Here is a 72,089-nt window from a genome sequence, read left to right on the forward strand (position 1 = left end):
GTCACTGGAAGTTCAACATGGCACCTCATGGCAAAGAACTCTCTGAGGATCTGAAAAAAAGAATTTTTGCTCTACATAAAGATGGCCTAGTCTATAAGATTGGAAAGACCCTGAAACTGAGCTGCAGCACGGTGACCAAGACCATACAGCAGTTTAACGGGACAGGTTCCACTCAGAACAGACCTCGCCATGGTCGACCAAAGAAGTTGAGTGCACATGCTCAGCGTCATATCCAGAGGTTGTCTTTGGGAAATACATGTATGAGTGCTGCCAGCATTGCTGCAGATGTTGAAGGGGTGGGGGGTCAGCCTGTGAGTACTTACACCATAAGCCACACACTGCATCAAATTGGTCTGCATGGCTGTCATCCCAGAAAGGAAGCCTCTTCTAAAGATGATACACAAGAAAGCCCCGTTTTCTGAAGACAAGCAGACTAAGGACATGGATTACTGGAACCATGTCCTGTGGTCTGATGAGACCAAGATAAACTTATTTGGTTCAGATTGTGTCAAGCGTGTGTGGGGGCAACCAGGTGAGGAGTACAAAGACAAGTGTGTCTTGCCTACAGTCAAGCATGGTGGTGGAAGTGTGATGGTCTGGGGCAGCACGAGTGCTGCCGGCACTGGGGAGCTACAGTTCATTGAGGGAACCATGAATGCCAACATGTACTGTGACATAATGAAGCAGAGCATGATCCCCTTGCTTCTGAGACTCGGCCACAGGGCAGTATTCCAACATGATAACGACCGCAAACACACCTCCAAGTCGACTGCTGCCTTGCTAAAGAAGATGAGGGTAAAGGCGATAGACTGGCCAAGCATGTCTTCAGACCTAAACCCTATTAAGCATCTGTGGCGCATCCTCAAACGGAAGGTGGAGCAGCGCAAGGTCTCTAACATCCACCAGCTCTGTGATGTCATCATGGAGGAGTGGAAGAGGAGTCCAGTGGCTACCTGTGAATCTCTGGTGAACTCCATGCCAAGAGGATTAATGCAGTGCTGGAAAATTATAGTGACCACACAAAATATTGACACTTTAGGCCCAATTTGGACATTTTCACTTAGGTGTACTCACTTTTGTTGCCAGTGGTTTAGACATTAATGGCTGTGTGTTGAGTTATTTTGAGGGGACAGCAAATTTACACTGTTATACTAGCTGTACACTCACTACTTTACATTGTAGCAAAGTGTAATTTCTTCAGTGTTGTCACATGAAAAGATATAATAAAATATTTACAAAAATGTGAGGGGTGTACTCACTTTTGTGAGATACTGTGTATCAAACAATTCATCAATTATAAAGTGCATAACAATAGTACAGTTCATAGTAAAATAAATATGTGAGATAAATGTGTATTCGATAATTTTCCAACAGTAACATCCACTTTCTTCTAAAAGAAGAAAACTATGTGTGTGAGGCCGGGTTCACATAAATAAGGATGCGGTTTTCGTGCCTGGGGTCCGGTGTACTCCTGTTCACTGATTCAGGTGGGAATCAGGTCCCAATTTTTGCCTGAATTTGCACCGGAACCTTTTTGAATGTGGACTTCGGCCACCCCGAACATGTGTGAACCAGCTCCATTGAAAGCCGATCACAGTTGCACAGTCATGCAATTTGGATGCAGGGAAACCCAGCCTTAACGTGCTTCCACCTCCTTGTGACACTGATGTGCTCAAAGAACTCTCACGTCCTTGTGTAATCAATTGCGCCTTTTGATTACAGTAACATCCTTTTGGATGATGATCCACCATGATCCACCAATATAAACCTGGTCTTAGATCTGTCAGATATGAACAGGTGTATGGTGGTGGTCCCTTTAAGGCTTCATCTACCACGCTGGTCAATCATCTGGGATACGTGACAGGTCCCTGATGATTGTGCAGCCAGTCACGGCATGGCGTGGCCCACGCTTGCACAGTGGGTGCCTCGACCTCAAGTCACTTCATATTTTACCGAGGTAGCAGAGGTTTACCCTTGCTTCATTTTCACTCTGGCAATATAAATAGGGCTTATATGCACACAAACCAAATAATACATCACTGCATTGCTACTCATTTATTATAAATGTGGCACACTAGACATTTATTGACACTAATATTGTGTGTAAAAAGTGTGCAGTGCCAGCATACCTCCCAACATTTTGAGATGGGAAAGAGGGACGCCGACTAACAAACGTATGTAGGCATAGGACACGCCCCCCTGCCACACCCCCTTAAAGTAAAATTAACCAAAAAAAAATGGTTAATTAAATCTACAAGGGCTTTTTTTTACCACTACTATTCCTTTGTAGTGGCTCTTAAAATGTGCAAATACAGCAATTTAGAAATTGGATGATTTAGCACTGGAAAGCACTTTTTGAAATATAAAAAGTGCATTTTATATACAACTAAATAGATCACACCAAAATGAGGAGTAAATGTGGAGTAAAGAGGAACAAATGAGGGACATTGCTCCAAATCAGGGACAGTTGGGGGCTATGTGCCAGACATGTTCCTCTCTCTTCTCTGCTGCCATGTTGGCTTAGGAACAAGGCTTTCTCCATCAACTCTTTCAACACGTAGTGACGTCAAGCCGCAGCCAGGCTGCTCTCGGCGCTCCCTCCGCTCGCCCAGTACCCCCCAGTCTCGGCTCACTTTCAGTGACTCAGCCTCGCAATCCATGTGCTCGGCACTCCGCTCTCCGACCTGCGCGTCCTCTCCCGGCATCCTTCGCGCTACGTCCGAGCCAGAGATTTGCTAGTCATTCCCGGACCGGAACCGGAAAGCGAGCTTTGCAGGCACCGGGTGGTCAGGATGAAGGAGGCTACGGCTAAACGACGGGAACCGGAGGATGTGGAAATGAAAGAGGAAGAGCCGGCGGCCGCCGCCGCCAACAGCACCGGGGAAGGAGGGAAGAAGGAGCTGGACAGCGTCACACTGGAGGGTATCCTTCTTTCCCCTTGTTGTGTCTCGTCCTCTCATAGGCTGTGTGTGTGTCTGTGGTGGGACTGCACGTCCTAGGAGTCACTGCCAGGGCTTGCTGTGACTTGTAGTCCTCCCATAGCTGGGAATTTGAGTGGAGGGGGCTGGTTTGCAGCAGATCAGGGAATGTGGGTGGTGAATGGGGCCTATGGGGGTCTCCAGTAAGGATGAGCTCAGGCGTGTTCTCATGCCCCACATGCAGAGCCTGTCAGGAAGTCGGCGTAGAGCTGCGCTAATCACAGACAGTGAGACATTGCCCTGATGTGCGGCTGCAAAAATCGGACAATGTCTCACGGCCTGTGATTAGCGCTGCGCTGCGCTGCCCTGACTTCCTGGCGAGCTCTGCACGTGGAGTATGTGAACACGCCTGAGCTCATCCCTAGTCTCCAGGAATTAGCGAATGCACAGTCATATGATCCTCTGAGATTGGCGCAGGGCTCAGCCCTGGGAGCGGGTGAATCTCCGCACCACATTCAGGGGAATGTCTATTCACCTCTATCTGTAGAAGTTCCATTCTTTCTGCTCTGTTGCTGGGGCTTGCACATCATGGGAAGGGCTCATTCACATTGGGCGTGGGGGCCGTATAACCTAAAAAACATTTCTGCACCTGGGAGTCACAGGTGTCCCACACAAATCAGTGACCAGCTGTAGCTGCGTAGTGGTAGCCCCACATCTGAGTGTTTACATGCATGCCGGGACAAATGTGCACCCCGTGGATGCAGGCAGTTGGCGATCGGGGTGCTCATTCATTCCTGTACATATGTAAACACTTGGATGTCCAGTTACTTGTGTACAGCAGCAACCTGCTATTGATTTGTGTAGGTTTCTGTGTGTAGGGATGAGCTCCGGCGTGTTCGCTTGATCCACGTGCAGAGCCGGCCAGGAAGTCGGCAGAGCACTGCGCTAATCACAGACAGTGAGACATTTCCTGATCTCTGCACATCGGTACAATGTCTCGCTGCCTGTGATTAGCACCGCGCCGACTTCCTAGCGGGCTCTGCACGTGGAGAGTGCGAACGAGCTGGAGCTCATCCTTAATGTGTGTAGCGCCTGTGACTTCCCAGAGCAGAGTTCTTTACACTGTAAAAATTAGCGTATTTCTGCACCGGAGAGTCACAGGTATTGCATATAAACTAATAGTAGACTGTGACTGTAAGCTGGTAGCCACACGTGAGTGTTTACATACATACAGGGACATATATGCACCCTATGGATGTAGGAGGGTGGCGTTCAGGGGAGCTCATCCATTCCTGTAAGCATGTAAATGCTTGCATGTGCGGTTACCAGTATACAGCCATGACCTTGCATTGATTTGTACAGGTAGCTGTGTACAGCACCTGTGACTTCCATATTTTATCTCCATCTGCAGAAATCAATTCATTCTGCTCTGCTGCGGAGGCTTGTACATCAGGGGAGGGGCTCATTAAAATGGGTGTCAAGGGCCATATTTCTGCATCTGGGAGTCACAGGTTGTCATTGATTTGTATGGGGCACCTGTAGCTATACAGTGGTAGCCCCACATCTGAGTGTTTACATGCATGTACAAATGTGTGCCCCATGGATGCAGGCAGTTGGAGATCCGGTTAGCTCATCCATTCCTGTACATATGTAAACACTTGGATGTGCAGTTACCTGTTTAGGGGAGCTCATCCATTCATGTAAGCATGTAAATTCTTGGATGTGCAGTTACCAGTATACATCAGTGACTTTTCATTGATTTGTACAGGTAGCTGTGTAAAACGCCTGCGACTTCCATATTTTACCATCTCCATCTGCAGAAGTCCATTCATTTTGCTCTGCTGCGGGGGCTCATTCACATTGGGCGCAGGGGGCTGTACAGCCTTAAAAAAAAGTATTTTTGCACCTGGGTGTCACAGGTCTCATACAAATCAATGGCATCCTGTAGCTGTGCAGTGGTAGCCCCATATCTGAGTGTTTACATGCATTCATGGACAAATGTGCACCCCATGGATGCGGGCAGTTGGCGTTCAGGGGCACTCATAAATCGCTTAACGTATGTAAACACTTGGATGCGTATTTACTATTATACCGCCCAAACCTGCCTGTGTGAAAATATAGCCGTATTTTACTTCCATCTGCAGAAAATCCAATTAATATTCTGTGATCTAGTGTTTGGGCTAAATTCACACAGTTTACACATCGGGAGAAAGGCTTGTTTACACAGCAGAGGTTTGTATGTCCTATAAATTAGCATATTTGTGCACCTGAGAGTGACAGGCACTGCATACAAATCAATGCCAGGTTGCAACTGTGCACTGGTTATCGCACATCTGTGTGTTTGCATTCATACATGCATACAGCCCCTGTGGATGTAGGTGGTTGGCATTTAGGGGCACTCATCTCTATACATATGTAAACCCTGGATGTGCGGTTACCAGTGTACAGCCGCAAACCTGCTATTGATTTGTACAGCTGTATGCAACACCTGTGACTTCCCGGAGAGTTCTGTACACTGTAATGCCTCTTGCACGCGGTACTGATGTTTGAGCATCTGCTATTTTTGTGCGTAATTTCAGGTGTTTATTTTGCGTGTATATGCGAGTTTGCGTGCACAATTCATGCCTATGGAAAATTCATGAATATTTATGCTCATATGTGCGCATACAGTGCAAAAAAACATGCAACGCAGATTTTTGCTTCGCCTTCCTCCTTTTTTTTTTTTTCCTCTCAAGAATACGCAGTGTTTGTTTATGTGCCTGTGTGTACAGGCACATTGTAAGCAATGCACTGCATTTTAGATCAGTAAAAAAAAATGCTGTACTGAGCGTTTTCATGCTGCAATGTGCAAGAGGCCTAAAAAAATCAAGCATATTTCTGCACCTGGGAGTGCAGAAAGCATACAAATCAATAGCAGGCTACAACTGTACACTGGTAACTGCACATCAGAGCTGCACGTTTAAGTGTTAAAAAAATTATCTCGATATACACACACACACACACACACACACACACACACACACACACACACACACACACACACACACACACACACACACACACACACACACACTCTCTCTCTCAATCGGCCATTTCCACGATTCTTTATAAACAGTGCAGAGCCGAGCTGTCAGAAAAAAAAAAGGAAAATACGTAAAATGTTTATCAACATTCCTCAGCGCTGAGAGATAGAGAAAAGATGCATGTAGCATTCGGTTCTTTTAGAATTAGATCAAAGGGATGAACTTTTGTCTGTAGATGAGGTCAATTTAACTACTTAAAGTGGTTGTTAACCCACTTATATAAAATCGTCCCATCTGTGCTGTAATCTACCAATAAATGTTCCTGTACCTGTGTTGGGTAAAAAAAAATGTTCATCTGTAATCCATATCAGTGCAGCTCCCAGTGCTCAGCTGACTCTTCAGGTCTCCTCACTTTCCGACAGCTCCAGTGGGTGGGGCCAAGCGATCCCGTTGACGTCAGCCGGGGGAGTAGAGTGTGAGAGTCGCGTCAGCTGAGCGCCAGGGAGACATGCTGTTATAGATACAGATGAGCATATTTTCTACATAACAAAGTCACAGGGACATTTTTTTATATATTACAGCGCAGATGTGATTTTTTTTTTTTTTATGAAATATGAGAGCAGAGGCGAGATGGACACAGAAGAGTAGGCTGCGGATGACGGAATCACATAAACAGACTACGGTGTCGGGGCTCAGCAGCCCTCATGCACCGTGGTCAGTTTACAGAGGGGAGGGTATAGCCAGGCAGATCAGCCAGGTATTACAGGGTGCCAAATTACACAGCACAAGCACTGTGCTGTATAACATGCTTTAAAAGAACAGAATGTGTTGGGGGTATTTTTGGGTTTAACAAACGCTTTAAAGACTAAACCTTTTTCTGCCATTTGTTGCTTACAAGTTAAAATCTGTATTTTTTTGCTAGAAAATTACTTGGAACCCCCAAACATTATATTATATATTTTTTTTTTTTTTTTTTTTTTTTTTTTTTAGCAGAGACCCTAGAGAATAAAATGGCAGTTTTTGGGAAAAAATATAGTAAAGTTAGCCCAATTTTTTTGTATAACGTGAAAGATGATGTTACGCCGGGAGAATCGTGATCTTTATTCTAACCAAAAAAAAAAATCATGATTTTCATTTTAACCAAAATCGTGAAGCTTTACCTCACATGCGAGTATTTACATGCATACAGAGACGGATAGACACGGAACCTGTACAAATCAATGACAGGCTGACACTGTTAGTGGCTGTTCACATATAATCGTACAAGGTGCAGTTGCATACCTCTAGGGACAGATAAGCAGCTCTGTGTCCAATCAGCTCCTCTGTTCCCAGGGTGTATACAAATCAATGATTTAAAAAATGAAAATAAAAAAAAATATTTACACAATTTCACAGTAGCCACGAGATAAAACAAGATACAGTTTATAAGGGCGCTCTGAACTTCAGGACCAAGCAAAAACAGATGTCTTTATGAACCAGAAAGTCTATAATAGGGTATCTTCCCCACTTAGGGCTGCACTTATAGAGAGAAGCAATCTCTGAATAGGAAACAGAAAAACAAAGAAAAGGCGCCTCTAAGTGTAGAATTAAAAGCTGTTTAATTTCCCCAAAAAGGGTTAAAAACACCTACAAGATATGTAGACTGGCAGAGCATATCATTAATATCCATGTAGGTGGTCCGGCATGAAGGCAGTGTTCACTGGCATGTACAAGTTCTTTAGGCTGTGTGTGTCCAGTAGCGGGAGGTCCAAGGAATGCCAATGGGAAAACCATCATCCCTTGGACCCCCCCCCCCCCCCCCTCCCGGCAGACCAGGAGATGCGATTTCCTATTACAGAGGCCACGTGTAAACAGGAAATACTCCATGTATGGCACTTGTTCCACCCCCTTCCTGTCCCCTCCGAAGGCAGGCAGAAAAAAAATATATATATATTTATTATAAAAAAAAATCGCTAGGAGATTCGTTGGGGGCCACAAAAGATATATATGTCCAAATCACCAGGCGTGCCATTTGAAACCAAAACTTTGGACATGCCAGCTCTATGGCATGCTATCTAAACAGGATAATCTGACCAATAATTTGGATTTCTAATTGAATATGAAGTAATGGTATACTGTAGTATATGCATGTATTTCCTGTATTTTTTTTTTTTTTTTTGCTAATGTTTCTTTAAACATTTTAGATATTAAGGAGCATGTGAAGCAGATAGAGAAGGCAGTGTCTGGAAAAGAGCCAAGATTTGTTCTTCGTGCACTGAGAGCCCTGCCATCTACATCCCGTCGTTTGAACCCCAATGTCCTGCACAAGGCTATTAATGGCTTTTTCACCTCCAATGCTACCACTCGTGACTGGATGCTGAGCTTCCTGGAGGAGGTAAGTGCGGGTATTATCAACATCTTCACTTAAAGAGTGTATAATCCCAACCTTACATATTCCTGATATGTGCCTGCTGTACCATGTACTTGTATGAAAGAAGTATCCTGTTCTTTTTTTGTATTGCTTCCTTTATGTGAAATCCCTGGCTTTCCTAATAAAAACTGGCCTCACTAGGCACGAGAGCACACCATGGTCAGTTCTCTAGCTGTGCTGGGAACTCAGCCTTCTCTCCTCCAATTATCAGATGCCCCCTTCCCCATGTATGTGATCATTTTATCAAAAATAAAAGGGGGGAGGGGTCTTTATAATGTGTGTTGTTTGTTTGTTTTTTTTTGTTTTTTAATCCACAAATGTTTTGCCTTTCATTCTAATTCAAAATTAATAAGTTGTTTCACAAGGTGATACTTTACATTTGCTTTAACGATTGTGGTATTGTTATATCGTTTTATAGTGTGTTGTACTTCCTGGTTTTAACATATGGAAATATCTTCTCTCTAAAACTGATAATACATTATACCAGTCTGATCAATCTCATTTAGATCTTTCCTCAAATGTGTGTAGTACAAGATCCTACCCTATTTTGTACAGATCGAATGGATTGTTTAGCTGTGGTCCTCATAGTGTAGTCAGATTGTATAGTGTACAGTGGGAAAAATTAATTATTTTCTCATCCGTATGACAAGCTTAAGAGATCCTGTGCCAAATAATATTGGCATTTTAACTGTCTCTCATTAGGGGAACAAAATCCGACTGGGGGAGGCACTAGAAAAAATAGTTTACTCTGTCAGATATAGGAACAGGGAGATATTGGGGGGGGGGAAGCTGGGGACCACTGCCACTGAGTCAGACACACACTCTGGTTGTGTATGGTAGTTAAGCATAATGGCTCTTATTGCGCTGTTTTAAACACAGATACAGAAGGTGGCTTTATTGTGAGATGCATACTGAAACTAGAATATATATTATTGTTAGGTGTTTACTTAGTTTGACGTATTAATGATAAAGTTTTATGTATTTTATAACCTATTCTTTTTACATCTAACTCTGCAGATGATGGATACAGAGGGAGATTTACAGTTCAGACCAAGAACAGGAAAGGCTGCCTCAGCCCCTTTGCTCCCAGAAGTAGAAGCTTACCTGCAGCTTCTTCTGGTGATTTACCTGATGAACAGCAAACACTACACAGAGGTGAGAGCATGGTTTATTTTTACCATTGTTTAATTACGTAGTGCATTTTATGTTTGACACCTAAATGTTTTTTAGGGCCCCAGTAAATTAATGCATCTGCTAATAAACAGCTTAGTAGCACTGTATGCTTTCTGGATAGCGTAGTAATGAAACGCATAACAATCAAACACACATAGGGGTTGATTTATTAAAGGAAAATCCACTTTGCACTGCAAGTGCACTTGCTGAAGATCTGAAATGAGGGGAATCTCTGCTGATTTTATCATCCAATCGTGCATAAGCAAAAATCTTTTTTTTATTTTTTATTTTTTTTCCCCCTTTCCTACATTTCCCCTTCAGATCTACAGCAACTGCACTTAATAGTAAACAGTGGATTTGCCTTTAGTAAATAACCCCCATTGCCTTTACAGACGCACATTTTTTTTTGGCCACAAGATTTCAAAGTGAACTTGTCTTGAACCAAAACACTTGTGATTACACTCTTATTAAAGCAGCTCTTCCCTGTTTCATATGACACATACTGAAAGTAAGTCTGAAATTATACAGCTCTTAAGTTTGGAATAGTTAGTTCCCTATGATTATGCAGTTACTTGTTTGTAGCAGTTCCTTTATAGCAAAAGTGTGCTTTGCCCATGCAGTGCCTCACAACTACTAGGAGAAAAAAAGGCACTTTTGAGTACAGATGAGTAATCTAGGTAATCAGGCCAGCGCTGTCGCTTGGGGGAAGAGAACAGACTAGAGTGGCATTAATTGCTTACAGATCACCCGCCCTTGTTTTACATCACTTCTTTGAAGAGGAGCATCGTTGTTATGGCAGCAGCCAGCTGCCATAACCCCGATATCCTCTTCAGCGGGCGGTCCGCTTTCAATTAAATGTGGTCTCTGCGGCGTATTCACCGCAAGATCACTTTTATTGGTGGCAAGAGAGGGCCTCCGCCGCTTACCAGAGCTGCTGGTAGTGGTGGAGGCGAACGGGTCTGCTCCCTGGCTTGGTATGGAGTCGATTGAGGGGAAGATGGCCCCCACCCGTCTCCATATCATTGCAGGGCAGAAGCGACATAAATATGTTACTTCTGCCTATAGCTCTTAAAGGGACATTTTTTTTTTTCAAATTACATTATTATTTGCATTTTAGTGTAAATATGAGATCTGAGGTCTTTTTGACCTCACATCTAATATTTAACAGGTCCTGTCGTGCTTTTTTTTTTTCTATTACAAGGAATGTTTACATTTCTTGTAATGGGAATAAAAGTGGCAAAACTTCTTTATAAAAAAAAAAGCAGTGTAAAAATAAGAAAAAAAAAACGTTTTTAAACACGCCCTGTCTCGCGTAGCTCATGTGCAGAAGCGACGCATACTTGAGTAGCACCTGCATATGAAAATGTTGTTTAAACCACACACGATCGTTAGAGTGAGAGCAATAATTCTAGCCCTAGACCTCCTCTGTAATTCAAAACATGCAACCTGTAAAAAAAAAATGAAAAATTTTAAACGTTGCCTATGGAGATTTTTAAGAAAGTATTGCAATGACTGCCATTTTATTCTCTAGGGCAGTGATGGCGAACCTTGGCACCCCAGATGTTTTGGAACTACATTTCCCATGATGCTCTAGCATTCTTCAGTGTAGTGGAGCATCATGGGAAATGTAGTTTCAAAACATCTGGGGTGCCAAGGTTCCCATCACTGCTCTAGGGTGTTAGGACCCCCAAATATTTATTTATATATTTTTTTAATTGTTATTTTCTAGCAAAAAAAAACTGATTTTAACTTGTAAACCCCAAATCTCAGAAAGACTCTGTCCTTAAGTGGTTAAAGTAAACCCATTGCTTTGCCCTAAATGGGTTTGCTTTCAGATTAGTTTGCATTCAGTTACATTGTGTTTCTGGATTCTGTGATTGTTAGCATTTATTATTTTATTCTCATTCCCCACAGGCGCAGAAGGTGTCAGATGACTTGATGCAGAAAATCAGCACTCAGAATCGGCGAGCTTTGGATCTCATAGTAGCAAAATGTTATTACTACCACTCTCGCAGCTATGAGTTCCTCAATAAGCTAGATGTTGTCAGAAGGTGAGCAGCAAATCAAGGCTTAGAGAGCTACATTGGACAATAATTTAAAATCATTCATTGATGAATTAATGCTATCTAGAAAATGTTGCAGCTATGCTAAATCTTAAAGTCTGGTCCATTTACCTAAAAGACTTTGTCTTTTGAAGCAGGTATTACAGTTGGGAAATTGGTTACAGGGATGGGATGACCCCACCAGAATTCACAGTCTTACCCAATCACTGTGGCCATCTAAATGATGGTGGCATACTTCCCTGTTTGGTATGGAACAAATCTTTGGAAAGCTCAGCTGTGAAACAGTGACTCCTTTTAATATGACTATTTCAGTGCAACAGATCAGAGCTGTTGGGAAATCTCACCAAAGAATTCTCATAGAGAGGAAAGATGAATAATTCAACCAACTAGTGTCTGTTCCAAACATTTTAACAGATGGGCAGAGTAGTCAGAGACACCGTGGCCTGCATGAGAACTTGCAGGAGTCCAAGTTACTCATCACAGTTGGTTTGCAGAGTGAATAAATCTACTGCACACAATCAGTTTAGGGGTGACAGTTGTATGCCTTTTTGTTGCAAATGTGTACATTTGACTATACAGTGCCTTTACCTGAAGTCCCTGGGTTGGATTGTTACCTCTACCTAGCACATATGAACAAGTTACATTTAAAGTAAAAATCTTGTATTCAAGAAGACCATACATTTTTATTTTCTGTAATTTCTCAGCTATTTTTTAAAACTTTCCTACCCTTAGGCCTATAATTGTGGTCTTAAAGTTAAACTTTGGGCAAACAGCTAAGTACAAAATTAAAGAGGGAAAAAAAGCGTCAAGCAGGCAATTTATTAAAGGATAAAAATATTAACAGCAATGGCACTCACAAGCAGATGTGGTGGGAGATGAAAGTTCACAGTGGATGGGAAGTCCAAGTATGAACCGGTAACTAAAGGAAGAAGGCAAGCCGTATAGAGGGAGCGAGATCAGCCTGGAATCTGTCTGGAGGGAACTGGGGTTGAGCTGCCCTTTGTGGCCTTGATGGTCTATCTGATGTTCGGATGTCCGTCCAAAATGTGTATTTCCAGCAGGAGTGTAGAGAGGAGCTGTCAGTCTATCTGCCATGAGAGCCAATAGGAACGCTTTTCTGAAGCAAGCCACAGTGGACGGACTGACAATAATCCAGCCTTCAACAGAAGATTGTGTAATTTGATAAGATGTACACGTATTTTATTTTGCATTCTGCTTTTGATTGGTGACACACTAACAATATATACTCTTACAGCTTCCTGCATGCAAGACTGCGCACAGCCACACTCAGGCATGATGCTGATGGACAGGCTACATTGCTCAACCTGCTTCTTAGAAACTACTTGCATTACAACCTGTATGATCAGGCTGAAAAATTGGTGTCCAAGTCAGTATTTCCTGAGCTGGCTAACAACAATGAGTGGGCTCGCTATTTGTACTACACAGGTGAGCAATGTTTTCCCCTGTATTCCATGATGACTTTTGAAAAGGTCAGAGAAGATGATGCAGCTGTGGTTCATCTCCCAAAACTTTCAGCTTATTTTCTGGACACACTGTTATCCAGAATTTTGTCTTATTACGGATTGTGCTGAACGATGATTGTCTTCGATCTTCGTCATGTAGAGGAGAAATAACGTACACATGAGCTAGGATTGGTTCTTATCTGTAGCTTTGATACCGGACATAACTTCTATGTCACTTTCTGTCTTCCTTCATGCCCAGCAGTATAACATTTCCTACAGCTATCTACAGTCACTCCAGTTAATTTATTACTGATCTCACATAAAGTATTTCACACAAGACCATCATAAATTATTTGTTTTTGTGGCAGACGTGCTAATGAATGGCCATAATTATGAAGTGTAGGGTTCACCTACCCAACACACTTTTTACATAGTAGGCGAGGTTGAAAAAAAGACGCAAGTCCAAACTATGTGTATGATTTTATGTTAGTATTACATTGTATATCCCTGTATGTTGCGGTCGTTCAGGTGCTTATCTAATAGTTTTTTGAAACTATCGATGCTCCCCACTGAAACCACTGCCTGTGGAAGGGAATTCCACATCCTTGCAGCTCTTACAGTAAAGAACCCTCTATGTAGTTTAAGGTTAAACCTCTTTTCTTCTAGTTTTAATGAGTGGCCACGAGTCTTGTTAAACTCCCTTCTGCAAAAAGTTTTATCTCTATAGTGCGGTCACCAGTACGGTATTTGTAAATTGAAATCATATCGCCTCTCAAGGTCTCTTCTCCAGAGAGAATAAATTCAGTTTTTCGCAACCTTTCCTCATAATTAATATCCTTCAGACCCTTTATTAGTTTTGTTGCCCTTCTCTGGACTCTCTCCAGTTCCAGCACATCCTTCCTGAGGACTGGTGCCCAGAACTGGACAGCATACTCTAGGTGCAGCTGGACCAGAGTCTTGTAGAGCGGGAAAATTTTAATGGTTTATCTCTGGAGTTTATCCCATTTTATTGCATGCCAATATTCTGTTTACTTTGCCTGCAGTAGCTTGGTTTTGCATGCCATTGCTGAGCCTATCATCTTCTAGGACCCCCAGATCCTTTTCCATCCTAGATTCCCCCAGTGTATAGTTTGCATTCATATTTTTGCCACCCAAATGCATTATTTTACATTAAACCTCATTTGCCATGTAGTTGCCCACCCCGTTAATTTGTTCGGCTCTTCTTGCAAAGTTTCCACATCATGCGGAGAAGTTATTGCCCTGCTGTTTATCCCATTCTCAAGGTTATTTATGAACACATTTAAATAGGATTGGTCCCAGGACAGAACCCTGGGGGACCCCACTACCCACCCCTGACCTTTCCGAGTACTGTCCATTTATCACCGCCCTCTGAACTCGCCCTTGTAGCCAGTTTTCAATCCATGTACTCACCCTATGGTCCATGCCAACAGACCTTATTTTGTACAGTAAAAGTTTATGGGGAACTGTGTCAAATGCTTTTGTAAAATCCAGATACACCACGTCTATAGGCCTTCCTTTTATCTAGATGGCAGCTCACTTCCTCATAGAAGGATAATAGATTGGTTTGGCAAGAACGATTCTTCCTGAATCCATGCTGATTACTGCTCTTGATAACGTTTTCCATTATTAAAATCTTGTATATAGTCCCTTATCATCCCCTCCAAGAGCTTGCATACAATTGATGTTTGACTAACTGGTCTGTTCTTCTCCTTTTTGCTTTTATATGCATTTTTACATTAGTAAAGGAGTTTACTCCTAGGAGTATTAGGAGTTAAGCCACCCGGGACTTAGCTCTTTTAAATTTATTTCCCATTGGAATGCACTGGCTAATGCCCTTATTTAATATGCTCTTAAAGCATACCTGTTTTTCCTCTGTGTTCTTTGTTCTTAAGATTTTATCCCAATTATTATCTTCTGTCAAGGTTCGTAGTTTAGGGAAGTTGGCTCTTTTGAAATTCAGTGTCTTTGTATTGCCCTTATGTACCCTATTTGTGTGATTTATCCTAAAACAAATTGACCTGCAATCACTGTTTCCTAAATTGCCCCGTATTTCCACATCTGTGATCAGGTCTGTATTGTTGGTAATCAGTAGGTCTAGTAACGCTTTGTTTCTAGTTTTTTTTAGTTGGTGGGACAGGGTTTGGTGACTAACTTTTAATATACTGAGCCTGAAAAACTATGAACTATCAAAAATTAGAGAATTGAGAACTTTCCCTTTTAATTGCTTATCCATGCTACCTTCTTCAGCTATAGATGGTGGCAAAGAATATGTTCATAAAGCAATTATTTCAGAAATGTTCTCTAAGTGTCGGAGTTTCTGGATATTTGGATTCTGTTGAAGGGTTAAGGTTTCTATTTCAAGAGATTGCACTTATGCTTTCTTCTAGGTCGGATTAAGGCCATTCAGTTGGAATACACTGAAGCCAGAAGGACTTTGACTAATGCTTTGAGGAAAGCTCCCCAGCACACAGCGGTGGGCTTCAAACAGACGGTAAGATTTAGTTATTTTTTTCTTTCATTAAAGGTTATGTAGCGCATAAAGAGGGGAGGTAAAATCTCTGTTCCGCTTGTTTAACTACTTCAGCCCCGGAAGATTTGGCTGCTCAATGACCAGGCCATTTTTTGAGATACGGCACTGTGTCACTTTAACTGATAATTGCGTGGTCGTGCGACATTGTACCCCAACAAAATAACGTCTTTTTTTCCCCCCACAAATAGAACTTTCTTTTGGTGGTATTTTGATCATCTCTGCGGTTTTTATTTTTTTCGCTATAAGCAAACAAAGCGCCAATTTTGGAAAAAACACAATATTTTGTACTTTTTGCTATAATATCCCCTTTTTTTTTTTATTTTATTTTTTTTAAACCTAATTTTTTCTTCTGTTTAGGCCGATATGTATTCTTCTACATGTTTTTGGTAATAAAAATCGCAATAAGAATATAGTGATTGGTTTACGTAAAAGTTATAGCATCTAAAAAAAAAAGGGGGAAAGATTTCTGGCATTTTTATTATATTTTTACCTTTAAAGCGGGAGTCCGTCTTTTTTTTTTTTTTTTTTTTAAAGCCAGCAGCTACAAATACTGCAGCTGCTGACTTTTAAAATAATGACACTTACCCGCCCAGCGCGCCCGCGATGTCGGCACCCGAAGCCGATCTCTCGATCGTCTCTCGGGTGCTGCTGCCGCCATCTTGGCTATGGGAATCAGGAAGTGGAGCCTTGCGGCTTCATTTCCCGGTTCCCTACTGCGAATGCGCGAGTCGCGCTGCGCAATAAGGATGGTCTCCGCTGTCTCTGGGATCCGTGTGTTTCCCAGCAGACAGCGGGGACCTTCGGAAAGGGGCGTAGATATCTGCGGAAAGGGGCGTATATTCTGCAGATATCTATGCCGGAAGTGGGTGCAGATACCTGTACTATACAGGTACCTGCACCTCCCTCCCCCCTAAAAGGTGCCAATTGTGGCGCCGGAGGGGGGGAGGGTTCCAATGAGCGGAAGCTCCACTTTAGGGTGGACCTCCACTTTAATAGCGGTGATAAGCGATATTATTATTTTATTTATTTATTTGGGACTACAACATTATAGCGGACAGATCAGACACTTTTGACACATTTTTGGGGCCATTGCCATTTATACAGCGATCAATGGTATAAAATGCACAGATTACTGTGTAAATGTCACTGGCAGGGAAGGGGTTAACTAGATAGTGATTCTAACTGGGGTGGGGAGGTTGTGGGACTGCCTGGTTGAGGAGACCAATCGTTGTTCATACTTAGTATGAACAACAGATCGCTCTCCTCACCCCTGACAGCATGGAGATCTGTCTGTTTACATTGACAGATCTCCGCTCTATCTCCTGTGTGGAGTGATTGCAGGTGCCTGGCACACACGCATCGGCTCCGAAATTTGCGCCCCCAGTAGTCAAACGGTGAGCCGATGTATAGCTACAACGGTTTTGCCCAGGGGAGCCAACCTGCCGCAGTGTAACTGCGACTGCTGGTTCGGAAGGGGTTAAAATGCCTTACCTATGCATATTTTAACAGCTTTTTATAAATGCAATGTAAGTAGATACTTTGGGATAGACTGGGGTTTACCTACTAAAGAAGTAGGCTGTTCAAGTGTTTCAGTAAATGAAACGCTAGCAAAAATACAGATTTTCCTTATGAACTAAAACATACACTTTTTAAGAGAAGAGTCTCTCTACTTTATTAAATTAAACAAAATGTGTGGCTTTACACATTCCTAGGCAGTTTTTTTAACCCTTCTTGTGTGATTCTGCACTAATTTCCTTCCCTTTTAATCTCCTCAGGTCCATAAGCTTTTGATTGTGGTAGAACTTCTACTAGGTGAAATCCCAGATCGTCTCCAATTCAGACAGCATTCGTTAAAGAGGTCTCTTATGCCTTATTTCCTCCTTACCCAAGGTGAGTCTTCCATGCTACTTTAAAGTGACTTTGAAATGTAAGTTTACTTTTTCAGGAAAGCTGAAAAGATGAACTAAAACCATTACCCCCCCCCCCCCCCCCCTTCTCATCAGGTTTCCAGTTGCACTTATCTTCATGGGGGATTAGCTGTCAGTGCAACAGTTCGGGCTTTGATTGCCTCTGCTCTTTTCCCCCTCTTTCTGTTGGGCTTCCGGGACAGATCAGAGGCATCTATTTGCCAAAGCGGTCACCTGCCATCACTGACCAGTCTGAATCGCTCTGATTCGTCCCAGAAGCCCCACGGAAAGATGTGGAAGAAGAGTGGGGATTTCAAATCCTGGTAACGCTACATGGGCACTGACCTCTAATAACCCACAAGTGCAGCAGGGGGCTGGGGACGCTGTGCAGTGTAAATGTACTTTTTAATTTTTTTTTTCTGAAAACATGAACTTAACCTTTAGCTGGGAAAAAATTCTGACATCTATAGTTTTATAGTTTTATTTAATTGTATACTTATTAGACCTACAAGTGTTACTCTTCTGCTGCTAATGGCAAGCATTCATTTTTCTGGGATCTCTGCAAAACCCAACAACTTTGTTCTACAGATTTGTGTTTTAGGGTGTTCTTTTGGCTTTTTATGGCATTTGCAATGTCAATTTCCATGTTTATTTGCATTTGATTCGTTGTTGTGGTGTACTCTAGGACAAATTTGAAAACGACATACATTTTTACACAGGTGTAGTCTGTCTTTTTTTTCAATAAGATGAGCATGATAGATTTACAATAACTTTTATTAATACTAGGAAATTGTGGGGTGTCTGAGAGTCGCAGGCACCACATCCCTTAATAATGACCTCAAAAGGTTTATAGAACGATTGCATGGGATTTTAAAGGTGGCAACACAAGTTGGTATAAAAATTCCCAAATTTTATTATAAACATTTAAAATGATAGAAATGTCATATAAAAAAAAAAAAAAATCATAGAATATCCATGTGGCTACAGTAAAGATGCAGTAACTTCAGCTCTACATGTTTTGCCACACTATGGCTTCTTTAGGAGAATTTTCAACTACTGCATACATAATCACTGTGTTGTAACACAATAATTGGGGTAAAATCCACACAGTAAACCACACACCAGCAGGATGTTTTGGGGTATATCACTGAGCTATAGGGGAATCGCATAAGAACCTGTGAGTTACCTGCCACTGTTGTGGAAGAAAGGTGTCCAAAAGGATAGACACCACCAGATCCTCTAGGACCCACATCTAAATCTGTTTGCAGGGCAGTTCAAAATTGACCCTGGAGTAGCTGCAAAGGGACAACAAGCTTGTATATTGGCACAATATGTCTGAGATAAACTGACAAGCTGTGGCGTGTCCCAGGAGTAAGGATGAGCTCCGGTGTCTGTTCGCACACCCGACATGCAGAGCCCACCAGGAAGTTGGTGCTGAGCTAATCACAGGCAGTGAGACATTGCCCCGATTCGCAGCTGCTGAGATCGGGAAATGTCTCACTGCCTGTGATTAGCGCAGCGCTGAGCCGACTTCCTGGCGGGCTCTGCACGTGCAGTGTGCGAACACACACCGGAGCTCATCCCTACCCAGGAGAGATGTGGAGTTTAGCTTTAACATCAGAGACATCTTGCCAATATATGGGCTTGTTGCCCCTTTGCAGCTACTCCAGGATCAGATTTTGAACTGTACTGCAAACAGATTTAGATATGGGTTCTAGAAAATCTGGTGGTGCCTATCCTTTTTGGACTCATTTCTTCCACAATAGTAGCAGGTAATTTACTGGTTTGTGTTCTCCCCTGTGGCTCACTTATATCTCCCCAAAACATCCTTCTGGTGTATGATTTATTGCACTGAGTTTACCACAATTATTGTATTACAACACAGTGATTATGTATGAAGTAGAGGTCGACCGATATATCGGCCGGCCGATATATCGGCCGATATTTGCCGTTTTTTAAATAATCGGCATCGGCCGATTATGTTAATAAAAAGCCGATTCTACAGCGGGACTTTGAAATGAGTTCTGTAAGAAGTCGGTGTGAGTTGTCTGAGTCGTCATAGCAACCCTTTCCTCCACTCTGGGCAGACTGCCAAGAAAAGAACTAAACAATACAATGTTTACACTTCTGAATGACTAAGTCATCTCTGTGTAGAAGTTCTCAGTTTAACCATTTAAAGACTAAATCTTTTCTGACACTTGTTGCTTACAAGTAAAAATCCTGTATTTTCTGCCAGAAAATCACTTAGACCCCCCAAAAAATATATATATTTTTTTAGCAGAGATCCTAGGGAATAAAATAGCGGTTGTTGCAATATTTTATGTCACACGGCATTTGCACAGAGGTCTTTCAAATGCATTTTTTTGGGAAAAAAATACACCATTTAAAAAATAAAATAAAAAAAACAGTAAAGTTAGCCCATTTTTTTTTTTTTTTTTTGTCCAAAAGTTTTGACTACCTGTTTTTATTTAATATATAGGTTTTTTGTTTTTTTTAATCTAGATCATACATACAAGTAAACTGATTGGAGGTTTGTTTTGTTTAATAAATGTTTAAAGCGGGAGTCCGCGTTTTTTTTTTTTTTTTAAAGCCAGCAGCTACAAATACTGCAGCTGCTGACTTTTAAAATAATGACACTTACCTGTCCAGCGCGCCCGCGATGTCGGCACCCCGAAGCCGATCTCTAGATCGACACTCGAGTGCTGCCGCCGCCGCCATCTTGGGTATGGGAATCAGGAAATGGAGCCTTTCGGCTTCATTTCCCGGTTCCCTACTGCGCATGCGTGAGCCGCACTGCGCAATGAGGACGGTCCCCGCTGCCTCTGGGACCTGTGTGTTTCCCAGCAGGCAGCGGGGCACTTGCGGAAGGGGGCGGGCACTTGCGGAAAGGGGCGTAATGTACGCCCCTTTCCGCAGAGAGCTAGCCCGGAAGTGGGTGCAGTTACCTGGATTATCCAGGTAACTGCACCCCCCTCCCCCCTGAAAGGTGCCAATTGTGGCGCCGGAGGGGGGGAGGGTTCCGATGAGCGGAAGGTCCATTTTAGGGTGGACCTCCGCTTTAAGTGTAAGAAATTTTCTGTATCACTTATGAAGACTGCTTTCACACTGGAGTGGGCAGACGTTGATGGTAAAACGCAAGTTTTAGCGGCTCTTTACCATCATTTTAGCGGTGCTATTTGGCTGCTAGTGGGGCACATATAACCCAGCTAGCGGCCAAGGAAGAGGTTAAATGCGCCCATGAAGCACCGCTGCCAAATCGCATTGCATGCGCTTCGGCAGTGGTGCCCATTCATATCAATGGGCAGGAGTGGTGGAGGAGTGGTGTACACCACTCCAAACGTGCTGCTTGCAGGACTTTTTTTTTTAAGATCCTGCCAGCGCATCGCCTCAGTGTGAAAGCACTCTATCTTTCACGCAGACTGCAGGGGAGCCATTTTGCAGGCACTTTACAGGCGCTATTTTTAGCCCAAAAGCGCCTTAAAAAACGCCCCAGTGGAAAAGGTGTGTTAGATCAAGGGGGATTAAAAATAAATAAATAAAATAAAATCGGCCTAACATATCGGCCCAAAAAAATCGGCATCATATATCGGCTATCGGCCTCCATGATTTCTAAATATCGGCATCGGCATCGGCCAGAGAAAAACCCATATCGGTCGACCTCTAGTATGAAGTAGTTGTAAAGTCTCCTGAAGAAGCCATAGTCTGGTGAAACATGTTGAGCTACAGTTACTGCATCTTTACTGTAGCCACATGGATGTTTTTCTATCATTTTTAAATGTTTTTATAATGCAATTTGGATATTTTTATAATAACCTATTTTGGCACCTTTTTTTTTTAAATCTGTTCTCATTTTATTCATATTTTTATTAATACTTTATTATATGATGCACACAGTGTGATCCAAAAGCAGCAGTAATTTGAGTACAGACTTGTTCACTTTGTATGAATGATGGAATAATTTATGGTGGTGGTAATTTTTGATGTCTCCTTGTACATACAATATGTAGAAAATCAGTACAAGACTCTTTACATGCTTTTCTTTTACAGCTGTCCGTACAGGCAATCTGTCCAAGTTTAATCAGGTGCTTGAGCAGTTTTGTGAGAAGTTCCAGACCGATGGAACATACACACTTATCATCCGACTGAGGCATAATGTCATCAAGACAGGTAGGTAGATTGCCTCCTTCAGTGAATAGACCCTGCCGGGGCCTGCTGAGTCAGTAACATAAAGTTCTGCTGTACAGTCAGAAGACTCAATATAGAAGGGGTGAGATTCATTCATGAAATAGTAATAATGCTACAATTTAGGCATAATCCACCCCCCCCCCCCCTCTTGTATGCTTCTCTGTTGTTTATCTGATGTAGTGTCTCACTTCACAGCATTTAAAGAGACCCGGTCACCCCCTTGCAAGTAAAGACACCGAAAAAATTTTTATTGTCTTGCAATGTGCCTGATCTTGCTTTCAAATTTGATTATTTCAGGAAGAGCCAACTACCTGATACAGCCCCCTCCTTCCTTGCACATGACAGCCCTCTCCTCTGTTGGGGGTTAATTACTCTCTGTGCTGGTCCAGCTCCTCAACTCTCCGTTTAAGTTGCAACTGGGAGAGGAGCAAAGGGGAATACTACAGAATGTTAATTGAGTGACCGTTCTGTGTCTGCTGGGGGTGCTAATGTCACATCCAAGATGGCGGTACCCAGCAGCAGTCTTGAGGCTTTTACATAAAAATAACACACCTAAAATATGTTAATGCACATATAATATTATGAGAGGATTTTTTAAAGGAATGCTCTGGTGACAGGGTTTATTTTATGCAAGTAGTAATTGGGGAAAGAAGAATTAAAAACCTACTGTATCTTTATCGATCTGACTGATAAAATTTAGGATGTGGTTAAAACTGTTCATTGCATAATATTTATTTAAAAGAGTCTTCAAGGCACCTGCTTGTTCTGAGTCCGTGTTATACCAAGTAATAAAGGAAGGGTAAAGTCCACAGCCTTCCTGGATCGACTTCAATGCAACCAGCCTACCCATACATGGATCGAAACTCCAGCAGTTCCTGCTGAACTTCAATCCGTCTATGGCCGGCTTTACTTGGGTTCCAAGTCAGCAAGTCTCAGAGTTGGTGGTTTCTAGGCCACATAGGAGAAAATATGTAAAGGCATTGATGACACTGACTGCAAAGTATTTATGGCAGTTTGATCATTTTTTTAAATGATCGATACATTTTTCGAAATCTTGAGCGCTTTTTTTGCTTTGCAAACTGTTGGCTAAAATATAAATATCTTGCATGCCCCTTGTAATATCTTCTGCTATGTTATCTGAATACGCATCTGTTTGATTTTATTGAAGGAGAATTAATAAAAAAATACACACTGTTGGATAGTTAGCTATAGAAAATTAGGGTAACAAAAATGAGGACTATGAGCAAATTGTTTCCTTTTGTGAACTGTCAAACCAGTGGGGTTGATTTACTAAAACTAGCAAGTGAAAAATCTGTTGAAGCTGTGGATGGTAGCCAATTGGCTTCTAACTTCAATTGTTCAATTAAGCTTTGACAATAAAACCTGGAAGCGGATTGGTTTCTGTGCAGAGCTGCACCAGATTTTGCACTCTCCAGTTTTAGTAAATCAACCTCACCGTGTCATATGATTGTCTTCCAATCATGTTCAGCAGTTCGGTTTTTTTTTTATTTTTATTAATGGGCCCTGGTATAAGCTGACTGCACTCTTCACCCAGTACTGTCTCTGATATAAACAAAAAAACAAAACTGCAGTGGAGAACCATTTCAGGCACCCTTTTATTGTGGCACTTCATTAAATACGTTTAAACATCAGAGATATCTTATTTATTGCTGAGTTTTATTCTTTGGCCATTTTTTTTTTTATTATTTTTTTTTTTTTTACTTTCTTTGATATTACACACTCGCACTAATGTGTTTCATCACCTTATTCTGTAGGTGTGCGTATGATCAGCCTATCATATTCCAGGATCTCTTTGCCTGACATTGCCCAGAAACTCCAGCTTGACAGTCCTGAGGATGCTGAATTCATAGTTGCTAAGGTAAACGCCTGAGAGGAGACATGGCGAGAGCCTGATATATAGAACATAATGTACATTGAAGTGCTGATGAAACACTATTTGGAAAGCGATTTTTATTTCGAACCCCAACTCCAGATAGATTTTTATTTCTAGTTCTGCAAAGCATAGAGAAGTTCTCTGCCCCCTTTTAATTTTTTTTTTTTTTTTTTCCATTCCCAATTTCTTGATCCTGTGACACCTGTACAAAAGATGAAGGTTGCGATTGTCACCAGAACAGGACATTACTATAACTCTTCCTTCTATTAAATGTGGTTTTATTTCATCTGTGTCCCAACTGGAGACATTTCTCATGCTTCCGGTCCTGACAGGAACAAAGCAAAATTCTGCCCAGTAGGACATGACAGTAAAACTTGACAGAAACTTTCTCTTCCCAGCTCTATCCAAACAAAATAAAACATTTTAGCTGGAGTGTGTCTTTAAAACTGAAACTTAAAAAAAAGAATAACTACTAACAGGGCTGTTTTGGTAAAAGGTTTGTAAATTTCTATTAGCGTACACTTCCTCTGGTTCATGTGCAGTGTGTACTCCCGGTCTATAAGATGTTAGGAATATTGCTGGGACAATATAACTCCAGTGCACAGGAGTTACGTCATTAGTGGTTGCCAATGGGGGAGAATAATAGCACCCAAAAGAAGCAATTAAGAAGATGGTGTGACAGTGGACAGAGAGGGGCGACACGACAATGGATTGTAGGAACTGCAGGAGGGAAAAGGAGTTTACCATATGGTGCATTTACATGATGCCATATGTATGTGTGTGTATGTATGTGTATATATATATATATATATATGTGTGTGTGTGTGTAATTTTTTTTTTATTCTCAGCCAGCGACTCTTACTTTATAAAAGCATTCCGAGTGGCTGATTAGCCGCTGGATAGCTTTTAGAAGCAGCAGGAAGGGGTTGTCCACTATCCCACCGCTCGCCAGTGTTTCTCATTCTTACCGGCTAGCCATTGAAATGATCCGACAGTTCACGCGGCTGGTCACAGAGGTGAAAGACAAGTTGAGGCACAAAAAAATCATATAATAGTATACCCAAACGGGTGTGGTGGCAGGCTGTCTACATAAAAGGCATTTGCAAATACAGTGTTACTCTGTATCTATATATGGTCAGGTCCAAATGAAATGTCTTGGTTCTTTATAAAGAGAAGTTCCACATACAGGGCTGCCACCGTCAAGGAACTGAAACCAAGTTTCCAAGTTGCTAGAAGATACAAAAAGAAGAGAGAGGGGGCACCTCTGGGTGCAGATTTTTAAAAAGTTTTCACACATTTATTGATAACAAAAAGGTGTGCACTCGCATATTCCGTAAACAAAACGAACGTTAAATATTGTAGGGATCATCTGATTCGATACGTAATCTGTTGTAGTCCAGTCCGCATATGTCCTCTTGCATCTCTGAATGTTTCCACCGGTAGATGTTTCAAATTTGCCGGCTATAGTGGACGCAGAGTGTGTAGTCTCAAAACCAGGCTTGGTATACTGTGGCAAGCAGGACGTGGGGCTATGGCGTAATTTCTCTATTATTTACCCCACAAGGAGGTATTTCACCTTCACAGTATGGGCCACTGTGTAGCCTGTGGAGTGAGAGGAAACTTCCTGTCCTGTGTTTTCCAAGTGCCTCCTTGTCTGCGATGTAAGTGGTCATCACTTTTAACCTCTATTTCTTGCTGTTAGGTGGTCCCACGAAATCTGCCTCTTCCATTGCCCGGGCTAAAAACATCACTTCCCTCCTCACTTCCAGGAGGGAAGTGATGTTTTTAGCCCGGGCAATGGAAAAGGCAGATTTCGTGGGACCACCTAGCAAGAAATAGAGGTTATCCTGTTTTCTCTCCATGTTCAAAAAGTTTCTGCTTAGGGAAAACTTTTTTTTTTCTTCTAGACATCTCATATTACAACTGATTAGCTACCCTGGTTTGTAATTTAAGGCGGGAGGCCTTGTCAGGAGAGGGGTCAGCCTCATACTAACGTTCCGCAAGTGAGAGTTCATCCAGTACCCTGTCTGTCTTCTCCGCTGCGGCTGATTTTAGTTTATTAATTTGGGATGTCCGAGTTGCCCTCGCATGTAATTTGAGTCCCATATGTTCGCAAATGAGGCAGAGTGAGCATTGACCTGAAAGTATCTTTTCCATTCATCGTCTATCTGCCCATCATCTGGGAACAATGAGCACCAAAAAGGATTGAGTCTCCATGTCCTGGGTGGTTTAGTTAATGGGATAGTCAATGTGATCCAATATGGACTATGGTCTGACAACAGTCTTGGGCAGAAGGCTGCTTCCAGTAGTCTAGGTACCAGTATCTGTGAAAGTAGGATAAAGTCTATACGGAACATTGTGTTGTAGGTGGAGGAGAAACAACATGAGTATGCCCTGGTGGTTGGGTGTTTAGTCCTCCACGAATCAGCCAGATTGAAGTTTGAGATCAGTCTGGAAAACACAGTGCCATTGATTTAGTAAATATACATGTTCATAAAACGTATAACCACCTTTTGCATTTATTCTGTCTTCCCCTTTTCAATTTTATCTGTGCAGAAATAGGTATTGGTAGTGCGGCCTCCTAAGACAGACAAGCAGTGCAACCTTCTTGCAGGTTCCCATTCTCATTCTCATCTCTGACTTTGTTTTACCTAGGCAATCCGTGATGGAGTCATTGAAGCCAGTATTAACCATGAAAAGGGTTATGTCCAATCTAAGGAGATGACTGACATTTACTCCACACGGGAGCCCCAGCTGGCTTTCCACCAACGCATTTCCTTCTGTTTAGACATTCACAATATGTCCGTCAAGGTAAGGAGACCATTTAATATTGAAAAATGGCCCACGATACAATGGGCACTCCTCTTACACTGCACCCCAAACCTTACCTACTGGGGATATACCCAGAGCCAGATATGGATAAGTTCAATGGATGAGAACTAATTTACCTGAGTTCAGTACATGGGTGGCAGAGGTGAATAATAGCTCTACCATATAAGAGAAAATTGAGTACTGTCCGTGATACTTTTTTTATTTGCACTGACATACAATTTTTCAGGACAAACTTTTGGGGTATGTTCCCTTCTTCAAGGTCCAAGCAGTACTGATTCACAAATTTTTAAACAGAATGTTTGTAAAAAAAACACATCTCTGAGGCAAAGGAGAGAAAACTAAACACATACAAATCAATGGTAATAAAGATAGCAGCAGAGTTGGGTGGAAAAAGGATGTTTTTTTTTGGGACTTTGCATGAGGCAACGAATGGATAGATTCGTCTGCCTCCATCCCTATTATATGCAGAAAAATGCAGCAAAGAGGAAAAATTGGGACTTTAAATGAAGCACAGCTAAGAACATAAAATAGAATCACATGATCATGGGCCCTGGAAGCATGAGCATTGAATCAGAAGAATAACATGATATAATTGAACAAAATCTATACTATTTATTATGCATGATAATGACATAATTCATAACCAAAATATGGAAAATAGATATATTGGTAAAAAAAAAAAAATTATACTATTTCATGAACAACATGATTGAGTTGATAATGGTATAATTCAAAACCAGTCTATAGCTAATAGAAACATTGGCAGATTATAGTGCAATTATACTAATTCATGAACAACAATCATGTGGAAAATAATGAATTAATGAACACTAATAGTGAAATTAATATCACTTATTACGGAGTTTCAAGATCACATGATTTGAAGATGAAACGCGTAGAGCCCTAGCCTTATGCTACATCTTTAAATCACATGATCTTGAGACACATGTTTGTCCGCCAGGTACCTGAAGATTGCCCTCCACCATAATTTCTGTTATCTAATGGAGACTGAGCGATGTGGAAATATGTCAACAATGTAATATGATTATTATCTTTTCTGTTATGTGTAAATGTATTTCTTGGCATGTAATATGAACTACACAAGATGTCTGTTAAGAGATGACCATTGGTAAGATCGTCAATGCATATTTGACATTTCCTATGCATATCATTTATTTGTAAATTGTTATTTTTTGTTACAATAAAGATACTGTCTAAATTAAAAAAAAAATACTGAGAAATAGTGATGCCCATTCTCTCCAGGCTTATTTAGGAAAGTCTGTAATAGCTTTTATGATTTACAAGTAAAGGAGTGATGCATACAAAAGGAATAGAGCTCATAAATGGGATGTATTTTATTTGTAAGACACAATTTTATTTTATTTTTTTGTAGGCTATGCGATTCCCTCCCAAGTCATACAACAAAGATTTGGAGTCGGCAGAGGTAAGAACCAATAGAACAGCTCCACCGAGTTTTTAGTTTAAGCAGAGGTAAACTCCCTAGCAAAAATAAAAAAAATCATTGCAGAGACAACTGTTTTATATAGAGGCTAGATTTGAAGATTTATTGTCATTGTAAAAGAAAATTCACAATGAAATTACATTACTACTCCACACATTTTACATATAAAAACAATCATCACCTACACATTTACTATAACAGTAAAAATAAGCCAAAAAAAAAAGTAGTTTGTTGATAACAATGAAATGAAATTTTCAAAATACTGATCACCTGACCACCTGCTATCTTCATTGGGCAGGGGCTGTGGTTGGAGTGAGAGCTTGGCCCTTCCTCTCTTCCACAGTTGTAATCCCTTAGGCCCAGGCCACAGGAGCTAGGTGCACATGTCAATCTCTAAGAAAGGGTCAGGGGGATCGGGCAAGACACACCCTTGTAGGAGTGCTCAGCCTCCTCTTCCCAAGGTAACGGCTCTGTAAGAAGCTGAAAGATGACGCTGCCATTGCAGTCTTGTAGTCCTAAGACAATGTGACAAAGCGGTGAGAAACTGAAACTCAGCATTGTCGGCTTGCAGCAGGAAGCCGGGTTGGACCCAAACTAGCAGAAGCATCGGGTATGAACATTAACACCGGGGACTGATTGATAAAATGATTTCTACTTCTCAAAGCTGAATTTTAGGTTTAAACAGAGCTTTTTTTTTTCTTTTTTTTTTTTTAAAGACTTTGAAGCGTTATTTACACAGGTGTATCTATCCATCCACCTATGCAAGAGGCCGTCTTCGCCTGCATGAGATGCACAAGTGCTGGACACAACGGCTGCACAGATACAGCCACTGGTCCCAATTTGACAGCCATGCGGGTGCGTGTCCCCAAATGCACAGTGTGCATTCAGGCCCTAGTGGCTGTCAGATTGAGACCAGCTGTATCTGTGTAGCTGCTGCATGCTAATGGGCATGAATGGGACTGCCTACATGTGGATGCACAGAAAACACCTCTGCATTCCATGCGGGCATAAAGAGTCATCAAATAACTAAGATTAATACCTTTTGTGTGCAGTATGACACTAACTTTTTCATGAACCTTTGCTAGATGTAATTGTACTCCTGAAAGGCTCCGCTTATGGTGTGAAATTCTCCATTTATTTTAACTGGACAGCTGTAGAATTAAAGTTCCAAAAACAAATTCCTTGTTACTATAGATAAATGAAGCTCTTGAAGCCTTTATTGATTCAGTTATGTTATATTATTATTGGAGAACCTATGGCCAGCCTTTACTTACTGTTCCTTCCTGATGCTGTGCATGCTGTACTAATTCATCCATTTGTTTCTTTTTCCTTTAGGAGCGGCGTGAGCGGGAACAGCAGGATTTAGAATTTGCTAAAGAAATGGCTGAAGATGATGATGATGGCTTCCCGTGACCTTGACTTTACCCACCCTCACTTTGTTCTGTTTATATTAGGGTTTATTTTTTTCCGGTTTTGGTTTCAAGCCCTTCCTGGTACACCCCCTCGTCCTTTCCCCTCCACGTTGGCCATTTTATAAACAGTCATAAGCATACATCCGTGCAGCAGAGAACTGGAAGGTTTCTCCAGCAGGTTTTGAAGTAACGGACTGCATCTTCTATTATGATGTATTTATGAACTCTTCCTAACTGGCACCCCTCTACTGTGCCTACCATTATAGATTTATTTTTCATGTTTCGGCCTTTGAGATTGTCTACAATGTTTTACTTTATACACCACCCTTGGATAACCAGCAGTCCCTTTCTAGAAACTTCCAACTGTCTGTGCACACCTTACGTGGGTGTTGGCAGTGGTAGTGTCCCAAGGAATGGAGGGCCATGGGTTACCCAGATGTGGTCAAAACCAGTGTTTTTTTTTGTTTGTTTTTTCTTAACTCCTGTACCCTCAAAATCGTGTTTTCAGGGTTTCGTTACTCTCGCACAAGTGCTTCAACTGTATAGATGGCTGAACTGATGATTTCCACAGCTGTGCTCACTGTGGGAAATTCTCCAAACATGACCAGTTGGGGGTACTACAGAATTAGAGCCGAGAACCACTGTTCTACAATAGGTTACAAAAACATTTTGGCCTAATCTGTTTTGCATTTTCTGCCAATAGTTTTAATACTCGCACTTCAGCTGTAAAGAAGTGTAATATACAATGACCCGGAGTCATAAAGTTCCACTTAAGATCTTGTACATCTGATTATTTTTTTGTTACTGATCAAGACTGTAAGGTGATGACATGCATCAAGTTTTGTTCGGCTCTTTAGTAACTCATTAAAGGCTGTTTGTAACCAATTTTTTTGTGGTGTGGCGTTTTGTTGTACCATCTGTTAAGTTACCGCATTAAATATTGACGATTTTCATCAGAAGAGCAATGTTCATGGGTTTTTGTTTTTCTGAAGGTCTGTTGGGGTTGAGGGCTCCTTGAATCGGGGAAATGGGGCTGAATAAAATAAAAGGGCATGGCATAATTAAAGTATTCCTGTCAGGAGAAGAAAATGTAGACTGCCGTTTCTGCTGGGCTCTTTCTGAAAATTTTAATTGCCTGGCCGTGTCTGTCTTAAAGTAGTTCTAAAAGCTGAAGGATTTTTCACCTTTTCAAAAAATCTGTAAGTATTTGAAAATGTTTGATAGAAATTTAGCTCCCTAACTGAAAAGCGTGGTACCAACACACAGAAAATCTGTAAGGTGAACTTACACTGGGCCCCCCTGGTCCCGCTATACCGGAGTCCCGCGATCTCCCGATGTGAGACGTTGGGTCATCTTTTTACCGGTCCAGGGATTTGAAATCCCTGTGGCTTTCTCTCCTCTTCTCCAGCAGTGAGAGAACGGGCTAGGTCTGTTCTGATTCGTCAGTTCCAATCCATTAGAATGACTCCTATATCCGTACACGCTAAGAGTATTAAAGTAAATTGTTAATTTCCACGCTGTGGTTAAAAAGCGTGTATGGCTGCTGACTACCTCTGGAGAATCCACTAGGTGAAGTTAGTGAAAGAAATATATATAGGAAGGAGGGTAAATTGGCGCTGCCAAACTCTATTAAGTGATTGTGGTAACAAAATGTATGTTGTCTCTTTAAATAACAGACCACATAAACATTAGTGTTAAATCCTATACAGGCTCAATATAAATGATCCTTCATATAAACTCCTTAAAGATTCCAAAAATCAAAATATACACCAATAATATGTAACCTTATGTAGATCAGTGCAATGTGCTTATTGTGCTAAAAAAAAAAAAAATCCATAAATATTTCAGTCCGTGCAGGCCGGAGTGGACTCCATATATATAAAAAACAAAACAAATATAATATATATATATATATCGTGCCTTGCGAAAGTATTCGGCCCCCTTGAACTTTTCAACCTTTTGCCACATTTCAGGCTTCAAACATAAAGATATACAATTTAAATTTTTTGTGAAGAATCACCAACAAGTGGGACACAATTGTGAAGTGGAACGAAATCTATTGGATTTTTGAAACTTTTTTAACTAATAAAAAAATGAAAAGTGATTTATTATAGTGGATTTATCATTAGTGGATTATACACTAGCACAGATGCACTGTCAAAAAAAAGACTTGCACTTTATTGCGGTTTTGCACATGATTGTGATATATAATATTGTACTTTTATTTGCAGATCTGGATTTATTTTAGCTCATTTTGCACTTTTTTGTTTTGCTCTTAGATCTGCACAATTTTGATTGCACTTTATCGATTTAAAATAATTTATTTAATATTGGATAGGAAGGTAGCGCCACATACTATTATATATGTCCATATATTGTGCAGCGATCACTTTTTTTTATGTTGGCAGCTTCCTGCTAAATTTTTTCTTCATAGTGACATTTTGTGGGTAGGAATTTTTTAGGTTGTGCGCGTTAGTACTTTTTATTATATAGTCTCCGACAATCCCAACCATCCATCTCATCTTCCCATCCAACACCTTTCACTCTCATTTACACTACTCTCTCATTTCATTAGGTCATCTTCCTCATTCTTTTACCCTCTCTTTTTAAATATTGATGCTGCTTATATCCCACCAAGGTTTCCAAATCTTATATTTCTTTACACCACCTTGTCTAATATATACAGCTTTTTCCTTCAGAATTATCTCATTCATGCCACGTTCCCATTCCCTACTGGACGAGGACAGGGCCTCTTGCCATCTCTGAGCTATCAATTTTCTTGCCTGACATAAACATCTCAAAATTACGACCTACTGTATGTAAGTGTTTCCTGGATTTCCCTCTACCAGGCCTAGGACACATAGCTTGACATCCAGGTTTGGGGGGGGGGGAATAACCCCAAATACCTGGTCTATAATTCACAGTACCTCCCTCCAAAAATATGTAGAAGAATACATATCGGCCTAAACTGAGAATTTTTTTTAAATATATTTTTAGGGGATATTTATAGCAAAAAGTAAAAAAGTATAGCTTTTCCAAAATTGTTGCTCTTTTTTTGTTGTTTATGGCAAAAAATAAACACCGCAGAGGTGATCAAATACCACCAAAAGAAAGCTCTACTTGTGGGGAAAAAAAGATGTCAGTTTTGTTTGGGTGTAATGTCTCGTGACCTTGCAATTGTCAGTTAAAGTAACGCCAGTGCCGTATGGCAAAAAGTACTCTGGTCGGGAAGGGGGTAAATCCTTCCGGGACTGAAGTGGTTAATCAGTACATTATAATACAATTCAACACATTACATCACTTCCGAAATTGTGTTCTGTCGTAAATTCTTGTAAATTGAGTAACCTTCATTTTCAATATGAGACCAGCATGCTGGAAGAAACGAACGATCACCCCCCTGATAATTTAATTGTGTTAGATTAGAAGCTTTATCTTAAATATCAGTAAAAGAGAATAATGCACTGATGTGTATATTTGTTGACCAGCAGGGTGCAGCATTGCTCAGCAGTGAGCGCACATTCAGTGATGCAAATCTAGTTGCGGCACATCGGGAAACAATAACCATCCTGCTGTTCCTAGGAATTTGCATTTTATGATTCAAGATTTATATATTCTATACATTCATATGTTAGTGGTTATGCTTTCTAGAGAACATGTTTTATTATTTAAAAATACTTTTGATTTCTTAACCTGGCTTCTTCCTTTCCTGTTGATAATACTAGGAATAATGTAATACAGCGATCAGTGCGATTAAAAATGCACTTATTACTTTAAAAATGTCACTGGCAGTGAAGGGGTTAACCACTAGGGGGCAGTGTAGGGGTTAAGTGTGTATTGTTGTTTTTTACTGTAGGGGGGTGTGGCTGGGTGTGTGACGTCACTGATCGTTTGCCTATAACAGGGAACAGACAATCGGTGACAGTCTCACTAGGAAGCAAGGGGAGAGGTTTGTTTACACTTACCTCTCCACGTTCAGCTCTGTGACTCAATCGCGGGACACTAGCGGCGATCGGGTCCATGGGTCCCGCGGCCACTGTCACAGAGCTCAGGACCGGGTCGCGAGTGCACCACCAGAGGTGCGCGCGACCCACGGCTGGGCACTTAAAGGGCAACGTACCTGTACGTGCTTGTGCCCAGCCGTGCCATTATGCCGACGTATATCGGCACGAGGCGGTCCTTAAGCTGTTAATGTAGACTACTGAAGTCAATCCGACTTCAGAAAAGTTTCCTGTACTACTTCAAGGCGACTTCTAGCCGACTTGTACCCATAGATTTCAATGGAAGTTGCCTCCAAGTTGGATCCTTATATTAATTGATGTGGATCCGACATTACAGGAAGATTACCCAGGAAGTTGCCGCAAAGTTTCCTCAAGGTTGCCCCGAAGTTGCCTGGCAAAGTTGTGCCAACTTTTAAGTCACTGTAGTGTGAACCCTCACTTAAAGTGGAACTTCACAGGAAGCGAAGTCTGTCTCCCAGGTGGCTCTGCCCCCTCTGTGCCGTCATGGCATGTGCGCATATGTACCCACAGGTGCTGCATTGAAGGGCACATCTGCAGGTGCACAAAGACGGGGACGTTTTTAGACTTTCCTGGTCACAGTGTTTGCGCATGTGTGCAGATGCCCGGGGTCCTCGGCACACGTGCCACACAGCTTTCTCAGTATCTAAGCCCTGCTGCACATCTGCGCACATGCAGGGTCGAGGAGACATACTTACCTAGGTGACTTTATTATAGTGCTGATTTGTTGCGCAAATAAAGCTGTTGAAAAAAATATACAGTACTGGGCAAAAGTTTAGGCAGGTGTGAAGAAATGCTGTAAAGTACAGTTTGTGCTCATAGGTTTACATACCCTGGCAGAATTTATGATTTCTTGGGCAATTTTCAGAGAATATGGACGATAACACAAAAACATCTCTTTCAACCATGGTTACTATTTGGCGGAAGCCATTTATTATCAATTGACTGTGTTTACTCTTTTTAAATTATAACGACAACACAAACTACCCAAATGACCCTGTTCAAAAGTTCACATACCCCAGTTCTTAATACTGTGTATTGCCCCCCCTTTAACACCAATGACAACTTAAAGACTTTTGTGGTATTTGTGGATGAGGCTCTTTATCTTCTCAGATGGTAAAGCTGCCCATTCCTCTTGGCATAAAGCCTCCAGTCCCTGTAAATTCTTGGGCTGTCTTGCATGACCTGCACGTTTGAGATCTCCCCAGAGTGGCTCAATGATATTGAGGTCAGGCGGACTACCTCAGTCGTCAGTTGCTGGACCAAGGGGAATGGTCACTGCATCCGGAAGTGTTTCGCTCATTTGCCTATGGCGAGGCATGTCTGATGTGGATCTCCTGGCCTCTCGACGAAGGTGCAGAGGTTTGTGGCCAGGTCAAGGGATCCCTGGGCGGACGTGTCAGATGCGTTGGTGGCCCCATGGGGACGTTATCAGCTCATTTATGCCTTTCCGCCTCTCAGGCTCCTTCCTCGTCTGCTGTGCAGAGTGGAGGACGAGGTGATTCCAGTGATTCTGATTGCCTCGGACTGGCCTCGACGTCCTTGGTACGCCAACAGTATGAATGGTGGCGGATATTCTTTGGAGGCTGCCGGTGCAGGAGGACCTTCTGTCTCAAGGTCCGATACTCCACCCTGCTTTACCGTCTCTGACTTTAACGGCATGGCTGTTGAAAACCAGGTGCTGAGTGACCAAGGGCTGTCGGCTTCGCTAATTTCCACAATGCTAAGGGCGCAAAAGTCTTCTTCCCGGAAGATTTATCATCGCAGCTGGAAGGCCTACATCTCCCTGTGTGAGGAAGTGGGGTGGCATCCGCATTCTTATTCGGTTTTTTGCTGCGAGGAGTGGATCAGAAGCTCTGGCTATCTTTTTTTCAGCGGCCCCTGGTGGCTCACTCATTGGTGCGTATGTTTGTTCAGGGGGTTCGGCATGTGGCCCCCTTCGGTACGCCTGCTGCTGCCCCCATGGGTTCTGCATCTAGTGCTCCAGAAACCACCATTCGAGAACATTAGGGAAATCCCTTTACTGACGCTCTGTCAAAAAGTAGTCTTTCTAGTGGCTATAACGTCCACAAAGCGGGTCTCTGAGTTGGCAGCCTTGTCATGCAAGTATCCCTATTTGATTCCCCACAAGGATAAGGCAGTGCTGTGTCTGCAGCGCTCTTTTCTTCAGAAGGTAGTTTCTGCCTTTCATCTAAATGAGGACATTGTGCTTCCGTGCTTATGTCCTCGGTCGTCGAATCTGCAAGGAGGTCGCCTTACATTCTCTGGGTGGGGTTCGGGCTCTGCAGGTGTATCTGCCTGCTAAAGCTCCTTTCTGGAGGTTGGACTCTGTTTGTCTCGGTGGTTGGTCCGAAGAAGGGCCTTTGCGGTCTTGTCGGCCACCATTTCTTGGTGGATCAGACAGATTGTTGTTCAGGCTTATGCCATAAGGGGGCGGCCTCTCCCTTTCCCTTCACGGTGCATTCTACCAGGGCAAATGGTGCTTTCTGGGCCTTCCGGCATCAAGCGTTCGTTTCCCAGATGTGTAAGGCGGCTTCCTGGTCGTCAGAACACACTGTCACCAAAGTTTACCAGGTCAAAGTGGGTTCCTCTTCAGATGCATGCTTTGGCCGCAAGGTTTTGCAGGCGGCTGTCTGAGGTTGCGGCTCCTCTAATGGGGAGTTATTTTTGTTGTTGGTGAAGTTTGTTTTTTCTGTGCTCCCACCCCTCGTTTTTGGCACTGCTTGGGGACATTCCTAAGGTCAAGATTATAGTGCTGTGTCCATGAATGAACGAAAGAGAAAATGGGATTTTTTTATACTTACCGTAAAATCCCTTTCTCTGAAGTTCATTGATGGACACAGCACCCACCCCTCCTATTTATGTTTGTACTGCTTTTTGGTGAACTGTACTGCTGGGAGCAGAGTGGGGGGGTTATTGCTAGTAGGACCACCCCCTGGGCAGTACTGTGCTTGTTTTTTTCTATGTTCTGCCTAGTCCTCTCCTAAAGGTGGCGATATGACCCTAAGGTCAATATTATAGTGCTGTTTCCATCAATGAACTTCAAAGAAAGGGATTTTATGATAAGTATAAAAAATCCAATTTTTTAGCGATGGTTGTGTATGAAAATCCCAGTGAATCAGCAGTTTTTGAAATACTCAGACCAGCCTGTCTGCCACCAACAACCACGCCATGTTCAAAGTAATTTAAATCCCCTTTCTTCCCCATTCTGATGCTTGGTTTAAACTCCAGCAAGTCATCTTTGCCACGTCTAGATGCGCTATGTGCTGCTATGTGATTGGCTGATTAGCAATTTGTGTTGCCAAGAAATTGAACAGGTGTGCCTAATAAAGTGTCCGGTAAGTGTATATATAGTTATTAATTGTCTGTGTACAGGGGGGGGTTGCTGTTTTTATCCTTTGATTTACTTCTACCTGAACACAATAAAGTCTCTATAGTAATAATTAATGGTCAAAGATCATGTGGTTTAGGCTACCGTGGCTGAGTGCTCAAGAACAGTAGATTCTTTCTATTCTTGGTGGAAAAAAAATCTGTAATTTCTTGGTGCAGAATCCAGTAATTCACAACAAACCCAACAGGAAGGGACCTAACCAGGAACACTCACGGCAAAATAGCAGCAATATGTAGCAGACTGGTCTCAGATGCGCGAACAGCGTCTGTCTAGTGGGGCAGAATGCGGACTTGCTGCTCCGGTCCTAAATTGGAATTCAGGTAGGATGGCATGTCCCTATCCTTTCCCTACCCTCCTCTATGTGGGAGAACTGAAGGGATTCCTCCTATGCACTGGTGGCCACTAAATAAGAGGTAATGAAGAGTGGGAGGGGTGCTCCATCCCAAAAAACCTTGTCAGGGTCTATCACAATATACAAAAAACATATTTGGGGGGGGCACACCCTAATGCGTTTCAATTTAAGATGGTGTTGCTATAAAACCAACAAACAGTTGCGAACATATTACAGTGCACACATTCAAGAATTACATTTCCAGCAGGCTAGTTAACCACTTTCAGACCGGACCATTTTGCTGGCTTAAGACCAGACCACTTTTTGTGATTCGGCACTGCGTCGCTCTAACTGAGAATTGCGCGGTCGCACGACATGGCTCCCAAACAAAATTGACATCCTTTTTTTCCCACAAATAGAGCTTTCTTTTGGTGGTATTTGATCACCCTTGCGGTTTTTTATTTTTTGCGCTATAAATAAAAATAGAGTGACAATTTTGAAAAAAATTCATTATTTTCTACTTTTTGCTATAATAATATCCCCCAAAAATATCTAAAAAAAAAAATTTTTCCCTCAGTTTAGGCCGATACGTATTCTACATATTTTTGGTAAGAAAAAATTGCAATCAGCAATTATTGATTGGTTTGCTCCAAAGTTATAGCGTTTACAAAATAGGGGATAGTTTTATGGCATTTTTATTAATAATTTTTTTTTTTTACTAATCAGCGATTTTTATTGTGACTGCGACATTATGGTGGACACATCGGACATTTTTGACACATTTTTGGGACCTTTGTCATTTATACAGCAATCGGTGCTATACAAATGCACTGATTCCTGTGTAAATGACACTGGCAGTGAAGGGGTTAACCAGGGGGTGGCAGTGTAGGGGTTAAGTGTTCCTAGGGGCATGTTACTAACTGTGGGGGGCTGGGCTTTGTGTTGGTGAACACTGATCTCTGCTCCAATCATATGGAGCAGAGATCATGTCACTTGTTGCTAGGCAGAACTGAGAGATGCTGCTTACAAAAGCATCTCCCTGTGAGACAATCGCGGGTATCCACGCGGCTATCGAGTCTGCGGGACCCACAACCGGACTCACGGGGGTCCCGACCGGCATGCGAGCACGCCACCGCGCACGCGATGGCAGGGCGGCACATAGAAATGGACATACCTGTATGCCAATATGCCTGCCCGTGCCATTCTGCTGACGTACATCGGCGTGCGCCAGTCGGGAAGTGGTTAAAACACCTGAACATATTCAGGTTTGGTCACACTATATGGTTATATAGTGCTAAGCCCACTTACTGCGTCAAAGTATAGTGGAACCATCTTGAATTTAAATGCATTAAGGTGTGCTCCACAAATATGTTTTTTGTATCTTGCAACCCTGGCGTGTTAGTGGGCCCTGAGAACAGGGTTGATGACCACTGCTTTAAACAACAAAAAAATATTTCTCAAAAGGTGTTCTGAGATATTGATAAGTGTAGAAATTTAGAAACACCTGCATAGCAAAATCATATCCCTTAAAATCATTTTTAAATGCTGTGGGGCTCCCAAATGATTATTCTTTTATGCTTAATTGTTCCTTTTTGGGTCTCAAGTATGAAACATTATAGATAACTGTACTTTTTAAACAGAAGTGTAGTCATATCTGTATCTTCTGTTTAGTGTATATATATATATATTTTTTTTATTATTATTATATATTTTTTTTTAATTGCTAAGATCTACCTATTCAGGCAATTTTTTTCTAGAGTATGTGTTACGCCATTGTTACTTTTTTCATTTCTGAGATGTCGGTATTAGGGCCAGTGTGATGTAAACAGTCACCAGTACATCAATGATTATGTGACGACACAGTTTTTGGGAAATGTTCCTCTTTTTCATACTGTGTTTATACAGATAACACTGTAGCACTAAGTTTCTACTGAGGATCATGGAAACTGTAGCCAAGAGACATTCCGATGACCATCCTATGCTAGCTTCTTCCGACGGAAGAATATTAGTGCTACCGGAAAGATTAGTGCTACTACAATTAGAAAGATCAGTTGAATCTTATTTGGATCAATGGCCTTTGGCTCTGGGATGCACCCGTTGCCACTATACATATCACCTGTGAAGTATTTCAGTTATCTTGCAAACCTGGCCTGTTAGAGCCGGTTCACACAGGGGCGACACGACTTCCAGGACGACTTTGTGAGGCAACTTGGAGACGACTTGAAAACGACTTAGACACGAACTGGGGCGTCTTACAACACGACTTTAAGTCGCCCCAGGCCAGGCGACTTTTGCCGTGGCATATCAGAGAATGAGCTCTGAAGGGGGAACTCCACGCCAAATAAAAAAAAAAAAAATGACATGGGCTCCCCCTCCGAGGGCATACCAGGCCCTTAGATCTGGTATGGATTCTAAGGGGAACCCCCTATGCCGAAAAAAACTGCGTGGGGGCCCCCCCCACATCCATACCAGACCCTTATCCGAGCACGCTACCCGGCCAGCCAGGAAAGGGGGTGGGGACGAGCGAGCGCCCCTTCCCTCCTGAGCCGCACCAGCCTTCCCACCCCAAAGCACCTTGTCCCCATGTTGATGAGGACAAGGGCCTCTTTCCGACAACCCTGGCCATTGGTTGTCGGGGTCTGCGAGCGGGGGGCTTATCGGAATCCGGGAGCCCCCTTTAACCACTTGCTTACTGGGCACTTAACCCCCCTCCTTCCCAGACCAATTTTCAGCTTTCAGCGCTGATGCACTTTGAATGACAATTGCGCGGGCATACAACACTGTACCTAAATGAAATTTTTATCATTTTTTTCCCACAAATAGAGCTTTCTTTTGGTCATATATAATTACAGTTGGGAGTTTTATTTTTTGCTAAACAAACAAAAAAAGATGCAAAAAAAAAAAATCATGTTTAATAGTTTGTTATAAAATTTTGCAAACAGGTCATTTTTCTCCTTCATTGAAGTGCGCTGATGAGGCTGCACTGGTGGGCACTGATAGGCTGCACTGGTGGGCACTGATAGGCTGGACTGGTGCGCACTGATAGGCATAGTTAAAGCGGCACTAATAGGCACAGATAAGGTGGCACGGATAGGCACAGATAAAGCAGTACTGATGGGCACAGATAAGGCGGCACTGATGGGCAAAGATGGGCACAGATAAGATGGCACGGATGGGTGGCACGGATGGGTGGCACTAAGGGGCACTGATAGATGGGACTGATGGGCACTGATAGGTGTCACTGCTGGGCACTGATGGGCACTGGTAGATGACACTGATGGGCACGGATATGTGGCACTGGGGCGCAGCACCGTTGTTGAGGCAGATTGTGGGCACTGATGGGTGGCACTGATGGGTGGCACTGTGGGCACTGCTGGGTGGCACTATGGACACTGATGGGTGGCACTGACGGGGGGCACTTATTTATTCCTGAGGTGGCACTGGCAGGGGGCAGGTGGGCACTGGTAAGCTGGCCGTGATCGGGACTGATGTCCCGATCAGGGCCGCCGGTGATCGGCTCTTTTTTTTTCTCCTCGCGCTGTCAGCACGAAGAGGACAAATAGCCGATTACCGGCTCCGTTGTATCACATGATCAGCTGTCATTGGCTGACAGCTGATCACGTGGTAAGGGGTCGGGATCGACCCCTTGCTCGGATCTGTGATCAGGCGAGTCTCATAGACTCGCCAATCACAGAGCGCGCCGCATGCACCCCTCAGGGGGCACGCAGGCCGCTCGTGCACAGGACTACGTCAATAGACGTAGTCCCGGCAAAGGAGGTCCGCGCTGTAGCCGTCATTTGGCTATGGCGCGGATCTGTAGTGGTTAATAAGGGGGCCCCCAGATCCCGGCCCCCCACCCTATGTGAATGAGTATGGGGTACAATGTACCCCTACCCATTCACCTGTGAAAAAAAAAATGTACAAAAAAAAAACAACACACAAGGGTTAAAATAGTTTATTGCACAGCTCCGGGGGTCTTCTCGCCAGACTCCCCCGCTATCTTCTGCTCTTTTGCTAGCTCTAGCGGAGGAGCCCAGCTTTCTTCTTCGCCGCCCTCTTCTTCTGACTTCGGGGGTCTTGTCCCCCTCTTCGGCGGTCTGTTGTGTTTTTTTTTGTAAATTTTTTGTCACAGGTGAATGGGTAGGGGTACATTGTACCCCATACTCATTCACATAGGGTGGGAGGCTGGGATCTGGGGGCCCCCTTATTAAAGGGGGCTCCCGGATTCCAATAAGCCCCCCACCCGCAGACCCCAACAACCAACGGCCAGGGTTGTCAGGAAGAGGCCCTTGTCCTCATCAACATGGGGACAAGGTGCTTTGGGGTGGGGGGGCCGCGAGGCACCCCCCATGTGGAGGGCACACGGCCTGGTATGGCTCAGGAGGGGAGGGGCGCTCGCTCGTCCCCACCCCTTTTCCTGGCCGGCCGGGTAGCGTGCTCAGATAAGCGTTTGGTATGGATCTTGGGGGGACCCCCACACCGTTTTTTCGGGGTAGGGGGTTCCCCTTAGAAACCATACCAGACCTAAGGGCCTGGTATGCTCTCGGAGGGGGAACCCATGCCTTTTTTTTTTTATTTGTTGTGGAGTTCCCCCTTCAGAGCTCATTCTCTGATTGGCCACGGCAAAAGTCGCCTGGCCTGGGGCGACTTAAAGTCGTGTTGTAAGTCGCCCCAGGTCGTGTCTAAGTTGTGTTCAAGTCGTCTCCAAGTTGCCTCACAAAGTCGTCCTGGAAGTCGTGTCGCCCCTGTGTGAACCGGCTCTTAGTGGGCCCTGAGGACAGGAGTTGATCACTGCTATATAGGAGAAGTTATGAAACACAGACTAGCTGTGCTCTGACAAATAGGGTTTGTCCCTTGAAACGCATAAGCTTGTGAGTCTGAGCGATGTATGGGTTGTGGTGATACGCATCAATAGCCTGACTTCTCCATTACTTGGGGTTTTATATACATACATTGCTGTGGTGCTTTTGGCAACTTTGTGAGTATTTATTTGGCACTATTTTTATTAATAAAGTTGGTTATTTGGTAATGCACTAGGCTTTTCTGCCCTTTTGCTTTTGTCTTTTTTACATATTGTGTATAAAGAGGGCTGACTCAATACCACATCTGTAATTACCAGATGGCCAAAAAAATAAGGAATAATGCAAAATTCCAGAGACCACACAATATATAAAAATTACAAAAGATTAATTGGCATAACATTAAAAGCTAATGGATCACAGGAGCCTAAAATATCACAGAAAGATATAGCATACTAAAGATATAGCATACTATAAACTAAAAAAAAATTGCCTTTAGTTATACGTTAAGTATGAATTCCGGCATAAGAAAATATTTTCTAAATAGCCAGGCGTATTCATTCTCAAATCTTGGTGTGCTTCATATATTCCTTCAGATCTGCATTGTAACTGCTACTCTGTCCCTGTATTTAGGGTGACTGGTCTTTCATGCTTCCACTTCTCTAATTTTTATTTTTTAAAGTGGATTTACATTCTTTGTGGCTACTGAAGAGTACATTTAGATGAAAGTTTTTGTCTAAACTTAAATAAAAGCTTGATCTATGAGACTCACAAATATGCTAACACATGGCTGTGGCTAATTCAAGCAGCATAAAGCTGTTGGTTTTAACCACTTGCCGTCCCGCCACAATATATGTGTAGCACACGCAAGCACAGTCGCGTACATCTAAGTCATTGTGCCTGCTCAAGATAAGAAGGGTGGCCCCCGTGCGGATCATGGTACCGGGGCGCTTTAAGCGGCCCAGGGATCATATAATCGATTTGCTCGCAATCATCAGTGGTATAATAAAGCCTCTCTAATTCACTGGGCAGGTTGGAACTGGGATAAATTATCCACAACATGCCCTTAGCCCTCTGCAAATGCCTTTGGAAATTATCCTATTGCGCCTCTGGACTGAAATGACACTTTCTTACACATAGGTACAACAGTTTCAGTCATTACTTTTCCTTCTCTTTTATGTTTATACTTTTATATTTTTGCTTTTTTATTCTTTATTTTTATATTTTTGATTTTATTTTATTCCTATTTTATATCTTTTTTTATTATACTTTATCATACTCTAAAATACTCAAAATTACTCAGTTAGAATGGGTTTTTGACAAGGAATCTAGAATTGTTTAAAATGTTAAACTGTAAAATGGTCCAACTGTTCATCCATGCTTAACAATTACCATTATGTTAAGGTTACTTTCACACTGAGGTGCTTTACAGGTGCTAATACGCTAAAAATAGTGCCTGTATAGCGCCTCTCCTGTGTTTCCAGTGTGAAAGCCCTCAGGCTTTCACACTGGAGCAGTGCACTTTCAGGATGGTCAAAAAAGTCCTGCAAGCCGCATCTTTGCAGTGCTGTAGGAGCAGTGTATACACCGCTCCTAAAGCACCCCTACCCATTGAAAACAATGGGGCAGCACCGCCAACCCACTGGCAAAGCGCTTCTGTGGGTGGTTTTAATCCATTTTCTGCTGCTTGCGGGGGTTAAAAACGCCAAATAATGCCGCTAGAACTACGGTAAACTACACCCGCCCCAGTGTGTAAGTAGCCTTAGAGCACAAATTATTATTATCAGATGAACCACACATACTCTATTCCCCATTCTTCCAATATAAGCGTTATTTGACACATTCTGTATAATAACTAGGGATGGGCGAACAGTTCAACATAAGGATAAGTTCGGGCCAAACTTTCGCTGTTTGGATGTTCGGTGAAGAGCCAAATAAATGGGTCATTCGACCATTTGTTCAGCCCCCCCAAACTGACCACAATGCATTGCAGCGCTGAACAGTGCATTGCAAGCCCTGATTGCCTGAATTAGTGAAAGCTTCAGCCAATCAGGGCACAGAGCACTGTCAGAGTCATGATTGGACACTGTCATCATGACTTTATCCAATCATGGCTCATTCCCATCCCACAGTATAAAAGTAGTGTGATTTTGGCGTGGAGAGACATAGAACAGGGCTCTGTTCAGTGCTATTAGTTAGTTAGTGTGCTATACTGTGCTATTTTGCTTCAATTGTCAGTGTAGAATATTAGTTTAATGTCAGTCCAGGGATAGTGTAGTGAACAGTACCATCATTCAGCTTTGCACAGAGTGCAGCTTGAGTAGGTACAGCTCAGATAGTTTCACTGTAGTATAGTGAGACCGTGTCATTCATACATTAGTGTGGAGTAGGAACAGCTCAGATAGTTTCAGTGTAGTGTAGTGAGACCGTGTCAGTAATCTTTACATTAGGGACAGTTCAGATAGCATCAGTGTAGTGACAGTTGAACACCATCTATTTGATTGTGTTACTACCAGTTTAACGCCATTTACTTCTGTGTGCTTTACTCTCAGTTTAACGCCATATAGTTTTGTGCGTTACTGCCAGTTTAACTCCATTTACTTTTGTGTGCATTACTGCCAGTTTGACTCCATATAGTTCTGTGTGCATTACTGCCAGTTTAAGGCATATAGTTTTGTGCGTTACTGCCAGTTTACCGCCATTTACTTCTGTGTGCGTTACTGTCAGTTTAACACCATATAGTTTTGTGTGCGTTACTGCCAGTTTAACACCATATAGTCCTGTGTGTGTTACTGCCAGTTTAACACCATATAGTTCTGCGTGCATTACTGCCAATTTAACGCCATATATAGTTTTGTGCATTACTGTCAGTTTAACTCCATTTACTTTTGAGTGTGTTACTGCCAGTTTAACGCCATATAGTTCTGTGCGTCACTGTACGTTAGGCGCATTATATTGCAGTATATTATAGTATTTCCGTGGAGTGTGTCTGTGTAGTGTGAGTACTCAAATTAAAGTGCATCAAACACCTCTTTTCATTATTTAAAGTGCATCTATGTACAGGTTTCAACTTCTTCTTTACATTTGCTTATAAGCACCGCCCCCTCCCTCCCAATAATGTCTGGAAGGACAACAAGGAGAGGCAGACTTTCCCTTGGCACTGTAAGGGAGCCAGCAACAAATGTGTCCACAGGCAAAGGTGGACGTGGTGGTCAGTCCTCAGGCAGGGTATCATTTTCTCTGTTTAGTGAGTTTGCCCACGCTATCCAGGCACAGCATGCAGAGGAGGTGGTGAACTGGCTTACTAAACCTTCCTCATCCTGCTCATCCTCTGTCCCGCAAGCAGAGACAAGTGTGCAGTCCCCTACAGTTGCCAGAGTGGATAAACCTGCCTCCTTGTCCACATCTATTCCTGCCATAGTCCCAACATCAGCCATTGAGGAGTCAGCTGAGTTATTTGACCACAGCATCAGCCACTTGCTCCTTGATGATGCCAAGCCATTACTGGATTCAGATGTTGGTTCTGAGGTTGAGAATGACAGGAACATGAGCCTAGAGAGAGGGAAGAACACTGGTAGACAAATTGGCATTCATGTTCCCCAAGCCGCAGCGTATTGCCAAGTTGTCTCCAGTGGTAATGGTGAATATGGAGATGATGATGAGGTCACTGATGCGACTTGGGTGTCAGAGCAGAGGAGGAAACTGAAGGTGAGTAGGCACAACCCCAAGGAGGCCGACATCAAGAAAGAGTAGAGAGCAGCCACTCTATTCCTCCACATTCTGCATTTGTTATCTCTCGGCCCAGTCCTCAAAACTCAGCTGTCTGGGCCTTTATCAGCACATCTGCAGCAGATCGCACTGTTGCTATCTACAAACTGTGTCTCAGGCACATTAAACATGGCAAAAATACCAACCATTTGGGTACCACATGCTTAACAAGGCATATGTCTAACCATTCAGCCCATTAGCAAGAGCACCTAAAAGCCACACAAAAGGGGTACAAATCTGTCCCTCCTCCTCACCCACTTCAGTCTGCCCCTGCTATAGTCATTACCTCTCAGCAGCCTCCACTGACAGGGATGATGGTATAGCACAGGGTGTCCCAGGTCCTAGCAGCACATCTGCCAGCAGCACACCACCAGCTGTAGACTGTAGCTGTCAAATCTGCTGCAGCGGGGAAAAAAATACAGTCCCTGCCACCCACATGCCCAGCGTCTAAATGAAAGCTTGTCAAAGCTGTTGACTCTCCAACTTCTGCCTTTCATCCTGGTGGATTCTGCCCTCTTCTGTGAATTTGTACAATGTGCTAAACTACAGTGGCAAGTTCCCAGTCGCTACTACTTTTCACGTAAGGCCATTCCATCTCTCTACCATCACTTGGAAGGGAATGCTCTGGCTTTGTTGGGCAAGGCAGTCAGCCGTAAAATCCACCTTACTGTTGACACATGGTCCAGAAAGCATGGACGGGCGATATATTTCCTTCACAGCACATTGGGTTACTCTGCTTGCAACTTGAAAAGGATGCAGGGCAGGGCTCGGTGCTGTGAGCTCTACCTCCTCCGCCACCTCCATGCTCTCCTTGGCAGAATTGTCCTATGAACATCAGGTACCCCCTAAGCATTCAAAGGGCTATTACCAAGAGTCAGGCTAAAAGGTGTCATGCAGTGCTTCAGCTGGTGTGTTTAGTTGAGAGGAACCACACCGGAGCAGAGATTCTTGCAGATCTGCAGGGACAGGCCCAGAGGTGGTTCACACCATGCCAGCTGGAGCCAAGAATGGTGGTGTGCGATAATGGCTCAAACCTCCTGTTCGCCCTTGAATTAACACATGCCTTCAATTTGGCTTTGCAGCATTTCCCAAATACGTGCCCAGGGTTGCAAGATGTGCTAAAGCTGGCAAGAAGAGTTTGTAGCCATTTCAGGTGGTCATACACAGCCAGTGCTCGGTTGGCTGAAATTCAGCGGGAAATTCACCTGCCCTAAACCGCCTGATTTGTGACATGACCACAAGGTGGAACTCGACTTTGTCAATGCTGCAGCGGCTATACATGCAGCCGAGGGCCGTCAACGAGTACCTGTGCAAATACGGCACAACGACAGGCTTGGGCCGCCTCTGCTTTTTTTTTTCCCCATGCCAATGGCTGATCATTAAGGATGCATGCACTGTATTGTCACCATTTGAGGAGGCCACAAGGATTGTGAACCAAGACAGTGCATGTATCAGTGACACAATCCCTGTTGTGTTCCTGCTGGAGGTGTGACATTATGGACAGGGCACTGGAGGCAGAGCAACAGGAGGAAGAGGAGGACTTAATTTCCTCTCAAAGCCCACTTTATCCAGACACCATCATTCCTATGTCACAGAACACACAAGAGGAGAGAGGGGAGGAGGAGGATGAGGAGGAGGATGAGGAGGAGGATTCTGGCACTTTCATAGGCTTCGAAGAAGAGGAAGACATGCGTCAATCTTTAAGTGATGGCTTTTAAACCCAAGGACCCTTGGGAGTAGTACGTGGCTGGGAGGAGGAAGTTCCAGTTGCTGTCATCCTGAGTGACCCCGAGGAGTCTCAGAACTCATCCGGACCCCACAGAGTGCAGAAGATAAAATCTCAAAGACACGTTAAAGAGGATTTTATTGAATGTTTTTCCTGACTCCAGTAGGTTACAGTGTTGTGGAAAATGTCATTTTGAGTCTTCTGTTGTCAAGAGAGGAGCGTTGGAGAAGGCGTCCGCCTAAGTGTGGCATTTTGGAATTTGTTTAGTCCTCGTCGCCCAGGGCTGCCAGCTTCCACATCCTATCAGCAGCGTCTGGTGGATGATTACCTCAGGGCCAAAATAGAAATGGAGAGCTTTCCAGCTGACGAGCCACTGACTTACTGGGTCATGAGACTAGACCACTGGCCAGAACTTGCCCAGTATGCTATTGAGTTGTTGGGCTGCCCTGCATCCAGCGTGCTTTCAGAATGGCATTCAGTGCTGCAGGAGGTTTCGTTACTGATCATAGACCACGTCTGTCCACAGACTCCGTGGACCACTTGACTTTTATAAAAATGAATCAGTCCTGGATTACCAGCTATTAAGCCCCTGATGCCAATGTCACTGATTAAGTCTTTTTGGAATGTGGAATCTCTGCAGGACTTCGAGGCTGCCTAGCTTTGAGGGTGTTCAATCATTTTGTCTGGAAGAATGTTTTTGGTATAGGTTTTATGGGCACAATTAACACCCAAAGACCAATTTTTCAGCAACTGTTTGACAGGTGCATATCATTGCAATTTTTTTTGCCTTCATCAAGAGTACCTCTATAGGATTACAGTGGGAAGGCGCCCCCACCACCCAAAGAGTAATTTTTCTGCACCAGTTTGACAGGGGCATATCATTGCAATTTTTTATAGCAAGGCCAATTCTTGCTTTCATCAAGGGTACCTTTATAGGGCTACGGTGGGAAGGCGCCACCGACACCCTAAGACGAATTTAGGTAGACTAAAGAGACCCCCAGGCACTATATTGGAAGGAATTTTTCATTTTTAGGCTTTCACTTTAAAAAAATCAAAAAATCACTGCTCATTTAAAAATTAAGTTTTTCACAAACTTTTTTTTTTATTGCTATATGTCCCCCCAGGGCAGGACCGGGACCCCTATAACCATTGGATGCCCAATTACTTGCATATAACCCTTCAAAATGGGCACTTTTGATTTTTGGCGTTCGGGTCCCTTTGACTTTAATTGGGATCACTATTCAGGTCAAAACTTTTGCGGTGTTCGGAAGTTATGGTGCGAACTGAACAGGAGTCCGTTCAGCCCATCCCTAATGATGACCTCTTGTTTGTACAAATTATCCAGAAAACAATTCAAATTATGGGGGGGAAAAAAAACAAAGCATTGATAGTACAATGATTTTCATTGTATCAGCAAATGAAGTATAACAAAAAAAAGAAAAAAAAAATCCCCTCAGAGTAGTACATCTAGTAATTCCTAATAAATGCCTCTCTGCACAAAGAGGGATATTAGAGGGGATTCAACAGAGAGCCCCAAAAGTGGCTTGTATCCAGATCAATATTGCAGCATGGCATTCATGGGAAAGTGGGGAAAGAGCAAGGGTGTGTAGAAATAGTCCATACTAGTTGCATTAAGGAACTGGGGTAGCCACTTTAATAAGAAAATGTGTGGTATAATTAAGGATTTATTCCCCACTTTTCATCTTTACCTGCAGTCTCGTCATTCGTGGTTACTTTTAGATTCCATTTTTGCTAGGATCTTTGTGCCCATACACTAAGTGACATGTGAAGACAAGTTTCTTCTCTATCGCATAAGCAGGAATTCTTAAATGATTGAACTTATAAGGGACCCTATTACAACTATACTGTCTCTCTTACATAGTCAGTAAGGTTGAATAAAGACACCAGTCCATCCAGTTCAACCTGAGTGAGTGTCTACAATTGTCCCTATCCCCGTACATTGCACACTCACATTAGTCCCTACCCTCAAGGAGCCCACAATCCAAGGTCCCCATTCATATACTAGGGCCAATTTTGGACAGAAGCCAATTAACCTACCTGCATGTCTTTGGAGTGTGGGAGGAAACCAGAGTACCTGGAGGAAACCCACACAGCCACAGGGAGAGCATGCAAACTCCAGGCAGGTAGTATTGTGGTTGGGATTCGAACCAGCGACCCTTCTTACTGCTAGGTGAGAGTGCTAACCACAATTATCCATTTAAAATACGTTTTTTTATGTAAGCAAATAACTATTTTTTCTGTTGAAGGATGTAATATCCTAATTAAAAACAAATGCACTAATATTGACATATAATATTATTTTTTTTTTTTTTGATTCACAGGAAACATTGGTTTTAAAATCATATACAATATATTTATACCTCTCTCTGTGGGTGATCTGGCTTAGTTGGGGGATTCTTGCAGGCAGGACCATTTGTGTCCAGAAATTCGGTCTGATATCAGTCACCTACTGTAGATCTGGCTCTGAGTCCCCAAAACATTGGGGCTAGAACCTCTGGTTGGGAAATTCCTTCTATCTACACAGATGCATCTATGTATGTATTAATATATACTTTAATATGTTTTTATGGTAATTTTCTTTTCTTGTCTTGCATATGTAATTTTTTCTCTTGCTGATTTATTTTTGTATACTTACTAGAAATAAAGTCCACGCATTTACCTGAAGAAGCTGTAAGGCCAAACATGTAGAATGATTGCATGGAAAACTGTATGAAGGAAGTGACATTTTTTAATGTTTCTCATCTTTGTGATAAAAATATATACTTTTTTTTTACAAAATTTAGTGTGATATTCATCTGTATTAATTAGTACCCTTCAAGTCCCATATTCCCCAATATGGTCTCTCGCCGCTTATTAGGTTTGTTTTTTTTGTTACCATAGACATGTAGAATACATTTTAGCCTAAATTTATGAAGAAATTTGATTTTTTTTTTTTATTGGGTGTGTTTTATAACAGAAAATAGAAAATATTGTTTCTTTGTCTTCCTAAATTTTCGCTCTTTTTTCATTTATATAATAAGAAATAAAAACCCCAGTAGTGATCAAATACCAGCAAAGAAAGCTCTATTTGTGTGAAAAAAATGGTATAAATTTCATTTGTGTATAGTTTTACATAATGACCCAATTACCAGGAAAAAGGGCACTGTGCTGAATAGCAAAAACTTCCAGGGCTAAAGTGTTTAGAAATAAAAAGGCATTGAATGGAACAAGAGGGGGAAATGGTGAACCAAGGATTGGAGTGGGGTTAGACATGGATGACAGGTGTCCTCATGGGAGAGAGGTTGATGAAAGTGTGAGTGTGAGTGAGGCTGGGGTCATTGTCCTGCTGCAGAATAAATTTGGGGCCAATAACAACACGCCTCCCTAATAGTATGGCATGATAGATAAGTACCTGCCTGTATTTCCCAGCATTGAAACCACCATTGATCAGGCAATGTTGAAGACTGTAGACAAAGCCGTCGGTCAAATAAACTTAATGCAGCAGATGAAAGACATATCCTGCTTACTCCCCTTTGACATCGGAAGATGTCCAGCAGTGCTATCAGCACAGAACTGGCAGAAACCAGTAGGACCCAGGTACACCCATCTACTGTCCAGCAGTGGCGTCACTGGGGCTGGTGTGTCGGTGTGGCTCTCCCCTTTAACCTGCCACAATGGATGAAACCGGAATGGGACTGGGGGGATGGATGGATGGAACTGGGATGGGGATGTGAATGGAGCCAGGATGGGATTGAGGGGGATGGATGGAGCCGGGATGGGCGGATGGAAAGAGCCATGATGGGATTGAGGTGGTGGATAAAGCCGGAATGGGATCAGGGGAATGGATGGAGCCAGAATGAGATCGGGAAGATGGATGGAGCCGGAATGGGATGGGGGGGATGGATGGAGCTAGGATGGGGATGGGGGATGGATGGAGCGGGGATGGAATCCGGGTGTTGGATGGAGCTGGGATTGGATTCGGGAGGAGGTGGATGGAACCGGGATGGGGAGTGGATGGAGCTGGGATGGGATTGGGGAGGAGGTGGATGGAACCGGGATGGGGAGTGGATGGAGCTGGGATGGGATTGAGGGGATGGATGGAGCTGGGATGGGATTTTTTATTTGGGGGGGTTAGAGAATATGTGCTAGAGGGTGCTTTGGGAGGGGAGAGGAATTGTGCTGGGGGGTTAAACTTAAAATCTGCCCCCTCCTACTTCTAGCAAAAATCATTCTAACCCAAAACAAAGCACCCCCTAGTGCATATCCTCAAACCCCCCCTGCCTAAAATTACTCTGCTACCTGCCAATGCCCCCCAATCACCATGTCCCCTTCCTCTTACATACCTCTGCCCTGGGCAGGTGCTGTAGCATGGTGTCCCTCTTCCTCGGCTCTTCCTACCGACCTGTGTACTTGAAATGTCAGAGCCGAGGAGAAGGCGGTTAAAGTCCAGTCTGCAGTGAGTGCAGCCGGCTGCGAGAGAGATTAGTTGCGGCATGTGGGACCGTCAGACCCCAGGCACCTCTGTCTCTGCCTCACACCCTCCTCCCCCACTCTGCCGCACATCATGTGGAGTTGGAAGAGGTTCCGGAAGGGAAGAAGGGAGCCGCGGCACCACTGCCTGTCTGAGCCTGGTGTCATCCTCTGGCAAGTGTCACCCGGGTGCGGGTCTCACCCCCCTCACCCCCTCAGCAACACCACTTCTGTCCAGAAGTGGCCTTCATGGAAAAAATGCCACCAAAAAGCCATACCTCCAACATGGAAACAAGGCTAAGTGACTCAACTATGCGTGAAAAAAAAGGGACTGGGTTGTAGAAAAACATACCTGTAGTAAATAAAATTGTACTGTAGTAAGAGGGCCATTTAGAGAGTGTTGCATTAAGGCAGACCATTCATGTTGAATGGGTCCTTAAAGCGGAGGTCCACCCTAAAATGGACCTCCACTCATCGGAATCCCCCCCCCCCCTCCGGCGCCACGATTGGCACCTTTCAGGGGGGAGGGGGGTGCAGTTACCTGGATAATCCAGGTAACTGCACCCACTTCCGGGATAGCTGTCTGCGGAAAGGGGCGTAGATTACGCCCCTTTCCGCAAGTGCCCGCCCCTTTGCGCAAGTGCCCCGCTGCCTGCTGGGAAACACACAGATCCCAGAGGCAGCGGGGACCGTCCTGATTGCGCCGCGCGCCTCGCGCATGCGCAGTAGGGAACCGGGAAATGAAGCCGAAAGGCTCCATTTCCTGATTCCCATACCCAAGATGGCGGCGGCAGCACCCGAGTGTCGATCTAGAGATCGGCTTCGGGGGCCGACATCGCGGGCGCGCTGGACAGGTAAGTGTCACTATTTTAAAAGTCAGCAGCTGCAGTATTTGTAGCTGCGGACTTTAAAAAAAAAAAAAAAAAACGCGGAGTCCCGGCGGACTCCCGCTTTAATCACTTAAGGAGCGGCTCCTGTACATATACGTCGGTACTTTGAAGAGGGATATCTCGGTAACGGCAGCAGCTGCTGCCACAACCGAAATATCCCTCTTTACAGGAGGCGGTCCTGTGTACGATAATGGTGGTCTCCGCTGTGGGTTCGCCGCGAGATCACCGTTATTGGCGGTGGGAGAGGTGCCACCCCTCCGCTCTCCCGTGCCTGGCGATCAGGTCCTTTTCCTAGCTGGGTATGGAGACGAGTGGGGCTAAGATGGCTCCCACTCGTCTCTATACCATAGGAGGGCGGAAGCGACGTCAAAACGTCACTTCCGCCCATACCTCTTAAAGGTACATTTTTTTTCAATGTCATTTTTTCAAAGGGCACTTTTTAAAAAAAAAAAAAATTTATTGCATTTAAGTCCAAATATGAGATCTGAGGATTTTATGACCCCAGATCTCATATTTAAGAGGACCTGTCATGCTTTTTTCTATTACAAGGAATGTTTACATTCCTTGTAATAGGAATAAAAGTGATCAATTTTTTTTTAAAACAGTGTAAATATAAATAAAATCAAGTAAAATAAATAAGAAAAACATTTTTTTTTAAAACACCTCGTCCCGACGAGTTTGCGCGCAGAAGCAAACGCATACGTGAGTAGCACCCGCATATGAAAACGGTAGTCAAACCACATATGTGAGGTATCGCCGTGATAGGTAGAGCGAGAACAATAATTCTAGCCATAGACCTCCTCTGTAGCGCAAAACATGCAACTTGTAGAATTTTTCAAATGTCGCTTATTGAGATTTTTGAGGGTAAAAGTTTGGCGCTATTCCACGAGCGGGCGCAATTTTGAAGCGTGACATGTTGGGTATCAATTTACTCGGTGTAACATTATCTTTTGGTTTTTTTAAAAAATTGGGCTAATTTTACTGTTGTCTTATTTTTTTATTAAAAAAAATGAATTTTTTTAAAAAAAAGTGCGCTTGTAAGACCGCTGCGCAAATACGGTGTGAAAAAAAAAGTATTGCAATGAATGCCATTTTTCTCTCTAGGGTGTTAGAAAAAAAAAACAATATATAATGTTTGGGTGTTCTAAGTAATTTTCTAGCAAAAAAAACTGTTTTAAACTTGTAAACAGCGAGTCTGAAAAAGAGGCCTGGTCCTTAATTGGTTAATGAGCTTCAACATATGAAAAAAAAATGAACTTATGTTATGTAACTTACAGCACATGAAAAGACCTGAATCCATCCTTACTGTATAGGAATTATGCAATTTTCCACATCTACCTGCCTTATTTCTGGAGAAAAACACACTCACACAGCTTGTGTTATTTCTGGAAATCCTCCAGGAGAAGTCAACAGACAGACAGATTAATAACTGTAAGATAATTGAAGGTAGTAGGTATTAGCACTAACATGAAGTATGATTCATCTTGTACAATTTGTCAGTTTTGCATATTTTTTCTTTTTCCTTTTATTCGTATGAATAGCTCACGGCATTACAAGGGGATCACTTTACCAGAAGTTGTCTTTGCAATGTCTTTGCAATGTCTTTGCGTACTTTAAGTTCTAGGGAAAAACAATGTATGTATGAGTTTTACTTACTTCCTGTCCTTATTTTTATAAACTAACAACATCAAGCTCTGTCCTTAATATCCCTGCCATGATCCACTTACAGATTTAAAGCATGACTAAAACCAAAAGTTGGCCATAAACAATGCAATCATGTTCCAAATTTTACAGTAAAATTGGACCATTTAGGGCTACCCTAAGTACACTAATGCCGCATACACGCGATCAGACTATCCGGCTTAGTCTGGCAGACAATCCGCCGGACTTTGCAGTGTAGGTCCGCTGGACTTTTCGAACGAGCGGACTTGTCCACACACTCCAACACACGACCGGACAATCTGCCTGACTTTTGAAATGAATGGACTTGCCCACACACGGAGTAAAGTCTGTTAATTTTGAACGTGACTCCAGGTAGACGGGACTAGCGAAGGAAGTCAATGTCGCCACCTCCATCGGCGAGATTGACACCTCGCGAGCCCCGTTGCCTGGTATGGATTTAAAGGGGAACCCCTACGCCGAAAAAAGGGTGTGGGGTCCCCCCAAAGTCCATACCAGACTCTTATCCAAGCACATAGCCTGGCAGGTCAGGAAAGGGGGTGGGGATGAGCGAGGCCGTGTGCCCTCAACATGGGGGGGTGCGTTGTGGCCCCCCCACCTCAAAGCACCTTGTCCCCATGTTGATGAGGACAAGGGCCTCTTCCCGACAACCCTGGCCGTTGGTTGTCGGGGTCTGCGGGCAGGGGCCCCCAGATCCCGGCCCCCCCACCCTATGTGAATGAGTATGGAGTACATGGTACCCCTACCTATTCACCTGAGGGGAAAAATTGTTAATAAAAAAAACGCAACACAGGTTTTTAAAATACTTTATTGCACAGCTCCAGGGGCTCTTCTTCCTGCTTCGGGGGTCTTCTCGCCAGGCTCCTCTGCTATCTTCTGCTCTTTTACCACTTTTTTACCAGTGGAGGAGCCCGGCTTTCTCCTTCGTCGCCACCGCTGTCCGGGGGACTTCTTCTGACTTCGGGGGTCTTGTCCCGCTCTTCGGTTCTTCTTGCCGAGCCTCCGCTATCTTCTTCCAGCTCTTAGCGTTGGTCCAGTCTTGTCTTCTTCTTCCTTCTTCCGATGTTGAAACAACACTCTCTCCAGCCGCAATGCCAGGGACGCGTTGTGCGACAACTTATATGTATATATATATTATGCCTATATAATTCACCGCACAACGCATCCCTGGCATTGCGGCCGAAGAGAGCTTCGTTTCAACATCGGAAGAAGAAAGAAGAACAAGAAGGCGACATCGGTGACAGCGACAAGACCGGGCCAGCGTTAGTTAAAGAGCTGGAAGAAGATAGCGGAGGCCCAGCAAGAAGAACCGGAGAGCGGGACAAGACCCCCGAAGTCGGAAGAAGACCCCCGGATGGCGGCGACGAAGGAGAAAGCCAGGCTCCTCCGCTAGTAAAAGAGCGTTAAAAGAGCAGAAGATAGCAGAGGAGCCCTGACGAGAAGACCCCCGAAGACGGAAGAAGACCCCCAAAGACAGAAGAAGACCCCCAAAGCTATCTAATAGCTAATATCTAAAGTTTTTTTAAAAACCTGTGTTGTGTTTTTTTTATTAACACTTTTTCCCCTCAGGTGAATGGGTAGGGGTACCATGTACCCCATACTCATTCACATAGGGTGGGGGGCCGGGATCTGGGGCCCCCTTATTAAAGGGGCTGCCGGATTCCGATAAGCCCCTGCCCGCAGCCCCCGACAACCAACGGCCAGAGTTGTCGGGAAGAGGCCTTTGTCCTCATCAACATGAAGACAAGGTGCTTTGGGGTTGGGGGGGGTTGGGGGCCCCCTTCCCCAAAGCACCCCCCATGTTGAGGGCACGCGGCCCGGTACGGTTCAGGGGGTAGCTCGCTCCCCCCACCCCCTTTCCTGACCAGCCGGGCTGCGTGCTCGGATAAGGGTCTGGTATGGACTTTGGGGGGACCCCCACGCAGTTTTTTCGGCTTAGGGGTTCTCCTTTAAATCCATACCAGGTGACGGGGCTTGCGAGGTGTCAATCTCGCCGATGGAGGTGGCGATATTGACTTCCTTCGCTAGTCCCGTCTACTGAGAGTCACATTCAAAATGAACGGACTTTACTCCGTGTGTGGGCAAGTCCATTCTGGCGGACTAGCACACAGACGGGCGGATTGTTTGTTCAATTTTGAGTCAAGACTTCTTTCTAAGTCCGCTAGACTTTTGGAAAGAAAAAGTCCGGAGCCCACACACGGGCCAAGTCCACCGGATAGTGTGATCATGTGTATGGGGCATAACGTTCCCTTCCTAACCCTCCTATCCCAAACTGCCCCACCACTGCTTACTTACCCAAGTAGAATGTTCACAGGTTGCTCACATGTTTACATCTTCTAACCAAAAAGTGTTGCTGAACTCACCTGTGCATTGATCCCTCAAAGGTTTGTTAACGGCTATCTCCCCAGTGTCTCTACAACAACTTTGGAGAGAAGGGGGGGGGGATTCCCGCAGTCTGCATCGAGTAAATTGGAGAGGGATGTGGAAACATTCGAGGATGAGCAATTGAAGGAGGCACTCCAGGCAGTACAAATTTGTTCAGTGAATGTGGCCCAACGGCTATCTCAATTATATACTGTACTCAGAGTACACTTCACACCCGACAGACTGTTCAGGATGGGGGTGAGACTGGATTCCAACTGCCCTAGGTGCGCGAGAGATCACTGAGACTTAGTTCACCTGCTCTGGAGGTGCTCCAAACTGCACTTATAAAGGTAGGGTGACATAGCAACCATCTATGGGCATGGCATGGATATGGGTAAAACTGTGGCATCAGCACACCTTGGATCTGTTAAAGTCCACACCTCTGTTCAGACATGATTGTAAGCAGGTTGAGTTTTATGCTGCCTCAGCCAAGAGGATAAGTGTTAATATGTTTGCCAGCTCTATCTTGGCGGGCTTTCTTGGGTCCGACCCACTGGTCCTGTACTATATAAAAATGGGACGGGTCTGATTCAGGGGGGCACAATGAGCGAGTACTTGTAGAGCTGCACGATTCTGGGAAAAATGAGAATCACAATTCTTTTGCTTGGAATAAAGATCACGATTCTCAAAAAAAAATTTTATTTATCTGTGAAGGTAGATGTCAAGTCACTGTGTTTTTTTTTACCATATGTCACATTATAGGATGGTTTATGCCTTTAAGCACTTTAGCCTAATCAGTGAAGTTTAGCATCTGCTGACTGTTGCACTTTACACCTATCCACCGTTATATACAAAGAGCTTGAGCAATCACCCCTTAGCCTAAGGTAGCACCACCACACCGCTTATTCCTTAAAATATGTCATTGCTAAGTTCGTATTAGCTAAAGCATGCTTCTGTGAAGTGTCTCCGTCACACTGTGTGCACACTGCGCAGTCACTGCAGTGTTTCCCAGCTCACCGACTAAGCGACAGCGTGGTTCCGCCCGTGAGCAGGCATCCACCGCAGCGCATCTCTCTCTGCTCTGCTGACGACTAACATCAGTTACTGTTGTTGACATCAGTTCCAATATTGGCGCCATCAGCGGCATGCGTTCCATGCTGGTTTCCGACGACTTCTCCTCTGGTCCCTCCGGTCCAGGCTACATCCCAAAAAAATCAAGGTAACCCAGGCTGGAGATCGTGCGGGGGGGGGGGGGGGGGGGTGAATCGAGATTGCGATTCTATGTATGATTAATCGTGCAGCTCTAGCTAGTAGTTGTGTATATTAAGACATGGCACTGTTACTTGGGTCTGTCCACACAGCCTTCGGCCGAAACCGGAGCATCTATGCGTAAATAGGCCTCTACAGAGTATGGAACCACTAAGAGCGACAAAACACCCAAATACACCAATGCTGGAATTCTGCCATAACAGACTCTTTCCCGTGCAGGAATGCTGGGGCAGCTATTTAGCTGGGATGTTAGGAAAAGATTTTTACTAATTTTATCTGAAATGACCAGGATTTTCAGTAAAGCTTTTGAAACTCTGAAGTCATGCAAGGGGTATAATGCAAGCAACCAGTCCAGATAGTCTACATTTCCGGTCATTTGAATATACTGGGGTATGTAGACAGCACAGGTAAGTGTGAAGACACAAGTGGTTACCAAGGGTAACAAAGGTTTTCCAGCAGCCTGTCGTAAGTTTGTACATGTGGTGGCTGGAATAGCCTCTTGCAGGAGGACTTGTTGGCACTCTCTCCATGAGAAGTCTGTCTAACATAGCCAAAGGAGCAAATCTGCACCACAGAGGTCCTCAGCCTGTGCACAGGTATGGAGTCGAAGAGTTAAGTGTAGTGTAGTGTACTGCCCAACAAGGGTGGACTGACCATTTGGCCACTCGGGCACTGCCCAAGGGCCCCCCGGGCCACTAGGGGGCCCCATCAGGGTTGCCAGCCTCAGTAAAACCAGGGACAGTATGTAAAAATCTGTGTTTTTTTTTTACATCTGTCTCTGAAATGTCCCTTACCGACATCCTTTTGGTCTAAAAATCCTGAGATTATAGCTGTCCCACCTCTCCAGTACCTTCTCATCCAATAGAAACATGTCTGTGTATACTGTGTGTGTGTATACTGTGTGGCCCCATAATCTCTGATTGCCTGGGGACCCCATAATCTCCTATTGTCCGGGGGCCCCATGAGTTGTCTGTCCGCCCCTCCCGCCCAGGCGGTAGCAGAGACAAACAGGTGAAGAGGGCATTGGATCTGCTTGTCCCTCCTAAATGCAACAGTGACTGTAGTGGTGTATGTTAACATGAAGAGAGTTAAAGTGATTGTACACGATCACCTTGTAAAACAACCCGTTCAGTTTAACCACTTGCCGACCAGGCTTTTTCTTGCACTTTTTGTTTACAAGTTTAATTAGTGTTTTTTACTTAGAACCCCTAAACATTATACTTTTTTTTTTTTTTAGCAGAGCCTAGCAACCCTAGAGAATAAAATCATTGCAATGTTTTATGTCACACGTTATTAGCAAAGCGGTTTTCCAAACGCAATTTTTTTCTAAAAAATACATTTTAATTAATGAAAAAAACAAAACACAAGATATACCCCAATTTTTAAATAAAATATGAAAGATGATGTTACTCCGAATAAATGAATACCTAACATGTCACGCTTTAAAATTGCACATGCTCGTGGAATGGCGACAAACTACAGTACCTAAAAATCTACATAGGCAACATTTTAAACACCTTTACAGGTAACCTGTTTAGAGCTACAGAGAAGGTCTACTGCTAGAATTATTGCTCTCACTCTAATGTTCGCAGGAATACCTCACAGTTTACATATGCGTGCATGACTCACGTATGTGTTCACTTCTGCGCACGAGCATGGAGGGATGAGTTCTTTGAATTTTTTTTTTCTTATTTATTTTACTTTTTATTTTTTACACTGTCCCTTTGGTTTTTATTTTTGTTTTCACTCTTAGGCCGGGTTCACATTGCTGCGATGCGGGAACGCCGCGAATCCGCGGCGTTTTCCCGCATCGCATACCTCCCGCCGGCAGTTCACACTGCCCTATGCGGACGGCTGGGGGTGTCAATGTTATGTTAATGACACCCCCAGATCCGTCGGCATATCGCAGTGCGATCTGCCGACTCGCACAGGAATCGGATCGCATGGTGTGAACCCCCATGCGATCCGATTCCGTTGCGGACCCAAAAAAGGGTCCTGTGCGAGTTTGCTGCGGGACCGCTGCGAGTTCAGCCATACTATCTGTATGGCTGAACTCGCAGCGCTACGGAGATCGGATGTGATTTGCTGTGCGAATCACATCCGGTTCTCCCCCCGCAGCGGTGTGAACCCGGCCTTAAACATCTCTTGTAATAGAAATAAGCATGACAGTTCCTCTTTATGGAGAGATCTGGGGTCAAAAAGACCCCAAATCTCTTCTTTACCTTTGAAATCAAAAGATGAACTTTTGCTTTAAAAAAAAAAAAATTATAATTTACTTCCAGCCTAGACCAGAAGTGATGTCTCTTTGATTGCCTATGGGAGCAGTCGGCCGCACAACAGGATCGTTTCTCTGGCAAACTGGCGGAAGTGGTAAGCCCGAGAAGAAACACTGGCTTCGGACAGTGTTTCAGCGGCTCGTGAGCGGCTCGGACCACTTTCAAGAGAAAGCCAGCCGCCGGCTGCAAAAAAAAATAATATCGGGGTTATGGCTGAAATCTTCAGCCATAATCCCGGTAAACCACTTTATATATATATATGTATTGTGGTCGACAAGTGGTTAAAATAGAAATGAAAGGCAAAACATTTTTGTATAGATATGAAAAACATAAATACCTTTTTTCTCCCTTTTTTTTATAAGTGATCACATTCCCTCTATTCTCAGCTGCCTAAGAGCATTGCAGCTGGGGGAGGAAAAGCAGAAGAACACTGAGCTTCCCAGTATAAGCCTGTGCGGGGGGCATATCAGGACAAGTCTAATCATTAGAGGAGAGCAGGCTGAGTTCCCAGCATAGCTAGAGAACTGACCACGCTGTGTTCTCCTGCTTAGTGAGGTCAGTTTTTAATAGGAAAGCGGAGGGATTATTAGGAACACCAGGAATTTCACTAGACATGTGCACTGCTGAAAAATGTGTTCGTTTTCATTTCATCTTTTTGTTTTTACTTTTCAGGCCATTCGTTTAGATGCGGTATTCGTAAATTCATAAATTTAAAAATTCGTAAATTTGAAAATCCAAAATAATAACTATTAAATTATAGGTATTGAAATTTTCTTTCAAATTTGTCTGTTTTTGAACATAACTAATATTAATTTATCCAAAGTTACGAATTATCCAAAATAACAAAAGCTGCATCTAAACGAATGGAACGTAACAAATTAATAATATTAAATAATAATAATAATAATAATAATAAAAAAAATCCCTATTTCTTATAAAGACAAGCGCTAAATGGAAGGAAATTAATTATCAAATAGACATTCGAACAGAAATAGTGCAAAACATAAAAAACATCAAAAGAATCTATAAAAACTGATTTTAGCAGCTCTAATAAATCATTATTGTATTAACATCAATCTCCTTTGTGCAACCAATATTCGATAAAGTGCAAATACATACAGTCCATATATCCTATATTATGAATTGCTGTCAAACACCATAAGACAGAGTCTATTGCAGGTAAAGTAGTTGTGAAATGCTGGCACCGACAGACATCACCTCCATGCGTGCATAGGTAAAAAAGGGGGGGTGTGTGGAAGAAGCCCCCCTTAGTATCACTCTTACCGGGAACACCGGGTTCAATCTGGCATATAAATCGACCTTTTAGCTGTGGTAACAGTCTTCACTCTTTTATCCAACACTGTGCTTTTATCCCCTTAATATCTCAGTGAAAATAGAAAGAGACAGCGGACATAGCGTAATCCCATTTAAAAATAATTTTTAATGCTATTCTTTAAACCTTCGCAATATGCACCCACAAAAGAAGAATCATATCACAGCGTTAGTTCACATTTATAGTTGCAGTATCAGATGAATGCAGTCTCTCCTACGGAGACGGAGAACCCGACTGTCTTTCCAAAGATACTGACATGGTTACACTCGTCGTATGGCTCCACACTGATGCGTTTCGTCATTCCGACATCATCTGAGGGTGGGGCCATACTGCACTCACTCTTTTATGCCTCCAGAGTTAAATAAGTACCGTATTAACTCATTATTAGCACACGGCTCCTCACCAGGCCATAGAGGCAGAGGCATCTAACCATACTTATCAGCAGACAGAGTAGCATGTACGAGCGCAGTTTAAATCCCGCACTACCATACACTTATCATCATTAATCGGCCGAACTTTGCAGATAACACTAACGCGTGACCTGTTTACTTTGTAACGATCATTGCTGCATCCTTTGTCCATATATGATATATAAGAAAAATCTATCATTCCACACTCATATAGATTAATATAACTTCCATACATCAAATATCTTGGGCATAGCAGATGCAATATTATCAAAAATTAAACATTAAAATACATAAAAAAACACAAATCCTTGCACATACTAATTAATGCATAAAAAAAACAATAATTTTAAGAAAATTAATAAATAATTATAAAAGTAATTATAAAGCTACTTGTCGCAAAGAACTCCAATAATATATATATATATATATATATATATATATATATATATATAAATAATTCAATCGATGAATGACTATATTATATATATGTTAAATAGTTAATCTATTGGTGTACCTTAAAAAAGTTAGCTATACACCCACATTTGCCAACTCTTTTTCCAATGGAGGGCTGGAAAAAATGCCCTCACATTTACTGGTTATTTATTCCCAGTACCGGGCAAACTGGAATACACCTGAAAGGGATATCAAATGAATCCCGACTATAAAATATATATAGTATTATTGTAGTGGTCTTACAATTTAAAGACCCATACCTACAGACAAATAAAACCCAATAAAAATCTAAAATTCACTATCACTCTTTGCCCTTGTACACACGGTCGGACATTCTGACAATCAAATCCGTTGGATTTTGTCTGACGGATTTGTCCGAAACTGTTGCATACACACGGTCGGACAAAGTTGTCGGAAAATCCGATCGTTCAGAACGTGGTGATGTTATTTCATTACGACGAGACTACATTCAGGCTAGTAGCCAATAGATTTGGTCTAGGAATTTGATCTGAGCATGCATGGCACTTTGTCCAATCGGAATTCTCTACAAACGATCGGACCATGTTGTCGGAAAATTTTATAGCCCAGCTCTAAAACTTTGTTGGTTGGATATTCCGACGGAAACAGTCCGATGGAGACCACACACAGTCGGATTATCCGACAACACGGTCCGATCGGACATTTTCCGTCGGAATGTCCGACCGTGTGTACAAGGGCTTTGCTGGATAGAAAATGAGTGAATGGAGGATTAAATCACTTCCAACTGTAAAAAAAATGTATATATATATATATATATATATATATATATATATATATATATATATATATATATATATATATATACACACTAAAAATCCAACTGTATGATGTTAGTGGCTGTCAACATACTACATCCAATAATCAATCATATTAATAAGGGTAGAGATAATCACCCAAAAAATTATTATTGCATATATAGAGTCATCACCATCCACCCGGGGACCCAACTTAATAAACCCTAATAAAGCAGTTTACATCCAATTCGACATTCAACCCACTCAGTTTCAAAGTGTTCATTAAATATATCCAGCGAGATTCTCTTTTAGATATCTCGCGAACCATATTTGAACCTCAACAATTTGGGTGAATCCTGTCAATGCCCCAACATTTCAGAAAAGACGGGTCTTGATCATGGTATTTTTTGAAATGTAATGATACTCGAGTCAGATACAACTGTGGGCTGAGGGAAGAACACATGAGCTCTCTTTAGGTGTAGGTTAGGGACGAAATGAATTGGGATTTTTGCAAGGAAGGAATCCTGGAAATGGCACAGTAGGGCAAGAAAGAGCGGATAATTGAGACATAGCAGGTGGAACCGAGCGTACTGAGATTTACTTGTACAGGTGGCATCTGTGGGGAAGGAGGGGAACCTAAGTATGAGACTGGAATCCGTATAGTAGGGGGTCTGAGCTGTGACAACCAAGGGAGGGGAGGGGTTAGAAGTTTTTTAAGATAAGGATGCCAGGCCCTACGTGGCCAGTTGGCGGGGCTACTGTTATGTTGACAGGGCCCAGCCGGTGTATTTGTTATATGAAAAACCTAATAAAAAAAAAAAAAAGAAATGTAATGATACTCCATGATCCTTAAAACCCACTTCTATGTTGTGAATATGTTCCCGAGATATGTTTTTTTAAAGTCCTTTTAGTCCGACCCACATACATCAAATTACACGGTCATTGTAGGACATAAACTACATGTGTAGAATTACAAGTGATGAACGCTTTAATTTTAAATGTTTTATTATTTCCTGTTGAGATGAACTCAATCAGACCCTGAATGGGCTGATTGACTTTTGCGCATGTTTGGCACCTTCTACATGCAAAAAAAAAAACCCTGGTCCCAAAAAGTCATTGGCTTTTTTGGTGTGTCAAATCTTTTTGACTACCATATCGCCAAAACTAGGAGCCTTCCTGTATATGAAGGATGGATTCTTCGGAAGCGATTGGCCCAGAACTTTATGCATACATAATGTGCCAATGCTGTTTAAAAATATTCTCTACTTCCCTATACTGTACATGGAAGTTCAAAATAAATCCCCATTCGTGATTAGAGTTCACCTCCCGTGATCTATCCCCCAAGCATCCCTCTCTCTGAATTTTTCCAACTGACGTAATGATATTATGTAAAACCTCTTCGTCACAGCCTTTTTCAATTAAGCATTTTTTAATAACTACAGATTGGGACTGAAAATCACTATCTAGTGTACAATTCCTTCTAATCCACATAATTTTACCTTTTCGGGATATTCTTTAACCAGTGTGGATGATGCCCACTGGTCAGGGGAAGACAACTATTTCTATCGGCGGGTTTGAAATACACCTTCGTAATCAAACCTTCTCCCTGTCTAACAATGTTCACATCCAAAAAATGGATCTGGTCCTTACTATATCCATAATCAAGTACAATATTATTTTTATTAGAATTTGATTGTACCATGAACTCCTGCAATGAGTCCTCAGTACCTTCCCATATAAATAGGAGGTCATCAATATACCTCCTGTAAAAAGTAACGGTTTCTGTTGTGCAAAAACGGATTTATCTTCCCACTCTGCCATAAACAAATTTGCTAAACTGGGAGTAAATTTAGCCCTCATAACAACACCCCGTTTTTGCGAATAAAACTGGTGATCATATCAAAAGTAGTTGTGAGACAGGCAAAAATCCAAAGCCTGTCTCAGAAATACCTTCTGCTCATAGGGTATGTCATCTCTTATGCGCAATGCCCAATTTAGTGCAAACAGAGCATCATCATGCTGAATTATACTGTACAATGGTGAAACATGAGCAGTTACCAGATAGACATCCTGTTTATCTGTCAGATCTACATGACTTATCATCTGCAACAAATTCTTAGCATCTTTTAAATAAGCCTTAGTTCCCAAGACACTAGCTTGCAAAAACATGTCCAAATATTGTCCCAATCTTGCAGTTACCGCACTGATATTATTCACTGTTGGGTGCGCTGGAGGGATTATTGGGTTTTTGTGTACCTTTGGCAATGTATAACTAGTTGGTATTCTTCAATAGCAAAAATCTAGTTTCCTTCTTATTCAGCACTTTACTCGCTGATTCTAAGGAAACAAGTTTTTGGAGATTGCGTTGATAGGCAAACGTGGGTTCTTTGGTCAGCTTCACATATGTTGCAGATGATTAATCAGGTAGATCTGACAGATAAACAGGATGTCTATCTGGTAACTGCCGATGTTTCGTCATTGTACAGTATAATTCAGCATGATGAAGCACTGTTGGCACTAAATTGGGCGTTATGCCAAAGAGATGGCATACCCTATGAGCAGAAGTTATTTCTTTGGACTTTTGCCTGTCTCACAAATACTTTTGGTATGATCACCAGTTTTATTCGCATAAAACGGGGTGTTGCTATGGGGGCTAAATTTTCCCCCAGTTTAGCAAATTTACTTATGGCCGAGTGGGAGGATAAATTAGATTTTGCACAACAGAGGAAACTCTTACTTTTTTTTTGATGACCTCCTGTTTATATGGGAAGGTACTGAGGACTAGTGATGGCCGAACGGTTCGCCCGGCGGTCGTTTCGCGGCGAAATTCGGCTGTTCGCGGTCCGCCCGTTCGGCGGACTATTGGCGCCGTTCGCCCGGCGGACTTCCGTGTTTTTACTGTGTAAAAGAACTTTGACCTGATGACACATCCATCATGGGGTACAGGACAGCCAATTGAGACATTACAGCACATGGACACTTGGACATTCCCCCTAACCTATAAATACACCCGATCCGGCGGCCATTTTACATTCTTTCTTCTGTCACTATAGGGAAAGGTTGCTGTGTGGAGCAGGGAGAGATAAATCGCTAGCTATTTGGTACACAAAAGTTCTTTTCAGGACTGGTATAGGTGTTAGGTGTATATAGGTTTGCTGTGCTACTGATTGTTGCAGCAGCCTGAGTGTCTTTTGTCAGTTTAGAGAAAGGGACAGAACGCTGTGTGCTGCTGTAGGGACAGCCAGATTAGTCATCATCATTAGCTGTTACTATCAGGTCCACAAAAGTGCTATTCCAGTAACCAGTTATTGTTCCAGCAGCCTCTGTTTTGCCAGTTTATATAGGGACAGGCAGGAAGCAGTGTGTCAGGCAGTGAGGGTCAGTTTAAACAGTAGCTGTTACTATTAGTTCCACAAAGGTTCTTTTCAGGACTGGTATCAGTGGTATGGTAATAGGCTTGTACACGTATAATATTCTTTCTTCCAAATATAGAAAGAATATTATACTTGACTGCTGCCCTTCTGCTGCAGTCTGCTAATCATTCACAACTCACTTGTTCCACAAAGCTCTTTATCAGGACTGGTAACTTGGTCTAGGGTGCTACAGTACATAGGGTTGAGTGAGGTACAGTCTGCTATTCTATAAGGACTGGTATCGGTCCACAATACATAGGGTTGAGGTGCACTACTGCTGACCGGTGCCCTATACTTCAGCAGTCCTTCATTGGTATAGGGACTGACGTACAGTCTGCTAATCACTCACACACAACCTACTTGGTCCGCAAAAGTCCTTATAAGGACTGGTAACTTGGTCTAGGGTGCTACAGTACATAGGGTTGAGTGAGGTACAGTCTGCTATTCTATAAGGACTGGTATCGGTCCACAATATATAGGGTTGAGGTGCACTACTGCTGACCGCTGCCCTATACTGCAGCAGTCCTTCATTGGTATAGGGACTGACGTACAGTCTGCTAATCATTCACACACAACCTACTTGGTCCGCAAAAGTCCTTATAAGGACTGGTAACTTGGTCTAGGGTGCTACAGTACATAGGGTTGAGTGAGGTACAGTCTGCTATTCTATAAGGACTGGTATCGGTCCAGAATACATAGGGTTGAGGTGCACTACTGCTGACCGCTGCCCTATACTGCAGCAGTCCTTCATTGGTATAGGGACTGAGAGCTTTATCACAGGGTCATTTAAAAAATGACAGGCAGAGGAAGAGGCAGGCCCTTCCGCAGGGGTGGTAGGGGTAGGGCAGGAGCAACAGGCTTGAGCCAAAGTGGGAAGTTGCAGAAGGTGCGTTCAATTACTTTAAAGGACGCACCAGACTTGGTTGAATGGCTCGCTCAGCCTTACTCTTCTGCACCCTCCTCCTCCTCTCGATCTGCACCCTCTTCTTCACTCTCTGCTATGTGCACCCCCAAAGACACTACCACCAACAACTCCACCACCACATACCTTCCGCTTGAGTCACAGGAATTATTTTCCGATCCATATCAAGAGGACATTTCTGATGCGCAGCCACTCTTGGTATTGGATCAGGAAGAGGAGGTAGCAACAACCGCTACTCAGCAGTCTGACGACAGTACCCAGATCAACCCAAGGAGGAGGTTGGTCCCCGGTGTTGCTGCCTACTCCGAGATCTCTACTTATAGCAGTGGGGAAGGTGACGTTGATGATGACATATCTAGTGATGTCACGTGGGTGCCCACAAGAGAGGAAGAGGAGGTGAGTTCAGAGGGAGATATGGACCAGCAGATAGGGAGGAGAAGCAGGAATAATTTACATTGCACAGGAGGGACAAAGCAGACTGCAAATGTATCAGGAGCGAGTCATCGACCATGTACGGTCACATCTGGTGCTCCCAGGACACCGGCACATGGCTCCACAGTGTGGGCTTTTTTTAACGTGTCCGCTGCTGACAATAGCGTTGCCATCTGCAATCTTTGCAGTCAACGCATTAGTCGCGGTAAGCCCAACACTCACCTAGGGACGACCGCCTTAAGAAGGCACATGGGCAGCCATCACCGAGCCGAGTGGGAGCAACGGAACACACAAAGCCACACTGCAGGCTCTCACCGTCCAGCCTCGTCTTCTACTTCTCCTTCTCCTCTCTCTTCACAATTGTCCTCCACTCCACCTTCCATCACGCCAAGCTCACGTTTTTCTGCAAAAAGGCAGGCTTCCGTGGGCCTAATGTTCGAGCGTAAAAAAATTATGACGCCGGATAACCCTTTTGCCCAACGGTTGACGGCTGGCTTGTCAGAACTCATAGCCCGCCAACTACTGCCATATAAACTGGTGGACTCGGAGGCCTTTCGCAAATTTGTGGCCATTGGAACACCACAATGGAAGGTCCCAGGAAGGAAGTATTTCTCAGAGAAGGGCATCCCAGAGCTATATGGCCATGTTCAGCGGCAAGTGAATGTATCTCTGGCACACAGTGTCGGTGCCAAGATACATCTGACCACAGACACGTGGTCTAGCAAACACGGGCAGGGAAGGTATATCACTTTTACTGCCCACTGGGTGAACCTTCTGACGGCCGTCAAGCATGTAACCCGTGGCACCCGTGTAGATTTGGTTTTACCGCCACGGATTGCATGCAGGCCTGACTCTTCTTCTCCTACTCCATCCTCCTCCCTCTCCTCCTCAGCTGACTCCTCCTTTTCCGCTGCTAGCATCTCTTCCGCTGCGCCGCCCAAGCTCCCCAGAACCTATTCGACATGCCAGGTGAGACTTTGCAATGCTGTGCTGCGTCTGTTGTGCCTGGAAGCCAAGAGCCACACTGGCCCGGCACTCCTTTCAGCTTTGCGTTCACAGGCAGATCAGTGGCTAACACCGCTCAATTTGACAGTTGGAAAAGTGGTGTGTGACAACGGTGCCAATCTGCTTAGCGCATTGAAACAGGGCAAAATCACGCACGTGCCATGCATGGCACACGTCTTAAACTTGGTCGTGCAGCGATTCGTTGTCAAATACCCTGGGGTCCAGGACATCTTGCGGCAGGCAAGGAAAATCTCGGCCCATTTCAGAAGATCTTACACGGCCATGGCTCGCCTTGCTGACATTCAGCGGCGACACAATCTGCCGGTCAGACGTCTTATTTGCGATTGCCCGACGCAATGGAACTCAACCTTCTATATGCTTGATAGGCTGCTCCAGCAGAAACGTGCAGTTAACGTCTACCTGTATGAACTCTGCGGCAGAACCGGTTCTGGGGAGCTGGGTTTTTTTTCACCGCGCCAGTGGCTGCTCATGCGCGACGCATGCAGACTTCTGCGCCCATTTGAGGAGATCACCAAACTGGTCAGTCGCAGCCATGGCGCCATCAGTGACATGGTACCTTATGCCTTCTTTATGGAGCGTGCTTTGCGTCGTGTCATTGATCAAGCTGTGGAGGAGCAGGAGCGGGAAGATGAGGAAGTCGCAATGCTGGAGGAATTCCCAGGGGGGGCTACTCTATCTGAGACAAGTCAACAACAGGAGTCTGAAGAGGAGTCAGAGGAGGATGGTGCCGGGGCGGATGAGGAGGAGCAAGAAGAGCATGCTTTAAACCTTTCTGGGATCCCTGTTGTGCGTGGATGGGGAGAGGAGAATGAAGAGGACGACATTATCCTGGATGATGAGCAGGAGCCAGGCCACCACACCGCTTCCACTTTAGTGCAAATGGGGGCCTTCATGCTCCAGTGTTTTAATAGGGACCCCCGTATAAAAAGCATAAGGGTCAAGGACCAGTACTGGGTGGCAACGTACTTAGACCCCCGGTACAAACACAAAATGGCGGAAATGTTACCGCCGTCGCAGAGGGCTGTCAGAATGCAGCACTTCCAGGCCTTGCTTTGAGAAATGCTGCATTCTGCTTTTGCGTGCGCTGGCAGAGGAGCAATTCCCACTCCCAGAGAAGGAGTTGCGGGTACCAATCCAACAGCGCCTGCAAGAAGAGGCCGGTTTGAAGATGTGTTGGTGACTTTGGATATGAGGTCATTCTTTCAGCCAACCCATCGACAGGTGTCATCCGGATCCAGCATCAGGGAACGCCTAGACCGTCAGGTGTCCGACTACATCGGGTTAACGGCCGATGTGGACGCTCTGAGGATGAACCCCTGGACTACTGGGTGGGCAGGCTTGACCTCTGGCCAGAGCTTGCCCAATTTGCAATGGAACTGTTGGCTTGCCCCTCATCCAGTGTCCTGTCCGAAAGGACGTTCAGCGTAGCAGGGGGGATTGTGACCGATAAGCGTACTCGCCTAGCTCACGACAGTGTTAACTACCTCACATTTCTAAAAATGAATGAGGCATGGATCTCGGAGGAATTCAACACATGTGACCAGTAGACCATGTATATGCCTATAAACAATTTTTTTAATCGAGCACACAGACCTTCTTTCTTAATTTGGCTCACTTCCTTGTCCAAAAAAAGCACACCGTACTATATGCCCGTACCCTCCTCTTTGAAGAGGTTAAGCGGTGTCATATTTCTACTGGGGCTGCTTATTATGAGGGGCTCCCACCATCCCTGTGCTGTGCTGACATCCTCCTGGGGCTGTACCTCTGCTGTGCATATTATGAGGGGCTCCCACCATCCCTGTGCTGTGCTGACTTCCTCCTGGGGCTGTACCTCTGCTGTGCATATTTTGAGGTGCTCCCACCATCCCTGTGCTATGCTCATTATGAGGGGCTCCCACCATCCCTGTGCTGTGCTGACTTCCTCCTGGGGCTGTACCTCTGCTGTGCATATTTTGAGGTGCTCGCACCATCCCTGTGCTATGCTCATTATGAGGGGCTCCCACCATCCCTGTGCTATGCTGACTTCCTCCTGGGGCTGCTTACGGTGCAGGTGTCAGTGCTGTATATCACGGTGCTGATGTCAGTGCTCACTGTCACGGTGCTGCTGTCAGTGCTGTATATCACGGTGCTGGTGTGAGTACTTTATGTCACGTTGCTAATCTCAGTGCTCTCTATCACGGTACTGCTGTCAGTGCTGTATATCACGGTGCTGGTGTGAGTGCTTTATGTCACGCTGCTGATGTCAGTGCTCTCTATCACGGTCCTGCTGTCAGTGCTGTATATCACGGTGCTGGTGTGAGTGCTTTATGTCACGCTGCTGATGTCAGTGCTCTCTATCACGGTGCTGCTGTCAGTGCTGTATATCACGGTGCTGGTGTGAGTGCTTTATGTCACGCTGCTGATGTCAGTGCTCTCTATCACGGTGCTGCTGTCAGTGCTGTATATCACGGTGCTGGTGTGAGTGCTTTATGTCACGCTGCTGATGTCGGTGCTCTCTATCACGGTGCTGCTGTCAGTGCTGTATATCACGGTGCTGGTGTGAGTGCTTTATGTCACGCTGCTGATGTCGGTGCTCTCTATCACGGTGCTGCTGTCAGTGCTGTATATCATGGTGCTGGTGTTAGTGCTTTATGTCACGCTGCTGATGTCAGTGCTCTCTATCACGGTCCTGCTGTCAGTGCTGTATATCACGGTGCTGGTGTGAGTGCTTTATGTCACGCTGCTGATGTCAGTGCTCTCTATCACGGTGCTGCTGTCAGTGCTCTCTATCACGGTGCTGGTGTGAGTGCTTTATGTCACGCTGCTGATGTCAGTGCTCTCTATCACGGTGCTGCTGTCAGTGCTGTATATCACGGTGCTGGTGTGAGTGCTTTATGTCACGCTGCTGATGTCGGTGCTCTCTATCACGGTGCTGCTGTCAGTGCTGTATATCACGGTGCTGGTGTGAGTGCTTTATGTCACGCTGCTGATGTCGGTGCTCTCTATCACGGTGCTGCTGTCAGTGCTGTATATCATGGTGCTGGTGTTAGTGCTTTATGTCACGCTGCTGATGTC

At 43.6% G+C, this 72,089-nt stretch overlaps 1 protein-coding gene across 1 annotated transcript; it reads left to right on the forward strand.

Moving 5' to 3' along the window:
- The first annotated feature begins 2,710 nt into the window (after positions 1–2,710).
- On the forward strand, positions 2,711–30,178 carry PSMD3 (proteasome 26S subunit, non-ATPase 3). The gene is made up of 12 exons (XM_077459821.1): positions 2,711–2,922; positions 8,125–8,315; positions 9,369–9,506; positions 11,439–11,575; positions 12,843–13,033; positions 15,459–15,562; positions 17,377–17,491; positions 21,556–21,675; positions 23,469–23,572; positions 26,243–26,398; positions 27,813–27,863; positions 29,217–30,178. Exons 1-12 carry the CDS (start codon positions 2,793–2,795, stop codon positions 29,292–29,294), a joined length of 1,515 nt encoding a protein of 504 aa, XP_077315947.1. The 5' UTR covers positions 2,711–2,792; the 3' UTR covers positions 29,295–30,178.
- The last annotated feature ends 41,911 nt before the right edge of the window (positions 30,179–72,089 follow it).

Source organism: Lithobates pipiens, unplaced genomic scaffold (genome assembly GCF_037356315.1).
Source record: "Lithobates pipiens isolate NorthernLeopardFrog02 unplaced genomic scaffold, aLitPip1_a1.2 Scaffold_28, whole genome shotgun sequence".
Classification (NCBI taxonomy): domain Eukaryota; kingdom Metazoa; phylum Chordata; class Amphibia; order Anura; family Ranidae; genus Lithobates; species Lithobates pipiens.

Coding starts and splice junctions, on each gene's coding strand:
- PSMD3 (XM_077459821.1), top strand. CDS start 2,793: ATGAAGGAGGCTACGGCTAAACGACGGGAACCGGAGGATGTGGAAATG. Junction 11,576..12,842: donor AAGCTAGATGTTGTCAGAAG/GTGAGCAGCAAA, acceptor ATACTCTTACAG/CTTCCTGCATGCAAGACTGC. Junction 13,034..15,458: donor TCGCTATTTGTACTACACAG/GTGAGCAATGTT, acceptor GCTTTCTTCTAG/GTCGGATTAAGGCCATTCAG.